General features: G+C 41.9%; 1 protein-coding gene across 4 annotated transcripts; it reads left to right on the top strand.

The window, feature by feature from the left end:
- The first annotated feature begins 41318 nt into the window (after positions 1-41318).
- Positions 41319-69584, top strand: LOC307128024 (oxysterol-binding protein-related protein 1). 4 transcript variants are annotated; one of them, XM_079819554.1, is made up of 13 exons: positions 41319-41618; positions 43106-43233; positions 50145-50220; positions 50356-50490; positions 56295-56392; positions 56474-56656; positions 56798-56905; positions 57063-57152; positions 65625-65742; positions 66034-66153; positions 66542-66665; positions 67288-67378; positions 68677-69584. In XM_079819554.1, exons 2-13 carry the CDS (start codon positions 43175-43177, stop codon positions 68777-68779), a joined length of 1305 nt encoding a protein of 434 aa, XP_079675680.1. In that variant the 5' UTR covers positions 41319-41618; positions 43106-43174; the 3' UTR covers positions 68780-69584. The 4 variants fall into 4 exon arrangements, with proteins under 4 accessions (XP_079675680.1, XP_079675679.1, XP_079675682.1 ...); XM_079819553.1 differs by having other exon boundaries at positions 41322-41646; XM_079819556.1 differs by having other exon boundaries at positions 41511-41618; positions 50413-50490.
- The last annotated feature ends 2505 nt before the right edge of the window (positions 69585-72089 follow it).

Here is a 72089-nt window from a genome sequence, read left to right as displayed (position 1 = left end):
CGCATTCCATCATTATATGCTACATTCAGTTTCTGCATGCTGCTCTTTTTGTAACAGCGCCACAAATGGGCAGTATACATAGGGGTACAAAATGTTCTAAAAAGTGTAGTCTTCACAGATCCTGAGCACATACTAAATTTGCGGATCAACATATTAGCTTGTGCATACAACATACGACACTGTCTAAAAATGTCCCTATCATCAGACAGGTCATCAGTTATGTAATGTCCTAAGTACTTAGCCTAATTGTTCGCTCATTGTCAAAAGAGCATGAATTACAGACAATGCATGTACACGAAATGATGTTTCCTGGCTGGGTTGACTGAGAATGATGCCTTGACAAATGTGTCCTAAATGCACCCCATGTCTTGACTGTGCAAGGACAATCTGTATAGAGGCAGGGTATGGAGTGGACTCGACCTAAATGCTCATGTATTAGTCTGCTGTGTTTCAGCAGGTCCAATCTTTTTGATGTTTTGAATTTGCACAACTTACATTTCCAGTTCATTTTCCCATAACTGAGGGCTTTAGTTAAGGTAACTATACCTTTAAGGACAATGTGATTTATTTTATTTGGAAAACTTGCATACCTGTACAGCATGCAACGTCAACTGGCGGCCCGCGGGCCAAATCCGGCCCGCCAGTGATTTCCATCCGGCCCCCAGAATAATACTGAATTCAGGAATAGACTTGTAAGAGGAAAAAGTTTAGGGCTGGTCCGAATACCATTTTTTGAGCTTCGAAGCTTCGGAGAGAGGGGCTGAACATATTTTTCTCTCTAATAAAGGCAGGAATCTGTGTCCATTTGCATTTTTATTATTTCGAGAACCGTTCATCCAATCGATTTCACAAGGGAGTGCAGTGTCACATTTGGTGCAATATAGATGGACACACGAGACGCGACACATTCAGAATTAATAAACTTTTAGTAAACTACAGTCAGAACAGCGCGAGCGGGAAGCGGCGCACCTCACGCGGGCAGAGCTTAAGGCCCGGGTATACTTCGGCCGTCCACGTTCGTGGCTGCGCGCGTGACGCGTCCGGGCGCGGTAAGTGAAGTATACCCGGGCCTTTAAGCTCCGAGAACGGACACTAGTGATATAAAACGCACACACACAGGTCTGTTAAATTAGGCAATACTTTTAAGGTAGTCTAATATTTTTCTGACTAACAAATTGGCACAGTAAGGGTAGATTTAAATAAAGAAAAACGAAATTTAAATAAAGAAAAACAAAATTTGAATTAAGAAAAAACGAAATTTAAATAAAGAAAAAACGAAATTTAAATAAAGAAAAAACAAAATTTAAATAAAGAAAAACGAGATTTAAATAAAGAAAAAACTAAATTTAAATAAAGAAAAAACTAAATTTAAATAAAGAAAAATGAAATTTTAATAAAGAAAAATGAAATTAAGTTAAATTAAAAACGAGATTAATTTAGATTGATAATAACGGGTAAAAATTCTAGTACATTTTGTTTCTATTATTCTATTTTCCACAATGTCAAAGCAACAAAACACAAGCTCAGACATGCACTTCGGTCCATACAAACTCTGCTGTTCTGCGCTCTAGCCAGAGAACACTCCCGTTCGCGTTGGTTCTATTTCTAGCATAGGCTACACACGTTTTCCGCGTGGCTCGAGTGCGCCTGAGACGCCTGTCTCAGTGTGCAAACTCCAACCTGTTAAATATGGGAGCCGAAATAATGGACACCAAGCAGCTGAAACGCTCACGCAGCCAGTGTGTCGCCGGCCTTATTCAAGCGGGAATGAGAACCGTTTCGCGGGGGATCCCAGGTGTGCAAAAAACAAACAAACGAATATTCGAAATGTCAAACTTTCAAATCGAATACCAACCCACCGAACGAATATTCGGGTCCGTTCCATGTTTATTCATTTTTAAATCTAACGGGAAAAAAAAGCCTTCTGAAAAGTAGCTTGTGCCATAGCCTGGCTTCAGTCAAGAATGACGATAAACGCGTTGCTCTCATTGAACATCTTTTATTGTTTCACATGCTCATTTTTTCACAAATGTCAAAATTTTCCTTGCCTGGGATTTGCGCACAATTGCGGTGTCTCAATAACAACCATCAACATAACAGAGAAGAACATGGTAATTGCATGCCTTGCACATCCACAAATAGTTCTAATGACAAATAAAAGCGAAAGGCCTCAGTTTTATTTTATATTACGAGTATCTGGCCCTTACAGTGTCTGCAGAGAAAAATTCTGGCCCTTGGACAAATATAGTTGATGACCCCTGCTGTACAGGATACACTTGTGGTGGGGATGTGGGTGGATGTGTCAACACTAGAACTGGTAACAGTGGTCTATCAGTGAGTCTCTGCTTGTGGAGGACAGACAAGAGGAACTGAAGAGAGGTCAAATAGTGAGTGTCCACATACACAGACTCTGCCTGCAACAGAAATAAAAACAAAAATTACACAAAACAAATGATCAGACATGTACCTGGGTTAGATTTTGTACAGATGATTTTGGGTTTACCTTAATATAATGCAAATAATCACCCCCTTTGGTTATTCGGGTGGGTGTTTAATACGCAAAATGGATTATAACCTCAGACGTTTAAAAGAACCAGGTGGCTATTTGCAGACCGGTGATTAATTGGGGAAATATGGTAGTTTATCAGTGCTCCTCTGATCTGGGCAGTCTGTCTGTCTGACAAGGGCCGGTCATGCAGAAATAACAGACTGTGTACGGACTTGAATAAAGGCATTGCAATTACATATATTAATACTCATGCTTCATATAATTAGCTTCATAGATGTAATGTGTTTCATAGAACATATTACAAAATTATGAAAACATTTATTAAGCACAGATGTTCTAACAATAACAAATATAATATACAACCCCAAATCAGAAAAAGTTGGGACAGTATGGAAAACACAAAGAAAAAAAAAAGCTCCTGTCCCAACTTTTTTTTAAATGTGTTGCAGGTCTGAATGACAGGAAAGGATGCATATTTACAAATGACATGAAGTTGACCAGACAAAACATGAAATATTTTGTGTTCATATTGTCTGCAATGAAATACAAGTCAAAGTAAATTTAGAAATCACTTCTTTTTTTTTTTTTGCGGTTTCCATACTGTCCCAACTTTTTCTGATTTGGGGTTGTAAAATCAATTCTAAAATTTTGAACGTGATCCCACAATTCCTTAAAAAACTTAGGTGCAGCAACAGTTGGTGTTTTCACACTCACTCGTGGGATACAGTGGTAAAGTTACTATGTTTTTATTTTTAATCCTGCGCCCATTCAATATATTAGAAAAAGCTGGCTTTGACTAGTTTCTAACCTTAAAACCAGCGGTCAGACACAGTCATGCATGCTGACTGTAGCGTCTGGAGCGTCTCCCAGCTAGGATCAAAGTGATCAGAGATGCTTTCCTCCAAACAGCTCTGCATATAAATTACATTTCTGGCCCACTGGCTCCGGCGCGTCTGAGCCAAATTGCGCCTCCAACAGTTTAATGGCCAGCTAGAAGATGACCAGGAGAGACCTGATGGCCCTTTCTGAACTTCAATCAGATGTTAATCAGCCAGAACAATCAGTCTGGAGGGGCCATGGGTCGTGTGACTCTAATACACACACACACACACACACACACACACACACACACACACACACACACACACACACACACACACACAAGCATTCCCCTCTATTTAGCCTTTAATTAAACTATCCCAGCAATTACATATATGATGAGTTCTTAAGTGTATGCATGCTCCCTATATTTCTTATGCTTGCGTGATGTAAGAGCCATCTTAAACGTTCCAAATTGCTCTGTATAGAAGATGCACTGCCTTCATGTCTGTAAACCAAGGCATGTCGGATGTCTAAATGTTCCTTTTTCTGTGTCTTAGTCAATGGTACAAAGTATATGATTATGAGATGTACCGCTAATATGTGAGTCCTTTTGGGAGTGAAACTTTACTAGTTCTGGCTTCCAGCAACAACATTCCATTGAGTAATAAAGTCCGAACAAAGAAACTCTCTCCCGCCTGAAATTCACACCAACGATTGGTGGCCACAGGGAAAGTGGGCGTAGTTAATGGACGTTAAAGGACAGAAACACCTACACATTGTTGCTCAGTCATCTTGCAAGAACCCCGGACGAGACAAATTCCCTTTTCCTCCCATCTCATCAGCGCGGCTTGTGGGTTTTCGACCTGCGAGCCGGCGCGGTCCAGCCAAGCTGATGTTTCCTTGAAGATCGACGCGCTCCGCGACGCAGTCAGCGGACGCACTTAGCTGGACGAGATGAACTTTCCCTTCCAAGACGACACCTTTAAAAGTCCCGCGGACCAACGAAGCTCTGGAAGAACCAAACGGAGAGAACGCTTCAGCGCGCAAACTCTCTGAGAAACGCCAACGCACGCATCTTGCTTTACACAACACCAAGAAACCATGCAAGTATCAATTCTACCGAAATTTAGATGCGTTTTAAAGATTGTACCCCTGTTTAAGGTGACATTTCTTGCTGGCTCCAATGGTTTTGTCTGGGAAGGTGTCGGATCGGACACGATCTTACCCTCCTTCCTTTCCTTTCCCTTCCCCTCATCCTCCTCTTTACTTTCCACTATTCTGTAAATACATGTATTCTTTAGGTAGTCATATGTAATCGTAGTATTAATCTTTATTAAAACCATGATATTCACGTTTTGATTGTCATTGTTTGCTCACGGAACACGAGTCCCTTTAATGTCAGATCTAAGCTACGAGCTCTTATAAGCATCGTTGAATGCTTTAATTAATACCATAACTCGGAAAGTTTGTCCTTTGTGGCCAGAGGGATAAACTTCCCGAAAATTGGGTAGGAAGAATAGACCTGGTGAGTGGATAAGGAATCTCCGCTCGTCCTTTAAACGGAACGGAGAGGAATTTTGAATCAACTCCCTTGAGGTTATTCTGTGATTATTTAATATAGATATATCTGTAGTTAATTACAATAAATTGTTGTTAACCATATATATATATATTATATTGCATAAATACCGAGGTGAGGTATTCCCATTTTGGGTGATTTTGGAGATTGGTGATTAGATTATAACCCGTTATGATTAATCATAAATCCCTAAATATTAATACCCACAATTCCCTATTGAGCTAATTTTTAATTTAAATATATATGTAACCATAATACGCTACATGACTAATCTTGTAAAAAGCACACCACGACGGCATTTCAACTTACCGGCAGTTGTGCAGACGGTGAAAGCCCGGGACACAACAAACCGATGGCAAAGAACTAGCAGCAACGAAAGCAGACGTGCCGTTGCGTGTCATTCTCATCCTAGCAATGGCACGTCTGCTTTCGTCGGGGTCAATTTGTTTATTTGAACACATCAAACCGACGCGTGGAACACAATAAACCAAGTTGCCTGACCGACGTTGTCGGACGTGGCTTGATGTGTCCCGGGCCATGGTGACGCCAGCGACAGATTCAAACTTTAATTTCAAATAATGGCATGTTAAACAAACGAAAGCCGAATACAAGTGAAGTGTAATATCTCATAATTAAAAAATATATATACAGCACTCCTATGTAAATAGCTTAACTTCACTTCTGCTGTTTGATGGCAGCCAGAGAGAGGATCCAGCGTCGCCCACACTCACTCAAAAACGCGGGCTGACGCATGTGCAATTTAAAGCAAAAAAACTCACAGTTTGGGGGTATATTTTACTGCATTTTTCTATGTGATGTTCTTACTGTTGACGAATGGGTAGCATATGTAGAATTTACCCATTACTTTACAATTCGTTGGCTGGCTGCAATAATCATGTACATTTTATATGGTTTCCACAGATTATATTTACCACTCTCCAAAATCACTTTTTTCAGTGTAAATAACCAATAAACAAAGCAAGGTCACTCGAAACAATGCCTTCAAACAGGTCATGCCCAAGAAATGGCAACAGCCCAGGCTGGCAAATATGAAGGAAGGATAGTTGGTTAAAAGGAGAATCTGACTTAATGCCACTCTCAGAATTTCTGCCACTGGTGCCTAATTCCTGCAGATGATTCTGATAAGACTGTTCTGTCCGTGTGTTGTTTGTGTGTGAGTTCTGAAAAGTAGCTCTTTCTACATCACAGTATCTGCAGAAGTAATGACTCTTACTGAAGTTCTCAACAAAACACAGATACTCTGAGACCCTAAATTGTCACCTGAGATGGCACACAGTTGAACTTTGACAATTTGCCCATTACCTATCACAATACCAGTCTCCTCAAGAGCTTTCAGGTCTTTTATGAGAGGCTCAAATACCTTGTCTATTCCAAAATATTTAAAGGCCTGCTTGTTGCACAAGAGAACAAGTTGCATTTGATCTGTGTTGGATCTGTTATGAGGCAAAATATCTGTCAGAGTAAGATAAACTGCTACAATCTTATGTTTCAACTGGATTGACAACTTCGAACGCATCCTGATGGAGTATCAGACAAAAGCGAGGATGGCTCCATTTTAAGTAAAGGGTTGCACTTAGAAAAGACCCTCTGATGATGGTTGGGAACATGTTGCTGCATACTGTTCTTGAATAGACTTGCTTTTAAAAAAGTGTAGCCAATGTTTCTTGAACAGGTACATACTTATCATCGTTTCCTTAGACCAGAGGTACAGTCTCAACATAATTTTCTTTCTTTTCTGGTCCATGCTCAAAGGCAGGCAGTGAGGAGCTCTTCTTTTCTGAGTGGCACCATAATGTTTGTTATTAAGCAAATTTGTCAGACTGATATCATGGACATCTTGATATCCCCCAATATCTGATATCTGTATTATAGTAGCAGGCAACAGTAGTTTAGCCTGAAGTTTAAGATAGAAGAGTGTGAAATTTTGCAGAAAGAGGGATTCATCAACAGCAAGTTGATGAAGAGTCTCTTTTGGATCATCATGAGAATGATCAGAGAGTGCACACTAGGGGTGTAATGATTCTTGGGAAAAAATCGAACCATACCGTTCTCCACCCATGGTTCAGCGCGCACTTGTGTGTGGTGTGAGAAAGTGATTTATTATTATTAATATTATTGATAATAATAAGAATAATATTTGGAAAAAACAGTGATGCTTCTGGTCCCTCCTCATCTACAGTTGTGACACAAACACTTGAACAAGCATTTAAAAGGCAGACTGCTTATGCACGAAACCTCACTGCAACTATTTCATATTTCATTGCAAAGGAAATGCTGCCATTTCAAATTGTTGAGAGGCATGGTTTCTGGAGCTGATGAAAGTTGCTGTACCACACTACAAAGTGCCATCACAATTTTTTTTTTTCCAAAACTGAAATACCAAACCTGTACAACCAGGTCAAAGCTGCTGTTCAAGGCTCGAAATTGCGACTATTTTGGTCGCATTTGCACCCAAAATTTAATCTGCGACCTCAAAATATATTTGGGAGCATTTGTGCGAGTGCAAATAATGGTTGTGGTGCGACCTGTTTTCATTTCTCTACAAAACGTTTGCAAATTACTGCACACTGTGTACCTTATGTGCGCTGATATGCGGTGTCTGGACCATCATTCTATCCAACGTTACATAACCAATCAAACTTCATCCTTGCGCTCTTAACTGTAACGCAGATTTTAGATTGGTTAATATTAGCTATCAATCACTCCCACTCCCTTTCACTTGTCACGTGACAGGAAGCGGAGTACCTCACGAAATTTAAAAGGCTGAATAAGAGAGAAGATGAAACGAACGCTGACAGATTTCTATTGTAAGCCGTCACCTAAAGTCACAAATAATCCTGGAGTTGGTTATGTGGTTAATGTGGATCCACCAGCTGAAAATAAATCATACAACTTTCGGAGAAAGTGGCTAAAAGAATTTGAGTAGCTCCGCTTTGCTGATGGTTCAATGCATTGCGTTCACTGTAAAGCCTATGGGACAGAGTTTGCAGGTAATACGCAACTGAGTCTGCGTTCGCAACTGAGTCAATACATTTTAAGCGCGAGAGCTTGGTTAAACACGGAGAGAGTGCCAAGCACAAAAAAATGTAGGGACAAAATGCTGTGGCAAAATGCTGCCGGCCCGTCGTTCCACTCTACTGACAGAGCTAAACGTCAAATTTAACACCGCATACACCATTGCCAAAAAAGAGCTCGCCTTCACTAAATGTTGCAGCTCATGAAAAAAGTTGCGATTTAACATGACGTATGCAAATGACAAATCATGTGCCAATATCATCGGGGTGATAGCAGATACTATCCGCGAGAACACCGCAGGTAAAGTATCGTCAGCTCAGTACATCTCTTTCATTATTGATGGAGACACCGACCTGTCTGTCAAGGAGTGTGTGATCCTGTATGTCTGCGTCCTGCTTGATGGACAGCCCACGAACATCCTCGTCGGACATGTTGAGGTGGAACATGCCAATGCTGATGGTGAGGATGCTATTTATTGTTTTATCAATAATAATACATAGCTTATTTAGTATTAAAGAGCAATATATGATTAATATCATAATAAATACTTTGCTTGTTTAAGTTTAACTCCCTGAACCTCCAGCTGCCCTGTATCTTGCTCTCGCATTGGCTATAGGTCATTGCCGATGTCATTTTCTGTCAGAACTCATTTCAAACAGTAGGATTTCGATTTCGCAAAACCTGTCAGCGAGTCAAAATCGGGCAGTGTGAACTCGGCATTAGTCAACAGCAACCAGTCTGTGCAACACTGGCTGGAGAAAGAGGAACATGGCATCTAATGCCCAAGGATACCGAAATAACGGTCATGGAACAACTGTGCCATCTCCTCGAAAACTCTGAGCAAGTTGAAAGATGCACTTGCCTCAGAAACACAAGCTACACTGTCAGCAATCAAGCCTGTCCTGGACCACATCAATTCTGATGTTCTGGTGGAAAAGGACACAGATACATCCCTGACCAAAGAGATGAAAAAGATAATGAGAGAAGACCTAAAAAATAGATACACAGAGAAGGCAGAGAGAGTCATGAACATGGCTTGTTTTATTGACCCCCGCATCAAAAGGAGCTCTTTAGATGAGTCTGAGGCTTCAAAAATTGAAACTAACTGTGTCCAGGAAGCTGTGAAGCTGAAGCTGAAGGGAAGAACCACAAAGCACCTCCACCAGCAGCAGCATCTCCACCAGCACTTCACCAACAGCATCGGAAGGGAAATGCCTAGCTGGGTTGCTGAGAAAGATTACTTCAACAAGGCAGCAAAGAGGTAAAGCGGATCAGATTCCAACCGCTCTAGAAGACAGTGTGAAAGGAGAAATCAAAGTCTACCTGCCTCTGCCCCAATTCCAGCAGAAGAGGATCCACTGGTGTGGTGGAGGGGACATGCATCAGAGCTGCCTCACCTTGCTAGGGTTGCCTGGAAGCTTCTGTGCATCCCAGCAACCAGCGTACCATCAGAGAGAGTGTTCAGTGTCAGCGGGCATATTGTCTCTTCTCAAAGAGAACTAATTAATCCAGACAAAGTCTGACATTTTTGCATTTCAATCTCAAGTAAACAAAGATGCATAAATAAGATACAGGATGTTAGGTCAGCTGCGCTTTTTTTCTTTAGAAGAAGAGAACGGACCGCAATCATTGGTGTTCAATTCATTTGTTTACATATGGTTGTATTATTACATGCACATTGCTTTACTTGTGGTGTTTTTATGTGTGCATTTTGATGTTCTTATTTATGGTACAGTTCATTAAAACCTGCACTAGGAAAACTGAAAATGAAATGTTTTGAAATTTTTCATCTCATTTGAATAAAACCGTGAAAATATTGATAATCTAGATAATTTGGGTCACTATAATCGTGATATAAAATTTTTGTACCGTTTCATCCCTAGCTGTGCTGTATGCTCGAACATCACCCGGGTGTTCTGTAGGTGAGATCTGAACAGCACACACTTATTTGTTACTAAACTCATTTAAGCCTTGCCAATTTAAACATTCAAGAGCAAGATGTGAAAGAGAATTTGCACGCTGTGAGAAGATTTGTGTGTTGGTGTGTATGTGTGTGGGTACTCATGTGAAGTATACGCACATGGCGTCGCAGATAGCGCACAAATATTGAGTTTTCTTTTAAGTCTTGCACTTGAACAGACAAATTCACATTAAAATGATGTCAACATGCCCATTTTGGCGAGTATCCTAGCAAACAAGTTAAACATATATAGTTGAGAAAGACGTGTTTATGTGTAGTATGTCGCTACTCTTTCTGTGCATTATTCCTTAAATGGAAAGAAGCCTTTTCCTGCTGTCTGTGTTTTTAATGTTAATCAAACGACAAAGAAATCACTCACTGCTATTGACTGAATAGTTTTTGTAACTTCAATAATGATTAATCTTAATTTATACAGTGAAGATTATAATATGCTGTTATTTTATATTTGATTACTTTATACTTACCTAAAGTACTGTTTATTTTATATGCATCTTTGCTATATTTTAATACATTTGTGTTGTTGCTTGTAGTTTGATTATGCGTATGTTCTTATTTTCTTTATTTTAATTTAATAGTTAAAGGGCTAGTTCACCGTTAGTTGAACTAACCCTGACAAAAATGACAGAATTTTCATTTTTGGGCTAACTAACCCTTTAACATTTAACAGTAAATTGAACCTTTACACCCCTGGTGCACACTGAGTAAAAGATTCTGTGGCAATGCACCTTTCTACATTAGAGGGATCTACATACACTCTCATTTTTGTGTTTCCTAGAAATATGAGATGCAAAACTCGACACAATAGTGTACTTGCTATCACATCCTCTAAATGGACATCAACCTTGTAATCCTTCTTGTAAGTGTGACCTCAAATGACAAACTAAAGATGAAGATTCACACCTTACAGCACGAAAGTCACATTGTATATGAGTATCACATAGCCTAATGGTAGCTGGCTATTCCTCAAAGGCCCATCTGCTTTGTGCTCTCTGTACATGTGAGCTTTAAGAGCAGTAAGTTTAAAGTATGTTCTTGGGCATTCTGGCACACCACACTGATATACATAATTATATGCTTATGCTAATGCTTATTTTTACAATCTATGGGTTAACGTTAATTATGCTAACGTCATTTGAGCTATCGTCATATCGTTTAAGTTTGATAGAGTAAGAAGACGTGATTCAGCACTCAACACAATCAGATCACCGATATTAATATATCCATAGACTTCTGAAATAAGTTCATGTTACATACCTGAGATGTGTTCCTTCTTCCAAAAATGTTTGAATACTTCTGGTACCGTTGACTGCGTAATTTCAAACTTCAACCAGCAGCGATCCCACAATGCTATATGGTGGCTGTAAAATAATGCTTCTACAGTGTAGTTACAATAATATTACAGGACTGTCCATAAATTTACCATCATGCATTTGCATTTATAGAAAAACATGAATATTGTAAAAAAATGTGTGTAAAAAACTACATCAATTGCTAACAGTGTACTTAAGGTGTCCAAAGTGTCAGATGTGTATACTGTATATAAAACCTTTATAATTACGCATTTACACTTTTCCCATCTAAAATTAATGTAAAAACAATTGTAGGTATATCCTGTGCCCTGACATTACACCAGATTCTTCTGCAAATAATACATCATGACCTTTGTCGCTCAAATCAAAGTAGAGCGGGACGGTATTGTATGTATTGTTAAGTATACAGTGTGCAGTTATGTCACTGCATTATTTTGAGGTTGATGCACTGGGTTAATGTACATTTTTTTCAAATTCACATTCTTGTAATAAAAATTATACACAACAGTGAAGGCCATCCAAACATTAATTTAAGGTGTTCCGCAACACATTCCAGGGTACAATGCATCAGTGATATGTGCTAAAACTTAAAATAAATACTTATATTCATAAGGTATTTTTTATTACAAGCTGAAAATACAACTGCTCCAACCAATGCAGAAATAAATTATACTGTGCCGGTGCTACAATTATAATTTGATGGTGTGCAGATCCTCAAGGTGAACTAATGACTGAGCCAGGATTCTATAAATGCCATGATAAGGATGCTGTAGTGTTTTGAGTTGTGACCTTTCCATCAAACTTGAAGTCAATTTTATTTTTGTGTCTCTGAAGAAATAACTGTTTCTATTCTTTTTTTAAAAAAATGGGAAAACTGTTCATTTTTTATCAATATCAATGGATGATGTTTAAATGCTGGACTGAGTCACTCAATGTGTTTGAATGTCGTTATTTTTGTGTATGGAGATTCGTGTTAATGAGCTGTTTATGAGTTGGTTTGAGTTGCAACCCGCACCATTTTAAGCCGTGAGGTTCTCTGGCAATATTGGTTCTTAAATATAATTAAATAGGTGGATTGCGCCTCTGAAACATCATGCAGTTGACTTTGTCAGAATTATATTGTCTTAATGTCTAAAATTGTATATTTGTTGCCATGTGTTCACTTGAGTCATATTGATCAAGTGTTAATGGGGGCAGGGCTTTGCTTTTCTCTTTTGTCATATTCCTCACAGACCACAGAACTGAGAGTGCATGGTTTGTGATGCATTAATTCATGTCCTGTCATTAAACTCCAGACATGGTTCACTGAAGCCAGTGGTGTCAGGGAGTTTTTTTGTGGTGTGAGACGAAGTCCGCTACAAAGCTGCCACATGATGAAACGCATGGCTGGGGACACCACATAACCACAATACTAATAACTATATACTGGCTAGCACATGGTCTGTCATACAGTGTGATATCCCGGGTCTGTCAGGTGCCAATATCCTCTGTGTGCAAGTTGGTTCTCACAGGAACCATAAAGATTGCTGCCCTGTGCCAGCAGACCATAAAGTTGACAACTGCCCAGGAGCTTCATGAGATTGGGCTGTTGGCAAATGTATTATAGCCAATGCCAATCTTCTCCAAGTATGTGGTTGCCATACCCCCTCTGGGCCCACTGGCCAGGACTACATCAATAGGAAGCTGTTCCCATCCATTCAGATGCAGGCAGTATGTGATGGGAACAGCAGATTCCTTATCACATTTGTGGGAAATCCAGGTTCTCTCCATGATACTAGAGTCCTGAAGAAAAGTAAGATCTACAGAGAGGTTTTGTATCCTCTACCAGGATGCTTCATTTTGGGGGATGGTGGATATCATTACTCCATACAGGAAGCCAGTCCAAGGGAGGGTACAGGCCCCGCTCCAACTACCACCATGCTAAGGCTCACTCCATAATTGAGCAGGTCTTCAAAATTTGCCAACAGCCCAATCTTCTCCAAGTATGTGTGGGTGCCATACCCCCTCTGGGCCCACTGGCCAGGACTACATCAATAGGAAGCTCTTCCCATCCATAAGGCTCACTCCATAATGGAGCAGGTTCTTCGGTGCGATGAAGACACACTGGAGGTGCTTACTTAAGTCTCTTGAGGTGGATCACATCTTTGCCCCAACAGACAATCTGCTGGAAAACAGGAGACCTAATTGAAGCCTCTGAAGTTGTTGAGGACATCAGTTTGCCTCTACCCTGTCCAGAGAGAGGACCAAAGTGGGAATCCCTGGGGTGATAGACTAGCAGCAAAACTCTCAGCTCCACAAGTTTATCCGGTGAAGTTACATGTGGAGCATGCATATTTGTAATTACATCCAGATATTTGTTTTCCCACACAATGTGATTGTGTTCAGAATATGGATTAAATAATATTATTTTCCATGCATCTAGCCTCATGCTATACATAAATCAATACATTATGAATACCCACATTATCACTCAGGGGCGGACTGGGGCAAAAAAATAGCCCTGGACTTTCTGGCACAAAGCTGCCCATAACAACTGGTCCACAACACGTCAAGTCAAGTCACCTTCATTTATATAGCGCTTTTCACAACACATATTGCTTCAAGGCAGCTTTACAGTGATAATAGGAAATTAATTTAGCTTTTGAAGAAAAGTTTTTCATCTCACCATAAACTCACTAGCTCATTATGCACGGAGCAATTTTAAACACCACTTCCTAACATAAAAATATAGGTGCTATTTATACAGAAATATAAATGCTATGTTTTTTATTGAAACGCTTATCATTAACAATAATGTATGACAGGCATACTTCTTTAGGTTATAATTGGTCTTTCCTGGTACACATTTAAACACATTTAAATACAATTCATAAATCATTTAGATTTTTTTTTTTTTACACATTTTGAAATCTTAATACCTACCATAAAATCAGTCCATATAAAGCAATGCTATTTAAGACTTAGTATGTTGTACAGACTATTTTATGGTGCCTTTCTAGTGGTTATAGTTTTTGTCCTTTCAGCAGCTTGACATCTGTCATTTTATAGAATAGAGCTCCAATTGTTTGAAAATTCAAGTTTAAAAAATATATTGGTCCTGAAGGTTTTTTTTATGAAAAATACAGAATTAGAATTACATCTGCAGGGTCATGTGACAATGAAGACTGGAGTAATAATGATAAATTCAGCTTTGATCACTGGAATAAAAAACATTTTACTATGTATTCACAGCAGCTATTAGAAATTGTATACATATTTCTTAATATTGTGTTTTTACTGTATTTTTAATAAAATAAATTCAGCCTTCTCCTTTCAAAAATATTAGTCTTAATTATTAAAAGTCTCTTTATTTAATTTTTAAAAGTTATTTCAAACTGTTATTGCTAGTGTGTAAAATAATGCATGTGAACTAACTAGCAAATTATAGCCTGTATTTATTTTAGTATATGACACGTTCCTTCACGGGACTTAGGCTACTTGAATATGAAAGTTGCCAGTTTTACCATGTTTTAGTGAAAATAATATTTTGAGTTTTATGAATCAATTTCAAATGACTGTGATATTACTGAAGTCTGGAAACAGATACACAAACATTCACGTTGATATGCTGAAAACTGCTATGTTAATGTTTCTTTGTGCATTGTGTGTCGAATAACATAAATGGCATTACAATCTGAGAAATTCGAAAAGGTCCGCAGTAGTTTGCATCCCTGGAAATTAATGTGTATTGTTTAACTTTTTTTTAAATCGTAAACAGTCGGGAAATATTGCTGTATTGACTTCTCAAGTTCAGCTGTTTATCTTACCTCGGCTCGCATTCAAGTTGCTTGGTTTCTGTGGAAAATAAATCCTGCATCCTTCGATTTGATTGGATATCTCAAACATTTTGACATTGACGAGCGCTTTTACACCACTGAGTCTGATCAGGCTAAATAGATTCGAGTTTTTCCCTTCAAGTGGGCCGCGCGGGCCATTCGTCGTCTGGGCTGACAGAAGGACCGGCCCACTTTGTCCAGCGGCCCACCGGGAAAACGCCCAGTGCTCCCGATGGCCAGTCCGCCCCTGTTATCAATGCATAAATTGCTAAACATGTTCATTCTGATAATGTAGCCAAATTGATTTAGTCAATTAATTGATTAAATGTAGTGCAAAGAATACATTTATAAATATATATATATATATTAAGGAATGTAAAGACACAAAACAATCTCAAAACAAAGCACACTCCATTTTTCATTAATCGTTCAAAGAGGTCAAGTAACCTGTTGGTAGTAGTCGTCATTAGTTTGTGCATGGCATGAAATCATTCATCCTCTTTTTCACTCTCTCGCTCCAGAAAATCTAGATGCTTCTCCTCTTTTTAGCAGGCGGGGGACCAGATGAGGCTGTTTGTGCCAGACGGTGCAGAGGTCACCTCCTCCTCTTCCTCCACACTCGCCTGGCTAACAGCTGCAGGATGAGATGAGCTAGCGTCTGTGGCCATCGCTGCACAGGTTCTGACCTCTGCGTCACATGAGTCTATTTGGATGGGAGGCTCGTTTGAGGGTCTCCCCCCAATAGCCTCATGCATCAAAACCATGTGGCTGCTGTGGCCTCTCCACCGTCTGTCCCTGTTCCCGTAGGAGGACAACGAAGCTTCTACAAGAATAGCAATGATGAATAAGCCTTATTGAACTGGTAGGATGAAAATGAATACCAAATTAAATTAATGTCAGCGTTGTTTTCAGATCCATCTTCTCCTATTAATGATTGATTGACTAAAAGGATACATGTTTAATTGATTAAGGGTATAATAATTACATAAATTAAATCTAGATCAATCAAAATTATTATTATTAATAAGCATTGTTAAAAGCCAGACGCTTTAGTCTTTAATAGCCATTTGCTATGTAGTGACCTTTAATTTGGAGTAGAAAAAGGGGTAGTGATTTCATCAGAGGTGTGTCAAATTGCCCACAGCTGATTGGTCTAATTTCAGTTTGAGATCTCTTATCCAGAACATAACCTGCCATTGAGCAGGTTAGCCTAGGAGCATAAGTTACTATGGAGATGAAGACTGCTAAAAGCCAAACCACTTTAATGGTACCTAAAAACCAGGATTAGCACAAACTAAGCTTAAACATATCTAGCTAGCCAGCTAAACCGGCTTCTTGGTATAGGCCCCCGATGTCCTCCATGATTCCTGTTCATTCCGACAACAAAGCAAGTTTAAAACTATTGTATCTGCCCAGAGCCACTCTGGATCTGCCATAATCAATCGCTAACATTTGGTCGTGACGTATGTCATCTCAAACTAGAGCATGACATCAACGTCATCGTTCTCAGCCACTCCCTCTGTTCGCTGATTGGACCGGTAAAAATTAGTTCGGAGAAAACCTAAGAATATACCGCAGTCCCAGACGGAGAACTGAAGGAAAATGAAAATTGAGCTGAAGTACGTAGGAGGGTGGAGCCAGGCTACTTGAATACAACAAGCTCGTAATGACGACTTCTGAAGTGGGAATTATGACATTTCTGATAGCACGTCAAGGCAGCATTAGCCTTCAGTTTTCAGTTCTCAGTTCTCCTCTGTCCTGGATTGATCCGGTTTCAGTTGGAGTGGTTGTCAATAACCTGCCTTTTTATAGAGTGGTATAACTCTAGCATTCTTAAACTCAGTTGTTATTTTCCATTGTTCAATTGATATATTTACTATATATGACACCAAAGGAGCAATAACTTTAGCGGAGTCACTAAGAAATTTTGCAGAAATATTATCAATCCCAGATCCTTTTTATTTTAATATTAAAAACTTCACTTTCACTAACAGTTCTTAACCTAAGAGATTCTTGCACAATTCTGCGTTGCACATAAATCTTCACAAGGGGATAACGGAACTTTATGGTGATGTTGTTGAGAGCATGGTAAACGATGCAGGGCCGCAAGCCTCTGTCCTTTTTTTCCACAAAGAAGAAGAAGCTCGAAGCAGCAGGGGAAGTGGACGAACGGATGTAGCCTTGCTCCAGCGCCTCCTTGATGTACTCCTCCATGGCCTTCTCCTCCGGGAGTGAGAGAGTGTAGATCTTTCCTCAGGGCACTGGCTCACCTGGCAGCAGATCGATGGCAGTCCCATGGCCGGTGGGGAGGCAGCGTGGAAGCCCGTTGGGGACAGAAGACGTCGCTGAAGGGGGCGTAGCAGGAAGGGACATCCACCGAACGTCTCTCTACCGGACTCGCAGACGGGGAGATCTTGGGAACGAGGAGGAGATCGACGTACAGGTGGAGATGGGAAACAGCTATCGCCCCACTTCAGGATTTCTCCTGTCTTCCAGGAGATGACGGGGCTAGAGGTCTTCACGGGTCCAAAAATTCATACCCGAACCCGAAGAGACCCGTAATGTGCTTAACGGAACCGACCCGGACCCGTCTATTATTTCAAAAGCTGGACCCGGACCCGTGAAGATCCGAGAAATGCCAAAAACGTAGTACCCGGAACCGACCAGGACCCGTCTATTATTTAAAAGCTGGAACCGAACCCGGCGTGAAGACACAGACCCGACTGGACCCGTTTGTCACATATTCCACAATAACTGATATTAACAAGTCAATAAACAAGTTATGAAAAATATAACTTTTTGTCTTACCTAGCCGTCGTCTCCCTTCCTTGTAACGTTACTTGTGATGCATTACATCCTTGCCAAAAAGTTAAATCCATGTTATTCCTCTCTTGTTATTCCAAGCATGCTTAATTCACTCATCATTTCAGCTTTAAAAGTCCACTTTATGTCACGGTGACGGATGACAAATGCGTCTTTGCAGATTTGCATTTCGAATCGAGTTAACTCGCATAATAACTTTGACTGTTTGCCTTTTTGAACTATAATAGCGATTGCTCGTTCGGTGGCCGCTGACGTCCGCATTATTTATTTGCTATAATCTCTGTGAGCGAGCCTGACCACCAAAACTTTAAGAAATAAGACGGTTCATTCATATTATTATTAAAGTCAATCACAGCGGAAGCTCGGGTTGCCATAGAAATGACACGGGCTTAATACTGCACATGCGCGGTGGCTGGAGCAACCTGAAATATGAGCTTTTTTACGCAATTTGAGCATCATAGAAAACATTTGTGACAGTTCAACTGAGATTTTGTTGCTGATTTTAAATATATTATTTAAATATAATTTCAAATCAAACTTCAACAGTGCGTCACACGTAGACAGCACTTACTTTTTTCTCATGTTTGTCCACAATATGCATGAAGGATGCCCGGACAGAAGAGGTGCCGTGGGTTTAACTTCTTTATATTCGTTGTTTTTTAGCTTTTTTCACACATCACTCATGAAGGTAACCATTATTATTACCGTGCGCTTGCAGAGAGAGCGAGCGAGCGAGAGAGAGAGAGAGCGAGCGCGTGAGGCGAGCGAGCAAGAGAGAGAGAGATCGCTCGTGTTTTTCTTCTTTCTTTTTTTTAAACCTTATTTCCCGGCTCACACTTTTCTTATCCTAATTTTACAGTTGCAAGTTACAAAAAACACACAAGCAGTGCTGACTGACTCTGATCACGGGCAGGTGTTCTCCGAGTCCGGATCGACTCGGGTATTGCACACAATGTTAAACAGACCCGGGACCCGTAGTAATAGATTGGGACCCGACCCGGACCCGGCTGATCATTTAAAATATAGACCCGAACCCGTACGGGTCCCGGGTCGGGTCCCGGGTCCACGGGTCTCGGGGGCTCCGTGAAGACCTCTAGACGGGGCTATGCTGCTCCAACCACGGGCGCCCTAGAATGATGTTAGCGGTGGATTCCTCCAGAACCAGCAAGTGTTGATGTCCTACATGGAGGATTCCCACTTGAATACAGATGGGGCCCACGGAGCGACTGACCTGTTTTCGACTGAGTGGCCTTCCGGTTATCGATTGGATCTGGTAGATAGTCGGAGTGGCAGTCATGCGGAGTTTGAGCTGGCGGCAGAGGGTGCCCGAGATGAAGTTGCCGGCTGACCCAGAGTCGAGAAGGGCAGTAACTGGTAGGGATACACCGGCAGCACTAAGGTTTACAGTAGTGGTGAGGGGTTACATTTTACGTAGAGATGGAATGATAGCACTCACCATAGGACGTGGAGGACGGACAGGGCATTCGGAGATTAAATGCCCGGGAGTATAGCAGTAGAGACACAGACTCTGGGTCAGCCGCCTCTGCCGCTCAGCCGCTGTCAGGCAGGAATTCTCCAGTTGCATAGCCTCGTTGGCTGGTTCTGGAGGGCTGACAAACTCTGGTCGGCGGAGGAAAGGAGAGAATGACGGCTGGCCCTGGTGTTCTTCGATACACGACTACATACGAGTGGCGAAGCGGATGGAGAGTTGGATAAATCGCTCAAGCCCGATGGTATCCTCGTATGCAGCGAGGTGCAGCCGCACCCGATTCAGTAGGTCGTCATCAGGGATTGTTCGTTCCAACCACTGGCAACAGCGAGGGTTCCTAACTGGAGGGCATACTCAGCTGCTCACCAATAGATGAGTCCCAGGAGGGTTTTCCAAACACTTCCTCCTTGAAATGTGCAGTGAAACTGGAGAGAGATTGGATCACAGGGTTGTTATTGGACCACAGAGATTCTGCCCAACGGAGCGCTTTACCAGACAGCTGCGAAGTGATGAACGCCACTTAGGCACGATTGTGTGGGTTTAGGTGCGGCTGCATCTCCAGGACCACCAAACATTGTAGTAGGAATTTGTTGCATTCCTCCGCCATACCAGAAAAGGGCGCCGGTCTGGCCATGGGACTGGCACACTCAGAGGGCGCTGGTGAAGGTGCAGGTGGGCTGGAGGGAAGAGATATGTGGGAACAGGTAGGTAAGGCAGGTGAGTCCGTAGAAGTAAGCAGTAGCGTGAGCATGTGCAAACGAGACCGGACAGTGAATGAGTGAATGCGTGGGGCTTGAGTGCAGGCAGTGATTGCAGTGATGATGACGTGCAGGTGCGTGTGATCATGATTGCAGTGATGATGACGTGCATGTGCGTGTGATCAGTATTCAGGTGAAGGTGCACGTTGTGTCTGGGAGAGGGTGGAGCCTGGCGTGCTTGTGACATCTACATTCCATATCCTTTTAAACGTTTTATAACCATCAACTCTTAATTTAAGCAATCTTAATATATCATCTGTTAGTATAAAGGTGTGTTGGGTAAAAAAAATGTCTGACGAAGAGCCTGCATGTTCAAAACATTACCAGTGTGAGAATCCACTATTATTTTTTTTTGCATTTCTTTGAGCCTTTGAGTGCCGACTTTTGTCTGGGTTTTTTTATTATTTCCTTTGTCGAGCACCCAATTTGAGCATTTTTTGCTGGTGATGTGTGTGCTTTGCTCCAGTTTGTGACTAGATAGTTGTATAAACGAGCAGGTATACAGGTGAAACTAATAAAGTGGCCACTGTGCGTACATGGCAGAAATGAAAACTTACAACGACTAGAAGAACACAGGAGGAAGTGTACATGACAAGAAGATTCAAAAGTTCATGTCAATGATGTAGTTAGCTGGCTTTACCTGCCCACAATTCATCAAAGTGCAGTGAAGTTAATGAATCATACATCCTGCAGAAGCAGCCATTGTAGCCCTTGTGCAGCTGCAGAGACCCCCTCCAGAGGCAATTGGGTGTTGACATTTTTCCCAGATCCCCTGGAGGCTAGCAGAGCTAATCTTAATTAAACGTAAGGCCATGCCAATGTATTCACAGTAGTTTTGATAGTTAAATGTCAGTATCTCCTGCTGCGTATGCTGTCAGAACGAGTGGGCCACACCTCACCAGCCACCTCATTTACCTGATAAACTGTAGCAAGATATATGATGCTTGTGCACTTTAAAAAAAAAAATTTACTAAAAAATTCCCCACACATAAAAAAAACCAGTGGGGTCCAATGTTGTTTCGGCATCTTCTGCCATATATGGAATACATACACACATTTACATTTATTACATTTACATTACAGGGGTCAAATCACATTACATTCTAACATTGTAAAATTGCAATCTAACAACAAAATCATGCTTTTTAAAGCAGAAGTTAAATTCACTTAACAAAAAAAGAAAATAAATAAAATAAAAAAACAGACTAATTATTAGGCTATTTTGATTAACCCAATAGTCACTTTACAGTTACTGCTATCATAAAAAAATACACTTATTTGTAGGTTTCAGTTTTTTTTTTGTTTTTTTTGCCACATTTATGTTCAACAAATATTTTAGAAAAAAATGTAATTTTAGTCAGAATTATTGCGCTCTTTCTGTTTGGTGCATATGCGCGTGGTGGTGCTCATTCACAGAAGTTTCATTAGCATAAGGCTCGTCCACACCTGACAGCAAAATATAAATATTTTACTGTCTTTCTAACATTTACAGATGGAGAATATGTCTGTGAAATGTGAGTTTTGCACTGAGGATTGTATGTCACTTCAGTTTAAAGATTACTAATAGAATTATGTTTGTTCCCACCAATCGCTGCAGAAGTTAAGGTTAAGCATGATGACAAAAGCACATTAGTGCTAGCCCTCCCGGAACCCATAGAGATTGCATTGCAGTGCCTGCAGTTCGAAAAAAAAGAAAAATCTTTGTATGGCGGTCTATGAGAACAGTCAGGGCAATTTTCAGCCAGAGTTAAATTGCACCAAAAAGGGGCGGTACTCCACAGAGCTTGACTTGACGCTGATTAGACAATAGAGGGTATGCGTGTGAAGTCACCGTCGGCCAGAGTCGCTGCGGTTACACCCACTGAGTGGCAAAAAGACTGAACGGCAGCATTGGTTTTCAGCAGGAATGTCGTGAAAAACACATCTAAAACGGGAAAGAGCTTTGAGATTGACATGAAATCTGAGATATATTTTTACAGACTGCCAAAAGCTACAGAAAAGAAAAGCAAATGGATCACTGCAATCCACAGAAACAACTGGAATCCAGGCAGCGAAATGTGGATTTTAAGTTATAATTTTGTGTCAAATTGTATTCTTTTATGATCCCAGCCTGTGTTCACATCTTGTGTTAGGACTTTTGTGCCATTTCCTTTCTTGTGCCATGTTTTGTTGTTCTTTGTAGTTTTTCAAGTTACACTCTAAAAACTTTTATTATGATATACTAATTTTTTTATGGTGAAATATTTTTACACTTAAAAATATTGAGTAAATTTAAAAGCAGTGAAATCAACTACATACACCATATGAACCATGTAAATGTAAGTAAAAAAATTAAGTAGATCGAAGTAACTGTATTTGTGTAACGTTGGGGCAGGGATGAGAATACAAATGCAGCTTGAACATTTATTAAAGGCTTAAACACAGGAAATCCAAGAAGGCAAACAGGCAGGAGCACAAGACCAGGAACACAGGCAGGAGCACAAGACCAGGAACACAGGCAGGAGCACAAGACCAGGGACACAGGCAGGAGCACAAGACCAGGAACACAGGCAGGAGCACAAGACCAGGAACACTTGCAGGAGCAACAACCAACCAACAACAACTGAAGCAGTGGGGTACAAATACACAGGTAAACAAGGTTAACGAGATAACAAGAGGGAGTGGCTAAATGGGAAACACCTGGGAGAACTAATTCAACATGAAAAACTACAAAAGGACTACAACACATGGCACAGGACAGGAAATAACAAAAAGTATCCACAAACACACAGGGAATATGTGACAATTTGGTAGATTAACAAATAAAATTTAGTAGAAATAATTGGGGAAGAACATTTAAAAACCAATACTTATGAGTAATATTCACTGTTTTTATTTATAAGTAATATTAACTTTTATAGTATGAATATTATTAACTTTTAATTTCCTCTAACCCTGAGAAATAAGACTTGTAAGAGAGAGTGGAGTTGTTTGCATTATATGCACATATTTCAATAAAATAACACATATTACACAGACATTTCATTATATTAGATGATCTGTTGATTGCATTTAATAGATTACACTTTAAATAAAACATTTGTAATTTTTTAGCTGAGTTTCAAAATGCTGCATTCCAGCATTTTGAGCGCTTCAAAATTGGTCCAATTGAATTGAAGTATTGAAAAGCCTTGTTTTTCCCATCACTACAGCGAACACATTCAGTTATATCTGTTATATTCAAAAGATACACCTGGGCTGGGTTTCCCGAAACCTTCTTAATGCTACATTGTTCTTAAGTTATACCTTAAGCTGTACATGTTAATGTTAATACGTGTTTCCCGAAAATTTCTTAGTCAAGTAAGCCTTCTGTAAGTCATTCTTTTGTAAGGTTGGTCTGGAGCACTCTTAGCTATACCTTATCACTATTGATAGTTCACTCCGCTAGTGGCCACCACTGTTTCTTTACATCTCAGTCTATACCAATATAATTCTACTAATTGAAGTGTTTTCATGCAAATAATAAAAGTCATTACACTGGTGGTTGTTAGATTTTTTATTATATTATCCAAAGTTAAATCAAAGTCAAACTATGGCAGCGATACAGTGAATAGTTGTGCTAAATCAAAGACGGCGCCGTCCGTGGAGCCATTTAGTCTGTGGACTATTTCATCTGTGAAAACTTTAGTCCCCTGGCTACCATGTCAGAAGCAGCACTTTAAAATAAAATCTGCCTGCCACGTAAGCAAATTCAGCAGCATTTAGATCTATTTCTCAAGACAAACTCGACAGAGCTCAGCCCTAAAATTCAGCTGCTGGCCGCCGTCTTTTTTTTCCGCCGTAGTATCTGTTGATTATGTTTTGCATGTTGCACTTTTATTGAGTATGTCATCCAATAACATAAATAGTGACTTACACCAATAATGTGATGCGGGCAATCAACCCTGGTTGTGGAGTATATGAAGATATTATGGAAAATATATTATTGTAATATAAATGAGCCTTTCAAAGGCCAGTGAAGGCATAGCCTACTGCCAGTTAATGTAGTGGGTTGATGCACGATACGTTTGGGCATGAGAGGTTGCAGGTTCACGCAATCATTTCAAAATTATATAAAATATTCAGGGTTGGATTTAGTTTGTAATTTGGAATATATATTATAAGACCTCATGAGTCCTGATAAATGCAATTTCAACAATTTCTGAAGTGCTTCTTTTGTAAATAACATAACACAGTGAAGCAACCCCTGCATAGAGTGAATAATCGATTCACAAGCCATCGATATAAACCCATTCAGCAGCACTGCCATGGACAGCACCTGTTAATGTCGCACTTAAAGGGTAACTTTAGTGATTTAGCATTAAGCTTTGTATCAGTGGAAACCCGTAGTATATTTGAATTATGGTACTTTCCCCCCTCATATCCCCCTGAGACGAGATAATTATGCATTTTATTTCTGGAAAAATTCCTCCGATGACGCAAATATCGTCATTTTTCATCATCTGAGGATTTTTTGGCCAGAGGCTAAAAACTACAGCCAGTGTAGGGAGCGGTTCCGCATGTTATCAACCCGCCCATAGGGGAGAGATCTCACGCACAGAATGTGAATGCGCTCACGGCTCGACCTCGGGCATTCATAATGGATCGCTGCAGAGCAAATTGAGTGTTTCAACTTTTCAATGAATTCCTATGAAAGTTTAGCTTCCATATGCGATCAGAAAACGCGCCAGACTGGACAAGCGCTGAGAATGACAGCCTCGCTTACCTCAGCTACTACTTCCCTCTCGTGCTGAATGAAATCGGACTCCTGCTGTGTTTGTCCTGTGACTTTTGTTCGGCTCACTCACACTTTATTGAAAAGACACGTTCAGTGTTTAATTGTAGTGTTTATTCTCTAACTGAACTAAATTATTGTATTATTATGAAGATCAAAACGACGCTGGGGGCGGTGTAGGGAGTGGCCTTGTAGGGCAGCAAAGCAAGTGCATTCAGGGAGTTGTTATCTTTCATCCACATGAGACAAAAATACATGTTCTGTCTTTTCTCAGTCTAGAAGGCACCAAATTCAAAAATAATTGCACATTTCTAGTACATAAATAACACAGTTTAAATACACATTCATCTTCCCAGCGCTGAAGTGGCCCTTTAAGAAGGTATACCTTAAGCCGCCTCCTAAGGTATAGTTCGGGGAACATGCCTAGAAATGGTATACCTTTATTTAAGGTATACCTTTAGAGTCTTCGTAGCGTGCTAAGGGACAATGTTATCGGGAAAGCCAGCCCTAAACATTAGCATGACGCAATTAGTCACAATTAAAACACAAGCAAATGCCATTTCACAATCAAAGCTGATGTTACGCTTCTTCTGCCTGCAATATGTGCACAGGGCAGGTATTTATTTTATTAGGAAAATACAGTATACATAAAAAAATTGGGCTCTTTGCAAATCAAATTTTTCACATTTTATTAATGACTTTAAATTATACATAAACCTTTTGGAACAAACTAAAAGCAAAACAGCTGAAAATATATATATTTTTTAATTCTGGGAGCTAATGTTAATAATGTGATTATGTACTACCTCTTGTTCTTGTGGCATTGAATTATATAAAAAAGTTAATGTGTGCACATGATCTGAGCTTTATGGCAGATGGAGACAGTGATTGCTATTGGGTCTGTTCATCACACAAATCAATCGTTTGGTCTTGGAACACTTGGAATTTTTTACTTTTTGAATAAATTGTGACTGTAGTATAACTGTAGTATCTGCTTGTTATGTCCTGTATTATATATTATATAATATACAGATGGTTATATTTAGGGGTATAGGTTTGGGTTACATATTCAAAAATGACACTTACTTACATTATTAATGACACTTACACTTATTCACACAGCAACTTACAATAGCGTGTCTCATGCTGTCTAAATGAACGTGCAATGGGAGTCAAACATTTTCATGCAAATCGCTGATTGTTAACAAAAATGCAGATTGTTTCAAAGCAGCTTCACATTGTTAAACAGGAAAATAATGCAACAGAATTTGATTCGGCTGTACAGCCACTCTGGAGAAAACGGTGATGTCATCTAGCTCATTTCAATTATCATACAGTGACAATGTGGGCAGATCAGTTATTTCGTTGATGTATTTAATTTAGTTTAGTAATTACATTTATTTGGATATTTAGTTGAACATTTTCAACTTTACAGGTCAGAGGTCATATTAGATCGGAAAATTCGAAAGATCGGAGTCATCATGCCGGAGATGGGTTTATTGAGGATGACGTGTTGATTAAACAATTATTAAATAGGAATATTCGAAAGATCGGACTCCATCATGCCGGAGACGGGTTTATTGAGGATGACGTGTCAATGAAACAATTATTAAATAGGAATATTCGAAAGATCGGACTCATCATGCCGGAGATGGGTTTATTGAGGATGACATGTCGATTAAACAATTATTAAATAGGAATATTCAAAAGATCGGAGTCATCACGCCGGAGACGGGTTTATTGAGGATGATGTGTCGATTAAACAATTATTAAATAGGAATATTCGAAAGACCGGAGTCATCACGCCAGAGACGGGTTTTTTGAGGATGCAGAGTCGGTGAGGCAATTTTAGGGGGAGTCTAATAGACACACAGGTAAAATACAGGTAAACAGGTACAAAATACAGGTAAAACACCTGTAAAAAACCAATACGCAAAATTCCTATATATTTATACAATAAATTGTGCCCTATTTTTACCGATTTTTTTTTACAGTGTAGAATGCGGTTGTCACTCCCGTAAATAACTGATTTGTGTGTGAACGTATTACCATATTAAGGACTCGCGTACAAGACATAAAACTGTATTTTGCTGCTGTGTGACAGCGGCCTATATCATTTCATCATGACGATAAAATTCCCATGCCCAAAGCAATGGAGTATTCTGCGCATTGAAAAAAATGCACTAAAGGGGTGTTGAAAGTTATGGCAAGGGGTCCTGACCAAGCATCCATATGTGACGAGTTGGGAGTGAGAACGTGTTGGATAAAGAGAGGTCTAACATAACATTTCTTGGTCTCATTGAAAACCAGTAATGCTTCTGTGTTCTGGAACATTTGTAAAGGTTTGATTGTACTTTCTGGAACTCCAGCCAGAAGCGCATTGCAATAGTCATGTCTAGAAAGGAAAAGGGACAAGGAATTGCGTTGCATGCTCAGTTCGGAAGGGCCTGATCTTTCTGATGTCGTGCGATGCAAACCTGCATGACTGTGCTGCCATTGCAATGTGGTCTTTGAAGGTCAGCTGGTCATCAAAGAATACCCCAAGATTTTTGACTGATCTGGTAGGGGTTATTGTTGATGATGTTGTGGAATTGTGATGTAACATTAGAGTGGCTGGGAAGAAGAGAGGTTCTATCTTTGCTATATTGCGTTGCAGGTGATGTTTGTGTGTGTGTGTAAGAAATAATTGATGATGTATTATTGAAAATGAATGTGCACAAAAGGTGGTAATGCTTGAACAGTGCATTCATTTTCAATAATTTAAGGGTCTGTAGTCAATTATTTATTGTGTACCATTGCATTGTTGAATTCTTGATTCTGATTGGTTAACACATGCTCATATATGATCTCTTTAGAGAATATGCTATACAGTATTCTTACTGTCCTCTGAATGTAGTCTATGTAGAATGTGCTCTCAGAAAGAAAACAAGCAAGCAAATAAATAAAATGTTTGACAAGGAGAGCACTGCCATTGTCTACATTTGTGTGAAAATATATATTTTCTGTTCTTATGTACTGTGTCAAAAGCTGCAATGTAAATTTTTTATGCATGGCCCAGCACAGTGCATAAATACATTCACTGAGCTATTTTCATACTGTATAGTGCAACGGTCTCAACTCAAGCAGAGTTTTGCTCCAACCCTAATTCAACACTGATCCAGCTCATCAAGGTCTGCAAGATTACTAGAGACTTCCAGACAAGTGAGTTGGAGTTCTGGACTCTGCAGGGCTGTGGCTCTGAGACCACTGACATAGTAGGTCTGATATATTCTTGTAAACTGTTTTAGTATTTGCATTCTTTTCCTGTGTTTTATCATGTCAAAATGTAAATAAATTGTTCTGCACTTTAGCTTTAGGAATATTTCATTTAATCTAACAAACCAATCTTTTGAAGGCTTTTAAAGGCGTGTTCTGTGCACATTTATGAGGTTTACTTAATCAATCTTGCATTTGAATGGGTGGAGTCTATAGTCCTGCATTCATCCAAACACCTTATCAGTGATAACCTGCCAGTATTCACTCTGTCCAATGCTTCCATCTAGTGCATTGTGTTCACATCACAGTGTTATAAAGCCCACCTGTAACTGGGGGAAGATAATTTTTCTGTCGAGATGTTGTTAGTAAGAGTATCGGTTGGAGGTGAGTAGGTCAAATCCACACCTTGATTGTACTGTTATCTGTTTGGGTCCCACTTTATATTTGATTGATATATTAAGTAAAAATAAACAGACATCCTAGTAATATGCATGCTAATAAGCAACAAGTTAATAATTGGACCCTGAACTAAAGTGTTACCAAAAAAACAAAACAAAAATGTAGGTACAATGTATTCATGTTGTCTTGCAAAACACATTTTTGGGGTGGAAATATAGATGTAATTACGTAAATTACAACCCCAAATTCAGAAAATTTGGGACATTTTGTAGAATGCAATAAAACCAAAAATGTGTGATGTTTAAACTCTTTCAACTTTATTTAACTAACAAAAGTGCAAAGACAATATTTCCAATGTTTTCACTGAACAAATTAATTGTATTTTGTAAACAAATTTTGATGACTGCAACACACTCCAAAAAACAGGCATGTTTACAACAGTGTCACATCACCTTTCTATTTATATTTGGAAAGTAAGGATACTAATTGTTTTGGTTTTGAAAGAGGATTTTTTTTTTTTACCAAATCTCGTCTGATATAAGACATCGGCTCAACATGCGAGTCCCCCATGCCGTTTGCACTGATGCACATGTACCCCCATACTACGACAGATGTTTACTTTTGAGGAAAGTCTGGATGGTCTCGTTTGTCTGTGGGTCTTTGCGATATGGCTGTATATCAGCACGGCTGTAATTCGGCCGTAAGTAATCACTGATATACAGCCATATCGCACAGCTACGAATGTGATATTGTGTTTATACAACAGTTTGATGGCGTGTGTAAATAAGTGAGTAAATAAATCAGAACCAATAACGGAGTGTCTTTAAAAACTCTTTTGTGCAGAACTACTACCTGCCGCCATGGATTCAAATCTTAAGTTGACAGTTTGACAGTTGAGCCCAAGCATCCTTTACTAATTCTAAAACTTCACTTTAGAACTAATAACGAAGGAAGTCGTAGGAGTCGCTTCATTAAAGAGTATTGTATTATGTAGAGTATTATGAGAGAGATCGACTAAACGAGTGCATTACCTGCATCTGATAGGCCTATAGCATTCATTCTTCAGGTCGATGTCCATAATATTATATTCATTAAAAAATCTATTTGAATGTCCGCTGAGGAAAGCGAAATCTTTGTCTCTGTCCTTTTAAAAGATTGACAGCGTTGAAACAACTTCCTTGTTTACAACCAGTCACTCATAAAAGACAGTCTTCTAGTGTTGTAATAATGTAACACTGAAGTCGGCTATTGCCATCACTGACGGACTCTCTCAATACCAAATACGACATATTTATATAAAATAATATTTAGTAAACAATGATATTTAAATTAACAACAACCGGAACAAGCGGATTAATGAGAGCATGAAAAACGGGCTTTAATTTGGAAACATGAAACACGGGGTGAATCCTCCCGTACGCGGGAGTTTGAGGTGGACTGCCACCGGACTAAGAGTGTTGGTGACAGTGAACAGGCCAATGAATTTAGGAGCTAATTTTTTACTCACGGAGCGGAGAGGAATGTTCTTAGAGGAAAGCCACACTTTTTGACCCACGACGTAGACGGGAGGCTTAGACTGGTGGCGATCGGCTTGGGCCTTGGTGTGTCTACCCACCTGAAGAAGAGTCTTATGGGCTCTGCTCCATGCGTCACGACACCTCTGGACGAAGACATGAGCGGAGGGGACCGCGACTTCGGATTCCAGACTGTGAAAAATTTGTGGCTGGTACCCTAAGCTACATTCAAATGGCGAAAGGCCCGTACCTGACACTGATAACGAATTATGCGCATACTCAAACCATGAGATGCGTTGGCTCCAGGAGGAAGGATTCTTGGAAACCAAACATCGTAAACCTCTCTCAAGGTCTTGGTTAGCCCGTTCAGTCTGACCATTGCTCTGAGGATGAAAACCCGCAGACAAACTAACCGTCGCCCCCAGTAATCTGCAAAATTCACGCCAAAATTTGGGGTCCCCTGTCGGAAACCACGTCCATCGGGAGGCCATGTAAACGAAAGACCTGTTCGACGACAGCTACCACTGTCTCCTTGGCAGAGGGTAATTTAGGCAAGGGGATGAAATGAACCATCTTCGAGAACCGGTCCACGACGGTTAAAAAGACCGTCTTGCCCTGGGACGGCGGGAGGGCGGTAATAAAATCTAGTGCAATGTGGGACCAGGGTCTCAAAGGGATTGACAACGGTTGAAGAAGCCCATCGGAAGGGCGGTTAGATGTCTTGCCCATGGCACAGGCTGAACAAGCCAAAACAAAATCTCGGATGTCACGAGTCATACCAGGCCACCAGAATCGTTGCTTCACCAAAAATTTGGTTCTATTAACCCCTGGGTGACAAGCTACATTGGAACAGGGACCCCATCGTACCACGTCAGACCGAACTCCCTCAGGTACAAATAATCGACTCGGTTACCCCTTCTAAGGCTGATTTAACTTTCGATTCGACCTCCCATGTGAGTGTGGAAACTCTGAGTCTCTCTGGTAAAATGCACTCTGGAGTGGACGGGCGTTCGGAGTGGTCAAAAACGTGCGATAAAGCATCGGTTTGAAAGAGAAAAATCAAAACGTCCCAAAAAAAAAAAGAGACCACCGAGCCTGCCTAGAGTTGAGTCTTTTGGCAGATCTGATGTACTCCAGATTCTTATGATTGGTCCACACGATGAAAGGTACCCCTGACCCCTCTAGCCAATGATGCCACTCCTCCAATGCAAGTTTAACTGCCAACAACTCTGTTACCAATGTCATAATTGCGTTCGGCTGGTGACAGACGATGAGAAAAAAACGTGCAAGGATGCATCTGGTCATCCGAGGAAGAGCGCTGGGAGAGAACTGCTTTTTACCCACGAAAAAGAACCCCGCCCCCGCTGGAGAAGAGGAAGGGCAGATGAACTCAGAAGCTAGAGAATCAGAAATGTATTTCTCCATGGCCTCCCTCTCAGGAGTAGAAAGTGAGTATAATTTGCCCTTAGGCGGAGACCTGCCTGGAAGTAGATCTATGGCACAGTCATAGGGACGATGAGGAGGAAGAGAAGCAGCCCGGGACTTACTGAACACCTCCTTCAGGTTGAGATACTCCTCTGGCATGTTAGATAAATTCATCGTCTCCTCCTGAAACACAGAACTAGACACAGACGAACGGGCAGACACAAGACAAGAAGCATAGCACTGATTACTCCAAACTGTGACCGTACTATGTCCCCAGTCAATCCTGGGGTTGTGCTTCTTAAGCCAGGGATGACCGAGGACAATGGGTGCGTGAGGGGAGTCCGTGAGGAGGAACGTGATGGTCTCTGAGTGATTGCCAGAAATAGTGAGTGTAATCCTGTCAGTGGTGTGAGTGAGTGAGGTAATGTCTGACCATTGAGGGCGTGTACAGCAGTGGTATTGGAAAGGGGGGTGATCGGGATCCTGAGTTGGTGTGCCAGTGAACAGTCAATAAAATTACCCTCCGCTCCGGAATCCACAAGGGCTTGACAGACGTGGAATCTGTTTGCCCATTGCAGTCTTCCTGGAAGGAGAGTCGCGGACGAGGAATTCCCCAACGCAGCTCCACCCGACAGTAGCCTCCTCTCTACTGCCGGGCTCAATCTTTTACTGGACACTGGTTGAGGAAATGCCCCGCCGCGCCACAGTAAAGGCAGAGTCCACCCGCTCGACGACGCTCTCTCTCCTCCTGGGAAAGCAGAGCTCTGCCTACCTACATGGGCTCGGGATCGTTGGTGGAACTGACCGTGTTAGCGCCAAGGAACTCGCGGAAATCCGTGGTCCTTCTCATACGAGTGCGTTGGTTAAGTGACTTGTGTCACTTACAAATCCGCGAATTGACGCAAATCCACACAAAGTGCCAGTTTCATGAGTCCGTTGAGATCAGGAGGCAGGTCCAAAGCGTACACCTCTTGCTGAACACGGTCATTCAGCCCATGCAGGAATCGGTCCCACTGCGCTTCCTCGTTCCATCCACACTCTGCGGCCAGGGTTCGGAAGTCAATGATGTAGTCTGAAACGGGTCTATTGCCTTGCTGGAGTTCGGCGAAGCTACGGGCCACCTCGTGTCCCGTGGCTGCTCGGTCAAAGACCCGTTTAATCTCCTCTGAGGGAACGAGGAACAACACGGATCTTGATTCTCCCAAACCGCCGTTCCCCAGCGTGCCACACGCCCTGTCAGCAGGTTGATCACCAACGCCACTCTGGATGCTTCTGTGGAAAACGAGGTGGGTTGCAACGAAAAAAATAAAGAACACCTCGTTAGAAATGATCTACAGAGGTTGGGCTCACCCGCATAGCGTTCTGGCGTTGGGATCCGGGGTTCATGTGGGCTGATGTTACTAGGTTGCTGGGGAACCGGCGCCAGGGGTGGGGGCGCAGTGGGAACCCTTAGTTGTTGAACTTGGGTCGAGAGCTCGGACACCTGCACTGCCTGGGCCGTAGCGGTCGCTTGTTGTTCCTGTCGATCCATTCTCAGGTTACTTGAATTGAGATAGTCCTGGAGCTCGGTCATCCTCGCTGGATCCATTTCAATGGTCAGATCGTTCTGTTACGGCTGCGAATGAGATACAGGAGGATCCAATAGCGATACAGTAAATACTAATTTATTTCAGTGTGACTGAGACAGTATGTCGAACAAAGTCACAAAAAGAAGCAATGGAGACAGGTCAGGCAGATCCCAGCAGAGCGGCAGGTGCAGGCAAGCAAACCCAGGCAGATCGGTGCAGGCAGAACAATCCCAGACAGGCAGCGAAGCAAGGACACAGCGGGCAACACGGCACAACAGAATCCAGGAACCGGAACGGAGATCACACAGAGGGAACTGGAAACACAAGCCGACAAACACACACAAGGGAAGCCTGAAACGATCTGACAATGAGAGTGGGTGAGAGACCTGCATATAATTGAGTGATTGAGTGCAGCAGGTGGAGGTGATGAGCACCGTAGCAGTGACCACGCCTCCACACAACCTCACATGCACAGAGAAAAGGAGACAATGAATTGATGAACAGTGACAGCACTCTAGTAGGCCATAAAGGACATAAGTTAATTATAGCCTAAATATAAAGTTATGGAACTTAATTCCCCCTTAACCAAAATCGATTTGCTCTTGAACATAGATTAATAGATTACTAAGACCAAAGATTGTCTGTTTGATATACCCCAAATTAATTAAATCTGTTTAACCATTATATACTTATGAGCCAAAAACGTCCACTATTGTTTCAGACACCACTACAAATGGATGTTCACTCAAATAGTGCCCTATTTAAGGGTATAGGGGGCGATTTCGAACACAGCCCAAGTATTACAAGCACGCCAGGCTCCACCCACTACCAAGCGCCACGCACAGCATCTCCCGAGTACTGATCACTCACACCTGCAGCTCATCATCACCTCATCACTGCCTGCGCTTAAGCCCCACGCTCTCACACTATCACTGTCCGGTCTCGTTTTTCTCAACAGTAGTGTTTGCTTACCTCAAGGACTCTCCCGTGCTACTTCTCGGATCACTGCTCTTTTCACACTGCATGACTATCTGGGGCAGCATTCAGTCACTGCTGTGTTCACACTACACGATGGATCGGCAACAGGGAGTTTCACACAGCATGACTGTACGAATCGCCGACAGCTCTGTCCCGTCCGCAAATTACGTTTCACAACAAAGCACACTCGAGGAGTGAGAAGGAAACAACGCAAGATCACACGTGTGTCAGACTGGAGTTCTTGCGTGAGACTGGAATTGTTATTAAAAATATAGACTGCAGTGCAGAAACTCGCGGTCCAAATTATCTGTGTGCTGATTTGCAGCAAAAGGGAGAAAAATAAAAAAAGATTATGGAGGAGGAAATGGTTGGGGAGACATAGGGAGCAAGGATTGTGTTCTGTAAAGAGAGTTTGAGGTAAATAAATAATATTGCAATGTGCTGCGGCTGGTCAAGCAAATATTTGTGCTTTGTTTCTGTTTGATATAACTGTAAATATATCTATTAAAATACTGATATTCTGGTCCTTAACTCCTCCCTGAACCTCCCGCTGTCCTGAATCTTGCTCTCTCATTGGCTGTCGGTCTTCACAATTTTATTTTTCAGTCAGATCACATTTCACACTGCAGGAGTTTGAATCGCAGACAGGTCCAGATATTTAGAATGCCAAATATCTCACAGGCATCGGCGACTCATCAGCGATTCTCTCTGATCACGTATTTGATCATTCACACTGCGTGATTGTCACTCACGCGCACGAGCACCGATTTGCCTATGATTTCGGCCATTTGTCGGCGATTTCGCAAAACCTGTCGGCAAGTCAAAATCGGGGCTAAAATCATGCAGTCTGAACTAGGCATTATCTGCTACCTCGTCTCCAGTGTGTCTCCTAGTCTCGTATCCTGTCTCCATTGTCTCCCTGGCTCCTGTGTCCCGTCCTCCTGGTTCTCCTACAAAAGACATTGAGTATTAACATCCAGTTATTGGCATTATCCTGCCATTCATCACTCTGACTGCTCACCTGATCCACTCTGCACTCTGGACACTCAATAAACTGTTTTGTATTTCATTCACCTGTTCTCCGTCTCTCTGTATTATAACACAGAGTTATTATCACTAGAATATCGCACGGCTGGAAAAGGATTCGAGAAACAGAAATAACTGTTGTTTGAATATAATATATAATAATATATATAATAAATATATATTTTTTGCAACTATGTTTGGAGAAGGGATGGTAGACGTGGCTTTCCCAGTTGAGGTCGACTGTAGAGAATTTCCTTCCCCGTCAGTGTGGAGAATGTTAGGGAATCATAGGAAATGAGAGTAAGAAACAGCCTCTTGCTGGCTATGGAACAGGAGAGAGGAGCCAAGCTGGAAGCCAGGAGGAGGAGATGGCCAGTGATTGGCAACCCCTGACGACCCACCAATGGTTCAGAGTCGAAACATCCTGTGAATGTTTGATACCGTGTCACAACATCAACTGCTCCAGGCCAACATTCACAGAAGATGAATGTAGGAGAAGCATCTCTTAGATGTAATTATTCAGATTTTACTTGTTGATGCACAGTCATTCACACTCCCATTAAAACCCATAACCATAATGACACATTACTTAATAATGAGTTAATAGTCATGTTCCTCAAGAAGTAAAATCATAACATAATTGCAAATCATTAGCCAAAGATTTATTGAAAACAGACAGCTGGAAGTACATGGCTTCAACCCATTGTGGTAATGGACACATATATTTACACTATTAGTTCCTACTAAATGTCGATAGGGAATTAATCCATGATGACACATTTAATTAACAATTCACATTTCACTTAATGTAAATTCAATGTTAATAATATTCTCTATTCTATAATCAGACTGATGCGGTGAATGAATTAATGGTTTAAATATTTCTGAGTCATACATTAAGATTATCTGTGTATTGGTTATGCATGAATTAATGCATATTAGTGCATCTGTATTGTAAAATGTTACCAAACTGATTATTTTCATAGATGCTAGACAGCACTGCTTGATGATTTTAGCCCCTAATGTAGAAGTCAAATTGCAACTTTCTTATCACTCACACCATTAAAGGGGACCTATTATGCAAAATTAATTCATTCAGATGTGTGTCCACAGTGTGTTTAAACAACCAGCCTATAATGGTAAAAATCCACCTAATACTCTCTATATAACCCCATCAATCATTAATAATCTCTCATCAATACAATTTATAGATTAACATGACGGTACATGCAAGTCATTGAGTTGAATCAACGGAACTAACGTTACATAAATGTATCCACTAACCTTTCAGAAATGTCCAGGCTGAACTCCACAACTGGTTATTTCTTAAATTTTGGCTGAGTGAAATTCGACTGTTTTGTTGTTGACGGATTATCTGGAGCTTGTGTAAAGGATCCACCCTCTTCTGGAAGGGGGACAGGGAGCAGCAACTCATTTGCATTTAAAGGGACACACAAAAACGGCGTGTTTTTGCCATAGACTGTAAAAACAAATGAAGAGTTCGGTTGCAAAACGCGATAAACGCAATTTTTTGACATTTGGGTTTTATTATTGGAAATCACTGTTTAGATGTACCTTAATCTATGTGTGAATTGCTGCCATTAATAAGATTTAAAAATGTACATTTTAAGCCTACTACAAAATGTATTTTTTCACAAAACGCGATATCCGCCAGCCCAGTTTCTTTACAAAGTGCGATATAGAACGTTCTGCTGCGCGAGCTCAGGATGTCACGCGAGGAGAGAGTCACCGCCGGTGAAGGGCTCCGAGTTTGCTCAGTGATTTAATGATAATATCAAAACAAAAAAACATATTTTTAAAAAGAGGATTCAATAGGCTAACTAAACGTTTACCATTTAATTGTTTATACTGTAGGCGAGCTGTCAGTCACGTAGGCTACGTCACTGATCAACAGCTGTCTGTCAGTCAGAGAATCAAAGCTTCAAAGTCAAACTAACGTTATGGATTTCGATGACGGATTGGAGCCGGTCATTCCAGCTGCTGTTGGGAGAAAGAGGAAGGCATCTAAAGAAAATCATAAATGGGAGAAGACAAACGGGCAAGGCATTCAGGGGAGGGAAAACATCCAAAGATTAATTGTTGTCATCGTGCGACTGCGAGTAATGTTGGTCTGTGTCATGCCGACAAACTGTCAGATGAAGATGTAGCCTTCAACTTCACAAAAATGTATAAAAACGCTACAAAAGTGGACCAGGATAACATTGATTCACTAGCTTTTCTTAATGGTATTACAGTAGTAGAATAAAGCCTAAGGTGGATATATAGCGTTTTGCAAAAAAAAAAAAAAAAAAAAATGTATGTTATGTTGTGTATGTTCTGGCCAAAACTAACTCGGAATCTTATTATTATTAATCAATCTTTGTATATACTATTCCATATATTTATGATGTATTGTTTTTTTAACCAATTTAAGATGTTTGACAATGTTAAGATAAATATGTTGCATTTTGGCATGGTTTTTGACTTATTTATGAACTATTTATGGACATAAAATTAAATAAAAAATATCCTGGATTTGAAGAATATTGTGCCCCTGGCCTTCACTGAGCTCAAGTAATAGTTTAATGTACAAAAAATTGTGAATGAACTTGACTGTTGATGTCTTAAATAATAATGTCAAATAACCAACATTTCTCAAAATGGATATATCTCGTTTTGCAACGAAACTCTTCAAATATGGACGTAGTGTCTGTGACGTCACCCATAGGATTCTGAAGAGCAGTTTTGAAGCGCAAAGTATGGACGAAATGGCCGCACGCGTCACTCCCGGATAACAGAAAATGGGCAAAAGGCGGGACGTGGGCGGGGCTGAAGTGACGTTATGACTAACAGACAGCAGATAAATGGCTATCCATCTGTCACTCGAAGTGGCCACGCCCTTAATTATGCAGAAATGTAATGCTTTATATAATGTAAACGAATGAGTTATAAAAAAAATTCACTCCCCTCACAGTTGTAATGAAGGGCAAAATTAGCTGTATACACCAAAACCACAATTTGTACCAGGCTGTAAACATGTTTTAATCTGCTGTAAAGTTGGGCATTTTAACATGGGGTTCAATGAGATTCTGCTCCCTTCTGGAGCCTGTCCCTAGCGGCCAATTGCAGTATATGTCACTTCCGTATTGGCTTCAAGAGAAACTGCGGGAGGTTGCCTCTTGGTTTTTGCTCACACCCAAATAGGGGCAATTTTGACAAGCTATAATAAATTATCTGTTGGGTATTTTGAGCTGAAACTTCATAGACACATTCTGGGGACACCAGAGATTTATATTATATATTGTGAGAAGGGGCATAATATGTCCCCATTAAAGGAACACTCCACTTTTTTGAAAATAGGCTCATTTTACAAGTCCCCTAGATATAATAGTTGAGTTTTACCGTTTTTGAATCCATTCAGCCGATATTTGTATCTGGCGGTAGCACTTTTAGCATAGCTTAGCATACATCATTGATTCTAAACAGTCCATTAGCATCTCATTCAAAAAATGACCAAAGACACTTTCAATATTTTTCATATTTAAAACTTGACTCTTCTACAGTTACATCATGTTCTAAGACAAACTGAAAATGAAAAGTTGCGATTTTCTACACCTATATGGCTAGGAACTACTTTCTCATTCCTGCGTAATAGTCGCGGATCTTCGCGGCCATACCATGGCTGCAGCGGCGCAATGATTAGTTGGTATTCTGTGGAACATGGTGGTAGTATACACCTTCGACTTACTATCACAGCACTTTACAACACACAGAACCATGGCTAATCACACAATTTGTCGGCTGCAAGCCTGAAACTTTCTCTGCAACTACACAAACTTAGTGCCGGTCACATTGAAAGTTACCTAGCTGGGGGCTACTTTCAGGCGCTGTAATATCATTGCGCCGCTGCAGCCATGGTACTGCTGCGAAGATCCGCGACTATTACGCAGGAATGAGAAAGTAGTTCCTAGCCATGTAGGTGTAGAAAATCACAACTTTTCATTTTCAGTTGGTCTTAGCACACGATGTAACTGTAGAAGAGTCAAGTTTTAAATAGGAAAAACATTGAAAGTGTCTTTGGTCATTTTTTGAATGAGATGCTAATGGACTGATCAGAATCAATTATGTATGCTAAGCTATGCTAAAAGTGCTACCGCCAGATACAAAGATCGGCTGAATGGATTCAAAAACGGTAAAACTCAACTATTTAACTCTAGGGGACTTGTAAAATGAGCCTATTTTCAAAAAAAGTGGAGTGTTCCTTTAAGTCACATTTTAAAACCTTTACAGTGAATTAATATTTTTATGAATAAACATAATGAACTGTGTTTGTGCAAAAGAGTGTTTGTGTGTCTGTATATGTATGATAGTATGATATATAGTATGATTGATAAATAAGAGAATGGCAAGATTGAGGGTTAATCAATGTTTTCATATTTATTTGTATGTGTGCAATTACGGTACAAGTGTACTTATCAAAAACTGTTCGGCAACACTTTAGTATGGGGAACACATATTCATTATTAACTACGAATTTTCCCTCAATAAACGTAATTTACTGCTTAATAATAGTTAGTAAGGTACTTGTTATGTTTAGGTGTTGGGTAGGATTAAGGGATGTAGAATATGCACATGCAGAATAAGGCATTAATATGTGCTAAATTACTAAAAAGTACTAAAGCCAATAACCTAGTAATATGCGTGCTAATAAGCAATCAATAGTGAGAACCTAAAATATAGTGTTTTCAACTTTTTTTATAACCCCAAATCAGAAAAAGTTGGGACAGTATGGAAAACGCAAAAAAAAAGAAAAAAGAAGTGATTTCTAAATTTACTTTGACTTGTATTTCATTGCAGATAATATGAATGTCTTAAAAGACGTTTACGGACTGAAGACACCAAGTGATTAAGTGTTTCAGGTGTAATTTTGTCCCATTCTTCCTGCAAACAAGTCTTAAGGTGGGCAACAGTACGGGGTCTTCTTTGTCGCATTTTGCACTTGAAAATGCGCAACACATTCAAGCCAGTCAAGTACCCGTACCCTCTTCCTCCGCAGCCAGGACTTTGTAATGTGTGCAGAATGCGGTTTTGCATTGTCTTGTTGAAATATGCATGGACGTCCCTGGAAAAGATGTCTTCTTGAAGGCAGCATATTATGCTCCAAAATCTCTATGTACTTTTCAGCATTAATGGTGCCTTCACAGAAGTGCAAGTTACCTTTGCCAAGGGCACTGACACAACCCCATACCATGACAGACCCTGGCTTTTGGACTTGTTGCTGGTAACAGTCTGGATGATCCTTTTCTTCTTTGGTCCGGAGCACACGGCATCCATTCCTCCCAAAAAATACCTGAAATACTGATTCATCTGACCACAGTATACGTTTCCGATTTGGGAATACGATTTGGGGTTGTAGCTTTTAACAGCTTCCTCAGTCCCTACATGAATGAACTCAAACTGTCCCACAGCATTATCTTTTTACATTTAATTACTTATTATTTTATAATTTGCTCACAGTCTCATTCTCAAATCACCTCCAATGATAATGTGAGTTTAAAGCTGAAAAGTTGAAGAGAAGTTACCGTAAATCTGCGCTGAAGTGTAAAATCTGTCATAGACTTGTATTGGGAGGGTAAAAACAACTTCAATTCTTTGACATTCTGTGAAACCAATACATTCAGAGACTTGAGAAACCAAAGTTGAGTTCCGAATGGCTTTTCAGGGAAGTAAGACAGACTATTAAGAAAAAGGCTATACTGGGGAGGGGAAAAAATCTGATTGTTAGGGTAAAATGAATGAGAGCATGATTAGCTACTCAGTTAAAGCAAAGTAAGCCTCTTAAGACAGATCAGTGTATAGTAAGCAGTACTGTTCCATTACACACTTCATAATCACTTCCACACTTCAGTCACTGTCTGTCTGACTATTATCTATCTATCTATCTATCTATCTATCTATCTATCTATCTATCTATCTATCTATCTATCTATCTATCTATCTATCTGTCTGTCTGTCTGTCTGTCTGTCTGTCTGTCTGTCTGTCTGTTGATTATCATAGCACACTTATATTCATTAATTTCTAAACAAGTACACAATCTATACATTGTAATGTGTGTTTTGGGGGTGTGAATCTCACAACATTAGTATGCAGTGAAAATACAACCACTGAGATAATCACATTTATTACAGAAAGTCTGCAAAACACTTATAATTATGAAAACACGAGTGATGTATTAATAGTTGAAGTATATTATAGCTGTATATGTGTATGTTGTGTCAGTGTGTGAGTGTTCATCACAGCACAGGTGTAGAGTGATCAGCTGCTCTCCGATCCTCTTTATGCTGAGCTCTGCAACACACACACACACACACACACACACACACACACACACACACACACACACACACACACACACACACACACACACACACACACACACACACACACACACACACACACACACACACACACACACACACACACACACGCTGTGATGCACACACACTGTCTCTCCTGTGCTCCATTTCACGCACCAACAGTCTCTCATACAGGAACAGCAGTGAGGACGCAAAACAAGGTGAGACCTTCAGCAGCCACTCAGCCAGGTACTTTCACATTTCTGCTTTTCTCTGCTCACATTTTCACTTATTTCATTGTTAAGTGAAGATTTGGGCTGTAGATTTAGTCAGAGGTATGTCCAGAGTATGTGTCAAGATAGGTCAAGTGACTGTAAATGAGGTGCAGTAACATTTGTCATGATGTCACTCTGTAAGGTACATTAACCTTAATCATAATCAAAACCTGTATATTTACACTGAATGTAAAATATTATATGTAGTACATAATGTTTGCTGCATTTAATCTTTTTTACATCAGTTTTCACTTTGTATGTTTATGTCATTGAGCAGCTGTGATTTTTTTTCCATCCCGTAAATGTCTTTTTAAATGTTTGCATCCTGTTATCAGTGTGTTTGCAGACAGTAGGGCAGCAGGCTTGTGAGCAGAGTCTAATATAATTAATTAAAACTTAGTTCTGTCACCATTAACAACACATGAAAAAACATAATAATATTATTTAATTTAATGCAGTCATCTATTTATTTCATATTATCCATTCAGCTTTGTATTGCACTAATAAAATACATGTTGTGAGTAGTACATGACGCATGTTCAATTGTAGTTATATATTTGGTTGCCATTATAGGCAAGGTTATATTTTTTTCTGAAGACAGAAAAAACCTTAAAGGGGCTATATGCGTTTTTCTGAAATTTAAACTTGCGACTGACACCTGTGGCCAAAAAACAGAACTGCTCTCATTTTCTGCGCGCTCTCGCAGCGGTGGTGACGTCACATCCGCAGACAGCGCGGGAAAAGACGACCCGCCAGAAAATAGGAAAAATAGGATACAGGCTTATAGGTGCACCCACTGTGAGCGGACAAGGTGTCAGTATGCTCATCAGGAGATGTTTGAGTCATAAATGGTAAAATAAAAAGGCTATTGTTACGTTTATTTTGGGGAAAAAGTTGCATATAGCCCCTTTAAATCATCTCAGGAGGAGCTGTGAAATGTATGAATTGAAATTACACGTAAAAAACAAAAAACTGATATAGGTGAAGGGGTATGTGCTCATCTGCAGTCGACAGATGTCATCGCATTGCTGAATCTAATACTGTTATAATCTCATAATCCTACATGCTTTTCAGTGATAGAAATGTGTGAGTAATTTGCATAAACCTATTTTACATATACATAATCTACACAAAAAGCAATCCAAAGAATTTATCCAATACAAATCCATTTGTTGGTGTTAATTGTCCAGGAGTACTGTCAACTCTTAATTATTCAAACGGTTTTAGGCTGTGTTTCTTGAAAGCATCATAAGCCTAGATCATAGAAACCACAGGCACCAATGTGTTCTACAATCGAATTAGGCTTACTATGCTTTTGGATAGCATAGCCCTGGTCTTGACAGTTTGTCTATTTCATTTTATGCAAAATAAAGAAACATTCTTGCTTTTCTCTTGAAGGACCATGGTTTCACTATCCCTTTATGTATTTCTAGAAGCAGATCGGTAAACGGTTTGGTGGTTTATGACACAGCTTCATCTGTGACCCCAGAGACGGAGACATCATGTCAGGGGACGGTAGCCAGGGAGACACGACCCAGTGCAATGGAGTCAAAAATCACAGGTATACCTTTTCTATCATGGGATTTGGTTTTCCTATCTCATTTTAAAATGTCTACTCACATTACAGTAAATATCACTTATTTTTTATCACTTATAAAACGATTTCCAGTTTTTGCATATTAGTATTATTGTTGTTGCTGTTGTTCATGCAGTAAAACCTCATGTAATCAAGTGAAGTCAATTTTATTTGTTTAGCTGAGTGAAACTATATATGCCGTTAACTAGCTACATAAAGCATATAGCCTATAATTATGATCACAGATATTCATCAGATATTACAATAGAAGACCTAAAACAGAGCCTTGTGGCACTCCATAATCTTACACTTGTGTTTGGTTTGACACAACCTGATTTACACAAACAAAAGGGATTGTGAAACAAAAGATAGGAAGGCTCTAAGAACCTGCAAACATTTCTCCAGCCAGTTGAAGGGAATGTCATGATCCATGGGACCTAAATCCTTGGTTGTACAATTGGTCATCTAGTATCTAGATCAGGGATTTTCAGCCTTAATCAGGTTCAGGTTAGTGAAATGAGTGATGGAGCAATAACATTTACATTTGTTCATACAGCCCTGTAGGTCAACATCCTACTGAAACATAATAGCCTTACGTTTGATATGGGCGGCTATAGAAAGCCTCCAGAAATGGAGTGAGACCAAAAGAGGAACATTTATAGTTTATACCAGTGCAATATTAGGTCCCAATCTTTATTAAGTGTCTTTAACTACGTACTCTGTAATTACATTTAAATTAATTATTTGATACAATGCATTTTTACATTGCCAATCAGGCATAACATTATGACAGGTGAAGTGAATAACACTGATTATCTCTTTATCATGACACCTGTTAGTTGGTGGGATATATTAGGCAGCAAGTGAACATTTTGTTCTCAAAGTTGATGTGTGTTAGAAGCAGGAAAAATGGGCAAGCGTAAGGATTTAAGCGAGTTTGACAAGGGCCGAATTGTGATGGCTAGACAACTGCGTCAGAGCATCTCCAAAACTGCAGCTCTTGTGGGGTGTTCCCAGTCTGCAGTGGTCAGTATCTATCAAAAGTGAAGGAACCAAGGAAGTGAAGTCCATGGAAGGAACAGTGGTGAACCGGCAACAGGGTCATGGGCGGCCAAGGCTCATTGATGCACGTGGGGAGCGAAGGCTGGCCCGTGTGGTCTGATCAAACAGACAGGCTACTGTAGCTCAAATTGCTCAAGACGTTAATGCTGGTTCTGATAGAAAGGTGTCAGAATACACAGTGCGCTCTATTTTGTTGTGTATGGGGCTGCACTGTCACAGACTAGTCAGGGTGCTCATGCTGACCCCTGTCCACCGCCGAAAGCACCAACAGTGGGCACGTGAGCATCAGAACTGGACCTCGAAGCAATGGAAGAAGGTGACCTGGTCTGATGAATCATGTTTTCTTTTACATCACGTGGATGGCCGGGTGCTCGTGCGTCGCTTACCTGGGGAACACATGGCACCAGCATGTACTACTATGGGACGAAGGTAAGCCAGCGAAGGCAGTGTGATGCTTTGGGTAATGTTATGCTGGGAAACCTTGGATCCTGCCATCCATGTGGATGTTACTTTGACACGTACCACCTACCTAAGCATTGTTGCAGACCATGTACACTCTTTGATGGAAATGGTATTCCCTGGTGGCTGTGTCCTCTTTCAGCAGGATAATGCGCCCTACCACAAAGCAAAAAATGGTTCAGGAATGGTTTGAGGAGCACAGCAACGAGTTTAAAGTGTTGACTTGACCTCCAAATTCCCCAGATCTCAATCCAATCAAGCATCTGTGGGATGAGCTGAACAAACAAGTCCGATCCATGGAGGCCCCACCTCGCAACTTACAGGACTTAAAGGATCTGTTGCTAACATCTTGGTGCCAGATACCACAGCACACCTTCAGGAATCTATTGGCCTTCATGCCTCGATGGGTCAAGGCTGTTTTGGCAGCAAAAGGGGAGTTACAATATTAAGTCACCTAATAACACAATATTAGGAAGGTGGTCATAATGTTATGTAAGGTAACACTTTATTTAACAGTGTCATTGTTACTTATGTTACATGTACTTACCATAGTAATAACAGTAAATTAAGCATAATTACATGCAACTAACACTAACCCTAAACCAAACCCTAATCCTACCCTAACCCTATAGTAAGTACATGTTGTTACTCAGTACTTAAATGTATAATTTTTGCAATGACACCGTAAAAATAAACCGTTATGCCTGATCGGTGTATTTAAAAAATACTTGCATTTTATTACAGCTGCAATTCATTTCTTTAATTACATCTATAATTACACTGTTGTCCCCTTAACCCACCCATAAACCTACCAATACCACCAAAGTGTTTTGCAATACAATATACAAGTACATTGTACCTAATATTTTTTATTTAAGTACATAATAGTTAAAGACACCTTTAAAGTGTGACCCACCCTTAATATTAAATTCATTTATATACTTTCCTATGTGATGCTTATACAACTGCCATTATGCTTTAAAGCTGAAAGCAAATGTGCCACAAAAATGAATGCAATACTTATAGATACCAGCAAATGGTTCTCCTTCAACCCAAGTGTCAAACTGTCCCTTTGTAACTGTCCTTTTGTACTCGTTGTGTGGGCAGTGGCGACTGGTCAATAGAGGGTGCTGGGGCGCACCCCCATCAAAATTCCAGAAATATACATGTATACAAAAATTATATAAAAGTGAAAGAAAAATAAAATAGTTTACTCATACGATGTGCCGGCTGTTAGTAAGAGCCTCAGCATTTAATAAAAACTGACTTTGATCGGTTAACTATTTTATATGTTCTTCAATATGTTTCATGCGGTTTCATGCGTGAGGGACGCCGGACAAATGGATGTCTATCTGAGTCTAAAAATATACGGGCAGCATGTGACCTGAAGCTGGTCTCTAATTGGTTCTTAAAGATCTTCCTCCGGACGCAGGTCGTTGCCTCCCTGGTGAATCAGAATTGGATGCTTGTTATTTTATCCAATCTGATTGGTTCTTGTCACCTGTCATTCAACTTTCCGTTCTTGGCCACTAAAGTGAAAGTGCATGGTCACTCCGACTCCGCCAAAACCTTGTTAGGATGATCAGTTTCATAGAGATGGCAGCAGTTAAACCAAATTCTTTCACAAGGCGTTCGTTGGAAGATCCCGAACCGGACCAACGCGATTTACAAATCCAGCAGCAGGCCAGTGACAGGACGCAGCTGCACTCAGAGCTTCACGCGCTTGTTATGAGAAACGTAAGGGCTGACTGGATGTGTTGTTAGCAATGCCCTTAATTGCTTTCCTTGTCTTTTATTTCAAAGTGTCGGTACTGAAATTTTGTGGACAACAACGGGGGTAAGAGGCCTCAAATATCTAACTGAACAATGCAAACGTCATGACACTACTGAGATGACTGACTTTAATCAGAGAGTCATTGAGAAATTTACTGGCCAGAAAGAAAGGAGAGCAAAATGTATGTTCTAGTCAACATGCTAGTCTGTTGTGGCTGTTTTCTTTTGTTTTTCATTTCCTCATTCAATTATTTGTGGGAAATGAATGTGTAAAAAGTGAAGACACTGTTTTCTCTTCCATGCTCATCTCTAAATACCCTATTCATTAACAACATGAATTCTTATTTCTGTGCCATAGTTATTATATTGATTAATAATAGATAGTTAGCTACTCTGTGTGCTTTGTATATGTGCATTTCTGAAATGCATAACATGTACAAATCAATTTAAATTGTAATGTAGATGCATTTTCTTTGAAACTGCTTTGAAATGATATGTATCGTGAAAAGCGATATACAAATAAATTTGAATTGAATTGAATTTAATGCTTGAATTTAGTCAACATGCATCTTGATACTGCCGCCCCACCCCGACCCCGCGCGCGAAAAAAAGCCCCCCCCCCAAAATAACTATCACCAGCCGCCACTGTGTGTGGGTAATTTGGTCAGATGGTGCTGTTCCCTTTCGAGAGGTCTATCGTATTGTGTTATGGGAAAACTCCTTTTCTCGAGAATATGAAGCAAAAACTTTATTCTATAAAGTATGTAAATGTAAAACGCAGTGCGGGTACACAGCAGATAGAACAGCGCGAGCTGCGCGATGATTGGCTGTGCCGCGGCAACTGCAGGAACATATGGCGAGGCGGCTGAGAGAGCGAAACCAATAGGGGTCGCTACAAAATCCCACCGAACAAAGTCGCTAGAATTAGCATATTGAGGCTATAAAAGACCGTGTTCTGCCATAGGAATTCAGATTTAATCTCCTTCAGCGATACCTTCGTCGACCTTCGGAATTGAAGCCCCGCCATCGAAAAGCACTCAGCGGAACTTCTCTGCAGCCCTGAGGATGCCGGATTCCCGCCTGGTCTCCGCCTTCAGCCGCCTGCTGTTCCAGCTGCGCCATCCGGCGTTAAATATCCTTTATTCTGTTGTCTATCTATGTGTGTGTGTTGCCGCTGCAACGCCTCTTCAATAGAGCATACGTTCCTCTCAACCCCGAGGATTCGGCTCGCCAGTTTTCAGGACCAGCTTCACTCTTCCTCTTCTCTCGTTCCGCCGTGCGGAAGAAGCGTCGCGGACAGAGAATGCTAGAGTATACAAGCGAACTCAAGCCGAAGCTCTCCTCTTCTCAACTCTCTCCCGCCGCACTGAGAAGCGCCGCGGGCAGACGGAGCTCTCCTCACTCTTCCTCTTCTGTCGTTCCGCCGCGCGGAAGAAGCGCCGCGGACAGAGAATTCTAGAGTATAGGAGTAAACTCGAGCCGAAGCTCTCCTCTTCTCTCACTCTCTCCCGCCGCGCTGAGAAGTGCGGCGGACAGACGGAGCTCTCCTCACTCTTCTCTCACCCCGCCACGCGGAAGAAGCGCCGCGGACAGAGAATGCTACAGTAAGTTAGACGAGCGAACTCAAGCTGCTGGATATGTCGAGAATGCGGCTTACGTCACAGCCGTTCTCACTGCAGCGTTGTAAAATGGCTTCCATACCACTCGGACTTCCTTACATTCTCCCAGTTCCCTTGGTTCAGGTGGTTGGAGATGTAAATATTGCAGTCAATTAGCCTGTGGTCAAAAATACGCTCGTCTGCACACTAACGCTGTTGCGCGTTTACCCCTTTGGACTTCCTCACCGGTTTGCGCCGTGAGTACTTTAAATGTAAGTTTGCGCCCACTACACAGTGCGCGCCACTGCACATTATTACAATGAATCACAAAAAGAGCTTTGTCTATGTAGGAAATGTGCCCACTTTACAGTATGCACCCCTGCAACCAAGCACTTTTCACACAGCACACTCGCGCTGAATGTGAGGCATGCGCCCACTGCAAAATCTGTGCCTCCAAACATAAACACTATCTCCACAGTGTTACAAACTCACAGTGTTACAGCACAAAGCAACCGGGTTACCGGGTCCCTATTACTAAGCGGCCCGCCCCAGAATCTAATTCAACCCTTGGCTTCACGAGCCCAGGCCTGGCAGGCCATTACTGGTATATTAAATTGGGTGTTGAACATAATAAAACGAGGTTACTCACTACAGTTTGCTCGCAGACCCCAGCGATTTCACGCCGTGGTCGAAACCTCAATGAAAAACAGCGTGAGTCACGTGCTCCGCACAGAGGTGTCGAAACTGTTGGAAAAGGGAGCGGTGGAAACCGTGCACCCGACACAAAGTGAGTCAGGCTTTTACAGTCGCTACCTCCTCGTCCCGAAAAATTGGATGGTGGCCTCAGGCCCATCCTAGATCTCAGACATCTGAACAAAGCGCTTATGACACGCTCGTTCAAGATGCTGACAGTGAAACAATTCCTTGCACATATTCGCCCGGGGGATTGGTTTTTCACAGTCGACATGAAAGGTGCCTACTTTCACATTCAGATAGCACCCCGTCACAGGCCATTCTTGAGATTCACCTTCGAGGGTCAGGCTTACCAATACACAGTCCTGCCATTCGGGTTATCCCCTTTTACGAAGTGCATGGACGCAGTCTTAGCCCCACTGAGGCTGAAAGGCATGCGGATACTCAACTACCTCAACGATTGGCTTGTCATAGCCCAATCAGAGGCACAGTTGACGAGACACAAGTCCTGGCTCCTCAACCATCTAGAATGTTTGGGTCTCAGGATCAATATCGCCAAGAGTTCAATGTCTCCCACCCAGAATATATATTTTCTGGGTATGGCCATAGACTCAATACAGATGAGGGCGCGGCTTACGTCACAGCGCGCCCTCTCTATTCAGAACACGGCGGCGTCATTCAAAGCTGGCGCGTAAGTTCCTCTCAAACGTTTTCAGAGGATGCTAGGTCTTATGGCCTCGGCATCGGCAGTACTCAAACTGGGTCTATTACACATGCGCCTTTCATCTGGCTGAAGTTAAGTTAAGTTCAGTCGTTGCCCTTACGTTAAAAGAGCCCATGTTTAGATGTTACTGGCTAGTTTTCATTGTTAGACTTTTTGAATGCTTGCAGCCAACATGAAAGATAGACATTTGTGTGGTGATTCAAAACAAAGCTGATAAATTATCTGCTGCCTTCTTGGTGTCCTTGTGTGAACAACATCATGTAAACATTTTGGGGTTAAGCCTGGTTTATACCCGATATCATCACAGCAACACTGTGTGTCGCTTTGAGACATTGCAACGTTGCTTTGGTCTATTTTAGTTGAAGACTATTTCAGTTGATTATATTTTAGTTGACTTTTTGAACTGTAATGTATAATATCCACAATCGTTGTATTGAGTCTACGGCTGTGCTAATATTTGGAACAACAGCACTTTAAATGTAATACTGCTTAAACATATTTTTTTTCTGAAATACATGTTTGCATTTGGTGTCCTGTGCAGTTCTGAACTTATAGAGAAATTTGTTTCATTGTCCGTTTTGGAATAGGTCGGCTCTTCCTGCTGCTATGTTTTCTCGAAACAATGTCAGTATGTGGAGCGTTCTCAAAAAATGCATCGGGATGGTAAGTCAAATTCATTTTACACACACTGTATTAGTGTTTCATCAACTTCAGGCACTTGTATTGTGAGGTTTGCATGATGTTTGTGCCAGATTATTTCTAATTCAGTGTGTTTTTCTCATCTTTAAATCTTCACAGGAACTGTCGAAAATCACAATGCCAGTGATTTTTAATGAGCCTTTGAGTTTTCTTCAGAGACTGACTGAATACATGGAACACACATACCTCATCCAGAAGGCCAACACTTCACAAGACTCCATCCACAGAATGAAGGTAAATATATATTTTTATTTTTTAGGCCAAAGACTCCTTGGTGAATAGTGAAATAGAGCAGGGGCCTATTGAGTAAAACAGAGCATTGCATTTTAAGCCTGGCCTATATTAACATGCGTATGCTACCATTAAAGTACTTAAAAGCTTTGACATGATGCTTACATTGCAAATCCATTCAAACAATCAAGATGATGTACAAAATTTTTAGTTTACTTATATTTTTAAATGGCTGGGACAATGCATTTCAGCTTCATTATTGCTCTGAAGAAAAGTAGGACAATGAGGTTGCTCAAGCCTTGAGCTGAGGAAAATATTAATGAAACAAACTCTTAGGTCTGGTTTCACAGACAGGGCTAAGATTAAGCCAGGATTAGGCCTTAGTCCAATTAGGACATTTTAGTAGCTTTTATAATTATGCCATGTAAAAAAAGCATTACTGGTGTGCATCGTGGGGGATGGGATGCATGCTACATAAAAGGCCTGTACACACCGGGACGAATATCACGAGCACTTATCACCAGCATTTTTCGTGACGTTTTTCGGCGCGTCTTGAGTGTTCACACCCAAGCAATTTTCACTGGCGATGTGCCGATTGAATGTGCAAATTCAGTAGATAGCGCTCTCGGTATACAAGGTGGTGCTGCGGCACTTTACGCTTCTGACACAACGCTTGGCGTTTTGCGCGTCGGTGTGCACACTCACATTGGCGCCCTTTGTTTAGTCACGAGACGTTAAACGTTTACGGTAAACGCGCGCAAAAATCGCCCCAGTGTGAACAGGCCTTAATGCTTAATGCAGGACTGAATGTAATTGTTACATAACCCTTTAACAAGTGATATAATAATGTATCATTACTGATTAACTAAAAAATGGAAGTTGAAAATTCAACTGTTAAAGCATGAAATAAGGTACCACGAATCAGTGAATTTGAGTTTGATGTGGGTATATTGTCAGTAATAAAATAATCATGAAAAAATACTAAAGTTTTACCATACTTAGACCATTAATTTATTTTATCTTAATTTTAATCCTAATGATATTGACAACATCTTTGTCAAATTGCAGATTTGTCTGAATGTATGTCCAAGAAGATACACTATATTATTTGTCTATTTTATTATAGTAGCCGACGTATAATAATACTTCCACAAAGAGACACTTAAAGGCTCATATTTTATTTGAAACCAGGCCATTGTTTAACTATATATTATCTACACAAGACATTGTGCCTAGACCCCATTGATCGCCTCAAATGAAACTGCATTGTTTCATTGACATGTGTCATTGCCCACAATGCTTTAGTGACAGGACTTTGAAATAACAACAGGGAAAACAATAAAACTTACATTGCATCCAGGTAGCAAACTCTGTGATCCTTTTCTTCATTTGAATACCTTGTGAATGGATTTTTGCAAAGATAAAGCCGAATTTACTTTGCGCCTACTTGAAAGTCAAGAACGGTCCAATCACACAAGGCCAAAATATATAAAAACAATACTGATTTGCTCAAAAATCAAAAGTGGGAGGGTCTGGGGTGCAGAGACAAACTGAAACAAGCCAATTACAGCTCAGACTCAAGTCACATGCGTTTAAAAAAATTACGGACCTAATAGGCATCCATTTGTCCGGTGCCACACACACATAAAACATATTTTTAATAGGTGCTAACGTGATTACTAGTCAAATAGTATGACTAAGTAGTGTTCATTTACAATTATTTTGCAACATATATTTAACTTATTTTTAACATGTTGAAGTCACTGTAGTAGCCTTCTTCTCTGGGTAACTTGAAGGGGGAAGCACCCCCTATTGACCGGCCGTCACTGGCACTGACATATTTTAAGAGTGTCATATCTGACAGTTCTAAAGAACATTATTTTGTGTATTTTGTTTAATGCAATGTGTTTATGTGGTTTTAGGTTAAAAAAGTCCTTATTTTACACATACCGTACATTGTTGTTGCTCCTCTATGCCCCACCTTTCTGAAACGCGTCGATTTTTACAAAGTTCATTGAAAAGCACGATGTGCTCTAATTGGCCAGCGATCCAGTGCATTGTGATTTGCCCCAATACCTTAAGCATGTGAGGGAAATGTCACGCCCCTTACCATATTCGGAAGATCATCTCCCAAAGCAATATTGACAGGTGATAATGTCGGTACTACTTTATCAATTCAAGCCTAAATCTGATCCGGAAAAATGCAGATCGGTCAACTTTGCCAGATTGGTAAGTTTACATTTGTGATCATAGAAACGACAAACAAGCCCTACTCTATACTGCTCTAAACTCGTATCTGAACAGTCAGTAGCAAATTCTTAAAAAATGAAAACATACTTTCAGGCTGTGTCTTGGAGTCAGAAGCGCCAGGCTGTACTTGCAAAGATGGAATTGCCCCACTTTTTAGAATCAGCCTTTGTGCACAGCCGGCCTTGTACTGTCCCAGGTTCTGGAAACAGTCCTCTGAAAAATGCGCAGCACACAGTCGAATATTTGGGTTGTACTGTTCTGGAACAGTGTTGTAAATAAAGCTTAACCACTGTTTTCTAATTGTGTCCTCTTTTGGAAGGCCAAACAAAGTAGTTTGGCTTTCGCAATGAAAAACCAGCATCTCCACGACATGGCGGCTCCGGCGGCAACAATACTACAGCGAGAATAAAGGTTACGCCTTCTTTCTTTGTGTAAACATTTGGGCGGTGTTATGAAACTCTGCCCCCAGTGGCGGCTTTTCACAAAAACCTAGGGTATGGCATGGGTCTTTCTGGCCATACAACAATGACATTCCCAAATAATCACATTATATCTAACCAAAATGTGGACAAAAATCCACTAAAAAAACTGAACAACAATACAAAATCAATGCAAATACTGAAACAGTCCAATAAGCCTTCACTGTGTCCTAACCAAAGTCGACACGCGAGAAAAAATATATTTATTTTAGGCTACTGTTTTTATTTATGCGGCGTTGCGGCTGGAACAACAATCAAAGTATGACAAGTGCAGATTATGTGCTTTTATTTAATTCACCTCAGATCTTGAAAATAAATGAAAAGAAACAACTATGTTCAAACTGTAAAGGTGAACAAACAAGTGCATTCTACGATTTAAAAAAAATGTTTCAGTCACAGTTTTTTTAATCATGCTAAAAGTGTGTACAATTTAGGAATTCGATATTGTAGGCTACTTACCAATTTTGTTGCGAATGCAATCAGTGCGCTTGCAGAGAGCCCGCCCGCGCGCTCTTCTGATTGGCCAACACACGCTCTTCTGTGATTTTTGATTGATTGATCTCGGGTCGAGTCTGGTTTGCCGCTCACATCACGTCTGGTTAGGACACGGCGTTAGGCTGTTTAAATTTGCTTTTCAAAGCTGCAACAGAATTAAAGAACAGCATCATGAGCTGTTTATTTCCCCTGCTTGCCTGAACGCCAGGGTATGGCAACTGCCATACGTAAACGCAGCCCCTGCCACAGACTGACGTAGATTTGTGGGGGCGCGTTTGAATGAAGCATTTTAGGAAGGCTTGGCTGAGCCTTAACTTTTAAAAATAATATCTCTTTGGGTTTGAGACTTTGTAACTCTGCAGATCTTATACATGCACCAACAGCTACATAACACACTAAAGAAAAAGGAAAAACAAGAAATCGCATCATATGACCCCTTTAAGATATGCTTTCGGTTAAAACAGCTGTAGTGATTATTACTCAATTCACAGATGACATCAGTGATTTTTAGGTCACGTGTCACTTGAGGTGTGGTTATGAGTGTATCAGATGACCCCTCCCCCTTTTTGATACGGGGCACCAGCTAAGAATACTATCTTAACAATATAAGAACACTCCCAAAGGAGCTGTTCAATAATTCAGAATGAATGTAAATTAGAGGGAGTTGGTCAGCTGATTTATCTGAAGGATTTGTGACTCTGGATAACTAGTAGAGTCTTTGATCATCAACACAATGAAGACACAGTGTAATAAAAGGAATGAAGTTTATTAACAATAGATATGCAAGAGTAAATACTTCAATGGTTAATAATGCTAGTAATGAATATAAACTTCTAAAAGATAGTAAACTAATAACCAAAAATAAAAGTAATGAATGAAACAATAAAACTGATAAATGATGTGAACACAGAATGGATAAATGCAATGCTGTTGAACAGAATGTAGCAATGGAAGAGAATCGAATGGGAATGCTTCTTATGGAAACCACCTAATGGTTCTAGCAAATGGTGATAAATAAATGCTTATTTATCATTAAACAAATAATAAACCTATTATAATAAACAAATAATAAACCTATTATTTGTAACAAACTGACCTCCGGTAACTGTTTTCTAAGCAGGTTAGAAAAACATATGCTGCATGTATAAACTAATGCCAAGGTCTCTAGATAGAGGTTTGGTAAGTTTATATTTACGTTCCACACAGTCGGGTGATCGGTCCGGCAGTAGAGACGTCTTCCACTGGTTATGCAGGTAGCGTGCAGTGGGAAGGCGCAGAGCTGCGATCCAGTAGTCGTTGCCACGCTGGGCTGAAGGATGCAGAACTTTGGTTGCGCCGAGAGGGTCCTTAGGAAATGGACCAGGCAGCTGGGTCAGTCGAATCTTCACAGGGTCCGTTGCAGGCTGGCTGCGTCACTGAGGAGCCGTGTGGGACAGGCAATGTCTGCCGATGCAGAAGTCCTTGGTGGACCGGGCTGTGCTGCTGGAGTCGTCGAAAGGGTCAGATAAGATCTCTTAGTGAGAGAGCCTTTCTTGCAGCTAGAGTGCAGCCGAAAGCAATATAAAAGGTTTCGCTCGCAAAAGCTTAACCTCAACTGTCGTGTAGTCTCTTTCCTCGTCAGGTTAGAAACTCAGGACGTGTTGTGTCTGTTAATGTCTCCTTCCCCGTCAGGTTAGAAACGCAGAACAAGGGTGTGTCTACCCGGGGGACATATTTATCCCTTTCTGATGAGGAGGAGATTGAAATCCGGCGCCTTTTCCGATCCTGGAGTGTGATTGGCCACTGATGTCCGAAGTAGCCCCGATGTTGCCCACCCTAGTGTGGAACTCATTTGCATAGCATAAAGTGGCATGTCAAAACAATGTCTTTAATGTTTTACTCATGCATTATTTATTTACCACACCTCTTTTAAAATATAAAAGGCATCGTGTGGAACAGATAGAGACCAAACATGATAAGAAACGGTTAAGTCATCGTCCACGCATTTGTTTATCTGTTAATGGGTCTGTCCCGTGGACTGTTGTGTTTACAGTCAATGACCATTAACATAAACTGTGCTTTGTGTGAAGATGAAGTGGAGGAGTTGCAGTTTATATACATTTAAGGCCTCCAAACATGTGTATGAATGGATTTAGATAGATCTCTGTGGCCTCTCTTTTGCTGCTGCATCCAGGAGGTCCTGAAGGAATTTTTACGGCAGCTCTTGCCTAAACTTTAGGAATGAGTTTGGTGGTTAAAGTCAACTTTTAGACCAATGAGAGTCCTCTCCTTGGTGGTGGTGGGTGCAGAAGGTCCCCCTTCCTGCCCAGTAAGAGGTGTCTGGCAGTTGTCTTGGCATCTTATCTGATGTTGCTGAACATTTGTTTATGTTCATTCACCAAGGGTCAAATCACAGTGTGGCACATCTTCCTCCACACCGGTAGTTAGAGAGGGGCCTTGCCATAAACTGGTCTCTGGAATGCCATCCTAACTGATCTTCACCACACAGCTCAAACATGCATTTTAGTCTGGGACTCGGCTTAAGCCTTGTCTGTGAAGCCGGTGGGTTAATGTCAGTAATGTCAGATTTCTTTGGTTTTTGAGTGTGTGGCAGCGTTTGCTGTGTCAGCGGTGGCCTCGCAGTGGGAGAGGACCGGCAAACCCTTCAACCCTCTGCTGGGAGAAACCTATGAGCTGCTCAGGTCAGTGTCTCATATAAGCCGATCATGTCAATGTTTCAAATGAGCTGATCACATCAGTGTTTTTTTTCTTTCTGTCGTTAGAGAGGATCTGGGGTTCAGGTGGATCTCTGAACAGGTCAGTCATCATCCACCGGTCAGTGCCTTCCATGCTGAGGGCATAAAGAGCGACTTCATGTTCCATGGCTCCATTTATCCGAAACTCAAATTCTGGGGAAAGAGTGTGGAGGCCGAACCTCGTGGAATCATCACCCTAGACCTTCCTCTGTGAGTGATTTACATGTGTAGCCTTACATGTGTGCACCAGTAAACATGAATAGCATGTGTGTATTCAAGAGCAGGTCATGTTTTCACAGACATTAACATTTATTAAACTGCATATTTATTGTTAATTTGTTGTTTTCGCAGTCACAATGAAGCCTACACCTGGACCAACCCTACCTGCTGCGTTCATAACATTATCATGGGACAACTGTGGATTGAGCAATATGGAAATGTTGAAATTATTAATCATAAGTAAGAGCAAATGTCGCAAATGAACGTGTAAGAAACAAGGGTGTAAATTAGATAATTGTTGCTATATTAGGGTTTGAGAGGAACAATACAAAAAAGTCTAACTACAGTTTATGACAAACACACAAATAATTTCACTTTTTTTTTTTTTTTTTTACAGAACTGGGGAACAATGTTGTTTGACTTTCAAGTCATGTGGCATGTTTGGAAAAGAGTTGCATAAAGTGGAAGGATACATACTTGATAAAAGGTGTGTAAACATTACTTAAATTTCAAATATCTAACAATATTTAGTTCCCAGAGACTCTAAATAGGCTTGGTAAATACAATATGTGATGTTCTTAAAACAGTTAGCTCTGATCCACTAATTTGATTGGATATGTGGTGTTCCAAGAGGGTTGATATTTCATATAACAGCACTGGAGCTTTTCACTTTTTGTATCACTTTACATTCACATCATTTTTAAAAAACAAACAAAAAGATAGGCCATTTTGGGTCAAAATTTTGAATTAAGGGTTAGTTCACCCAAAAAATATTATCATTTACTCACCTTCATGTCATTCAAAACCCTTAAGACATTCATTCATCTTTGAAACACAAATGAAGATCTTTTTAATGAAATCTGAGAGCTTTCTGTCCCTCCATTGACACAACTGACACTCTGGAGAGTACAGAGAGTACTCTCAGATTTCATTAAAAAAGATCTTCATTTGTGTTTCGAAGATTGCACGTCACCACATTGTTCAATGATTCTCAAACGACTCGTCGGGTGAATCAGTCTCTCCAAATCCCTCCTTTCTGTGAGCCTACTCTGTTCTGTTTGGCCAGATGGCCCAGTTTGTTGTGATTGGTATACCGCTTACAGCGCTTGTCGGAAGCGAAACGTCCTAAACGAAGGTACATTTCCCAGTGATTATACTCACTGCAAAGACAGATGACATTTATTTTAAAAGAACGATGACATTTATTTTACCATATCAATCTGAGCGCAATGATGAAACATGGGAATAACTAGTTATTCAACCCGAGCCTCTATCGCAAGGACAACTTGAGCAGGATGTTTCTCAGTGGTACGCTACTCATTTTGAGGCACATTATGAGATGTTGCAGCTGTAATTCCTCACCATCAGCATTAACAAGAGTATAACCATCAACCAACCCATGTGTATATTTCTAATTTATTGCGGTGCACATTCGGGAACTGTATCAATAACAGCGCATACGTTAGCCGAGCACTAACGTGAATGACTGAAGTAACATTAAAGTTTGCAAAACAAATCTTGCTCCATCCTTTATCTTTACTCAAAGTAGTGAGAACGACAGACAATCTGCATTAATAGACACAGTTTTAGGTAATAGATGCCCACAGCTGATGAGCAGATGTATTTCAGAGTTAGCCAGTTAACCTAGAAACTTACACAATATAAAACACAAAACTACGTATTTTGAACACTCAGTAGAAAATATATACATCAAAAATGATTCATACTTACAGGTTGTGATTCTGAGGAGCAATCTTTCCAGAGCAAGCGTTTTGCAAATCCCACGTTGAACTCCAAGATTTGAGAAGCAGTCATCAGTAAAATTACGTGTTTGAGGGCTGGTCAAGGCAGACAACGCACAACATAGACAGGCATTATGCAAATATAATTTCTAGTGACGTAGAAGCGTAATGCAGTGAGATTCGAAATCCTGATGACTTGTTTTGGTGTTTCGGAGTCAATTCTTTTTTGGGGGGAGATAATAACTATCGTTCATATCGTATTTATAGTGCACTTTCGACTTTACAACTTTGAAGAATGTCACAACAGACTGCGATATCACACACGGCATGAAAGGGAATATTTGAAAAACCTAAATAGGGGCACTTTAAAAAAAAGAAAGAAAATGATAAAAGAACGTCTCGGTTACGTATGTAACCCTCGTTCCCTGAGGAGGGAACGGAGACGTACGTTAGTGACTAACGAATGGGGGTTTCGCTTAGAAGCCAATCATCTTCTTCGTATTCAACAGCGCCCAATGGCAGTGCCAATGCCATGGGCATGCGGAATTTGCATGCGTAACTCCGCCCCACCTCGTGGGTATATCAGGAAGTACGCTGGCAACATCGCATTATGTTACTGCTGCAGGAGCCAAGACTGAACTCCGCGTTCCAGGCAGCACAGCTGACGTGGCAAAGGAAACGTACGTCTCCGTTCCCTCCTCAGGGAACGAGGGTTACATACGTAACCGAGACGTTCCCTTTCGTTCAGTCACTACGACGTACGTTAGTGACTAACGAATGGGGGATCCTATTCAACAACGCCACTCAGCTGTCATCCAGTGCCCTGCGTAAGTGTGAGACCCGTCACTTAAGGCCGTAGGACTCCCACTTAACACAGGATTACCAAGGTACACTGGGAAGCATGTCCCAGTGAGGGAATGCCAAGATGCCTACCGTAGGGAGGACTTAGAGAATACACATATGACCCGCTGAGGGTTGCATATGGAAGATCTCTAGGGTACCAGCCGAAGGTGGATTTTTAACCCTAGGGGTGGCAGGGACTTGCCAAGGGAAAGACACCTGCTCACTGAGGAGGCTTACGGTGGGAATACTCGTGTGGGGGTCGCCGGAGGGGAACCATGCACACGGAGCACCTGGCCGGACATGAGGGTCTGGGCTCGAAAGGGCAGACTGAACTGATGTCGGCGTAAGCAGTGCTGGAGGAGCTCAGGGCTCTCGGGGAGCTCACCTGAGGAAAATATCGCACGTATCCAGTCCTTGGAGTGGAATGGCGAGCAAGCGAAGACACCTGAGCCTGGCCCATTACCGGCCACCCGTAGGGGCGAGTACATAGTCGGACACTGGCTCCACTCGGAGATTGTAGAATCTGGCGAATGTGTTGGGTGTCGCCCAGCCTGCAGCTCTGCAGATGTCTGTTAGCGAGGCGCCATGCGCTAGAGCCCAAGAGGAGGCCACACTCCGGGTGGAGTGTGCCCTCACACCAAGGGGACATGGTCGGCCTTGCTGCTGGTATGCCAAAACAATGGTGTCCACTATCCAGTGAGACAACCTCTGCTTTGAGAGAGCGCTTCCCTTCCGCTCTCCACCATAACAGACAAAGAGCTGGTCTGAGGTCCTGAAACACTGCGTCATGTCTACGTAGGCGCGGAGAGCGCGTACTGAACAGAGCAATGCCAAGGCTGGGTCTGCCTCCTCCAAAGGCAGCGCTTGCAGGTTCACCACCTGATCTCGGAACGGAGTGGTAGGAACCTTGGGCACATATCCGGGCCGGGGTCTCAGGATCACGTGAGAGTTAGCCGGCCCGAACTCAAGGCACGCTTCGTCAACCGAAAATGCTTGCAGGTCCCCGACCCTCTTAAGCGAGGCCAATGCGGTCAGCAGAGCCGTCTTCATAGACAAGAACTTAATCTCGGCCGACCGCAAAGGCTCAAAGGGAGGCCTCTGCAGAGCACTTAAGACTACTGAGAGGTCCCAAGAGGGAACGAGAGGAGAGCGAGGAGGATTCAGTCTCCTCGCCCCCCTCAGGAACCTGATGATCAGGTCGTGCTGACTTACCTTTTTGTCTCCCAGGAGATCTTGGTAGGCAGATATTGCGGCCACGTACACTTTAAGGGTGGAGGGAGACAGCCTTCACTCCACCCCCTCCTGGAGAAACGATAGCACGGACCCGATCGGGCATTTCCAGGGGTCTTCTTGGCGGGAAGAGCACCATGTGACGAAGAGGTTCCACTTCAACGCGTAGAGACGTCGTGTAGACTCAGCTCTAGCGGAAGTGATGGTAGCGACCACCGCAGGTGGAAGGCTACTCAAACCTACCGTGTCCCGTCCAGAAGCCACACGTGGAGCTTCCAGAACGCTGGACGCGGGTGCCAAAAGGTGGCCCGTCTCTGAGTAAGGAGGTCCGGTCTCAGAGGAATAGGCCAGGGAGGGGCTGTCGCAAGGAGTAAGAGTTCTGGGAACCAGGTCTGGCCGTGCCAAAGCGGGGCGACCAAGACGACCTGCTCCTTGTCCTCCCTGATCTTGCACAGTACCCGTGCAAGAAGGCTCACTGGGGGAAACGCATACTTGCGTAGCCCTGACGGCCAGCTGTGCGCCAGTGCATCCGTGCCGAGGGTGCCCTCGGTCAGGGAATAATACAGGGAGCAATGGGAAGAGTCCTGGGAGGCAAACAGATCTACCTGTGCGTCGCCGAACCGTTCCCATATCAGCTGGATCGTCTGGGGGTGGAGTCTCCACTCTCCGGGGAGAGGCTGAAACCGTGAGAGCTCGTCGGCTGCACAGTTCAGGTCTCCAGGGATGTGGACAGCACGAAGGGACCTCAGGCGCTTCTGACTCCACAAAACGAGATGGCGGGCGAGTTGAGACATACGGTGGGAGCGTAGACCGCCCTGGTGGTTGATGTACGCTACTACGGCCGTGTTGTCTGTCCTGACTAGCACATGTTGACCCCTCAGCAACGCTCGGAAGCGGTGCAGGGCGAACCGTACTGCCAGTAACTCGAGGCAATTGACATGCAGAAGGCGCTGGGGTCCTGTCCAGGAGCCCGCGGCTGCTTGTCCATTGCACATGGCACCCCAGCCCGTGGATGATGCATCTGTTGTCACAACAACATGCCTGGAAGCTCGTTCTAAGGACACTCCGGTCCGTAGAAAACTGAGGTTCGACCACGGGGTGAGTGTCTGTAAGCAGGCCCGAGTCACTTGTACCCGGAGCGTGCCAGACCGCCATGCCCATCTCGGGACTCGATCGCGTAGCCAGTGCTGAAGCGGTCTCATATGAAGCAATCCGAGCGGCGTTACCGCGGCTGCAGATGCCATATGCCCCAGGAGCCTCTGAAAGTGTTTCAGTGGAACCGCACTCTTGCCCTCGAGTTGTCGAAGGGAAGTCAGCAGAGACTGCGCGCGCTCGCTCGAAAGCTGCGCGCACATGGCGACCGAGTCGATATCCATACCGAGAAAAGAGATCCTCTGCGCGGGGCAAAGTTTGCTCTTCTCCCAGTTGACCCGAAGGCCCAGACGGGCTAGGTGATGGAGCACCAAATCTCTGTGTCCGCAAACCTGCTCTCGAGAGTGACCCAGTATGAGCCAGTCGTCGAGGTAGTTCAGGATGCGAACCCCGTGCTGCCGAAGGGGCGCAAGGGCTGCCTCGGCAATCTTCGTAAAGACGCGAGGGGACAGAGATAGCCCGAATGGTAGAACTGCGTACTGATATGCCCGCCCCTCGAAAGCAAACCGTAGGAACGGTCTGTGTCGAGGCAAAATGGAGACATGGAAGTAGGCGTCCTTCAGGTCGATCGCTGCAAACCAATCGAGTGGACGAACGCATTCGAAAAGGCGTTTCGCTGTCAACATCTTGAACGGAAACCGGTGAAGGTAACGGTTCAAGACGCGCAGGTCCAGGATTGGCCGTAGCCCACCGGTCTTTTTGGGTACAATGAAGTACGGGCTGTAAAACCCGCAATTCATCTCGGCTGGAGGGACAGGTTCGATCGCACCCTTCGCCAGTAGGGTGGCAATCTCCGCTCGCATGACGGGGGCGTTGGCCCCGATCATGGTGGAACGGACTCCCCGGAAGCAGGGAGGAACCTGCGCGAACTGAATCGCGTAGCCGCGCCTGACGGTCCGCTCGACCCAGCGGGACAGCCCTGGAAGCTGAAGCCAGACATCCAGAAACTGCACCAGCGGGGTCATACGGTGTACAGACGTACCCGGTGTGGGCTTGCAGCGATGCAGCGTCACCGGCCCGGACATGGGAGGCTGTGGGGCGTCCCGGTGTGGGGGCACGGTTGACAGCTGCGTCCTGACAGAGGAGACCAGGGAAGGACGCACGTTCCACTGGGGTCTGCTCTGCCAGGAGGCTGGCGACAGAGTGGGATGCGAGTGGCGGGACCCGTGGGTGGCGCGCACCGTCATCACCGGACTCTGTGGGCTCAGGGATGGGAGTGTTAATTCTTTCTTTGACCAACATAGGGTGCTGCTGACCCGGGGGCCAGCAGCTGAACAAAGGATTCTCCCCCGGCCCTCCACCGGGGGAAGGAGTGGTCCTGCTACCATCTCCTCGAAAGAATTTCCCATCCCTGAGCCGTCCGTCTCAGGAGCGCCGCTTGGCCTGGCGTTTAGCGGGGCGCGGGGCGGCCTGAGGGGACTTGGACGCCTTCCTACGGCTTCCTCCGCGACCCGGCCCGGGTGAAGGCTGCTGCTTGGACCGGGTGGGAGGGGCGGGAGCCTTAGGAGGGCGTCCTCGGCGTGGAGCAGACTGAGGCGACTGTGCCGGCGGCTGGGTGGAGGCAGCAGCTGGCCGCCGGGGCAGTACATGTTTGATAGCCTCAGTCTGCTTCTGGGCGATTGAGAACTGTTGGGCGAAGTCCTCAACCGCCCCGCCGAAGAGGCCGGCCTGGGATATGGGGGCATCGAGGAACCGGGTCCGCTCGGTGTCCCGCATATCGGCCAGGTTCAGCCATAGGTGACGCTCCTGGACCACATTTGTGGACATCACTTGACCCAGGGAGCGTGCGGTCACCTTCGTCGCCCGGAGAGCGAGGTCGGTGGCGGCACGCAGCTCATTTAAGAGCCCCGGATCAACTCCACCCTCGTGCATGTCCTTGAGGATCCTGGCCTGGTAGACCTGGAGGATCGCCATGGCATGCAGCGAAGCGGCAGCCTGCCCCGCGGCTCTGTGCGATTTCGACACCAAGGTTGATGTGAACCGACAGGCTTTGGAGGGGTGCTTAGGATCACCACGCCAGGTTAAAGCGCTCTGAGGACACAGTTGCATCGCAACAGAACGTTCAACTGGAGGGATCCCAGTGTACCCTTTAGCTGCCGCCCCATCGAGGACGGAGAAGGCGGAGGAAGCCACCGAACGGTCGCGGGAAGACAACGGGGACTTCCAGGACCGCGTGAGTTCCTCATGCAGCTCGGGAAAGAAAGGTATTGAGGGCAAGGACTGACGGGTGTCAGCGCGAGCCCCCAAAAACCAATCGTCGAGCCTTGAGCGTTCGGGACAGGGTGGAGGGTTCCACTCGATCCCTAAGCTCGCGGCTGCCCGAGACAACATGGCTGTCAGCTCTGGATCTGACTCGGGCAATGCTGGCACGCCCGAGGGCGGCAGCACAGCCGAGTCATCATCTCCAGAGGACTCGAGCCCACCTTGTGATGCGGTGATCGACATCGCATCCTCCTCCGGAGCGCCAAACGAGATGCGCGGGAGGGCCGGAGCCGGCCCCGCGATCTGCATCTGAACGCTCGCGGGTTGCAATGTGCAAGACGGGGGTGTGGCCCGAGGCATGAGCGTCGGGGCTTTGTTCCACACCGTAACCGTCAAGTCACCCTGACCACCAGCCGAAGTACTGGGCCTCTGGGACTCAGTAGATCGGGGTGTGGTAGAGGGGACTCTCACTTCAGTACGAAGGTCATGGAGTCTTGACCGCAACACTGCGATGGTCATGTTCCCGCAGTGAGAACATGACTCATCCACGAACGCTGTCTGAGCATGCTGAAAGCCCAAACATACCAGACAGTGTTCGTGCCCATCAGAGGAGGAAAGCAACCGACCACACCCAGAAGTACACGGACGAGACATCCTGAAAAGGACGCGTCACGTGTAAGCTCTTTTATGAGAGGAAAGCCTCGCAGAGAACGCCGAAGCGCCCAGGGACCACACACCAGCTGTCTAGCGGACCACTGCGCAGATCAGCAGGCAGGCAGTATGATGATCACTGGAACGCGCCGTAACACCAACGCCTCTGGAAAGCTGCTCGTCTCGAAAAGCTGTCGAAGACTCAGATCAGGCTTGTAGGAGTGAAGAGATCCTCTTGGCTCCAAAGCAGAAACATAATGCGATGTTGCCAGCGTACTTCCTGATATACCCACGAGGTGGGGTGGAGTTACGCATGCAAATTCCGCATGCCCATGGCATTGGCACTGCCATTGGGCGCTGTTGAATACGAAGAAGATGATTGGCTTCTAAGCGAAACCCCCATTCGTTAGTCACTAACGTACGTCGTAGTGACTGAACGAAAGGGAACTAGAATCTATTGTAAAGTAATCCATCTGAACTATTTGCAAATCATTTTATTTGAAAACATCCACACATGCAATCTCAATCGTATGGCTAATATGCCAAAATTGGCTTTGTAACATTTCTTCTCTCATCACATTCAGTTAGGAATTACATGAATCATGTAAATGATAGCCTGTGATTTTGATACAATATGGCAAAATTTGAGTAGTTTGCATCACTGAATATTACTGTTGGTTGTTTCAAATTTCTATCATAAAATAGTTATGAAATATTAAATGTTTAGCTGCTTACATCTTACCTTGCACTCTTTCACTGTTAAAACTGAAGCGTTGTGCTGGGATTTGCGCTCAGTATCGCTCGCCTTCTTGATTTGATTGGCCATCTCAGTCATTTTGACACTGATGAGCGCTGTTAGACGGCTGAGGCAGACCAGAATAAAAATAGTCATCCTATCAACATTCAGAGCGATGCGTAATGTAGTGCAGCAGCATCAAGAATAGCCTATTGAATATTGGGGGAACGAGTTTGCCTGATATTGGACTGAATTCTTATTTGAAAGTTGTTCTTAGGGGGGAAAAAAATAGGTACACCTATCTAACAAAAGGGAAATCTACAACAGAAAGAAGTTTGTACTTTAATGAAGAGCCACACACAGTAAGTTGTATGTAATGATTGTTTTCTTTATGTCTGTCCAGTAAAAAAAAGATCTGTGCTCTCTATGGCAAGTGGACGGAGTGTTTGTATTCTGTGGATCCAGCAACATTTGACACTCACAGGAAGTCTGACATAAAGCACAGGAAGGGAAGTACACAGGTACATTTTTATGTAATATGTTGTCGGACATAAAAATGCATTTTAAACCATCAGAACAAAGGTGACGTAGTTACACGTTACTACATGTAGCCTACTTACTATAGTAATAACAGTAAAATATGTATAATTACTAACCCTAAACAAACCCTAACCGTAACACTATAGTAAGTACATGTAGTTAATTCATATTACTCAGTACTTATTTGAGTAAGTACAATGTAACTATAGCACCTTAAAATAAAGTGTAACCAATAACATTAATCAATGTCGAATTTTTTACAAACGTTGCAGAGTAATAATGCAGAGGAGGAGCCGGATGAGATGCCTCCTCCAGAGACCGAGACCGTGCAGGTGATTCCAGGAAGTGAGCTCATCTGGAGGATATCACCGCGACCAGACAACTCGGGAAAAGTATGCAAAATATTTCACTATTTTTCATATGCCCTTGTTCTTATTTTTGGCTACACACAGAGATTGCTTTCAATCTTAGAAACAACCCTAGAGCTTGCTGTTGTAAACTATAATGATCCTTGAAATAACTGAAAAACCTTTGGTGAAGTGATATAGAACTAATGCCATTCAAGTGCAATAAAAAAAATGACTATGAGGCAGATATAATCAAGCATTCAATAATGTTGAATATGCAAGAACACAAAAATAAAAACATGTTTGTACCAAGTTAATGATTTTTTTATTATTATATGCATTTTACCAACCCCTGTTAATACATAAAAAGAAGCATTCCTGTTTTGTGACATACTGTCATTCATTCTTCTGTCTTTCTTTCTCTTTCTGTCAGTACTATGCCTTTACATCATTTGCTCTGCAGTTGAATGAGTTGGATGCAGAGATGGAGCGAGTTCTTCCACAAACAGACTGTCGTCTGAGACCTGATATCAGAGCCCTGGAGAGCGGACACATAGGTACACTGACCTCCTATTGTGTCTCATAATGTTGGAACGCATTCATTCACGTAGAAAAAAGTTAGACTGATACCTGGTCTGTCCTTATATCTAAAGCCCATATTGAGCCTATGGGTTATAGGGCATAAATGTTAACTAAACTGTTCATTGAAATAAAGCTGAAATAAAATAAAATATCATTATCAGATAAAAAATTTAACCAAACGAAAATTAGAAATGTTACCTTGGCAACTAAAATAAGTTGAAGTTGAAGCATTACAATTACTAAGTGCAAATAAATAGGTTTAATGTAGTTTTATTTCAGTTGTAGCTTTTAAGTAGAAATATAAAAAAAAGACTAATAAAAATGACATAAGCACATCAACAAAATAAGTTAAAGTAAAATGAAAATGAAAACTGGAAATATATAAATAAAAGCTAATTCAAAATATTTATAAAATCTACAATAGTATGCAAATAATAGTAAAATAGCTCTGGAACGATGTTGTTGCATTAACGATTATATATCTTAAATATTCAAAATCCTGTCCTCAGGAATGGGGGACAGATCATCAGTTCTTGTTCAACTTTACATATAATGACATAAAAATAAAATGACATTGCATTGCTGCTGTTTCTCCAGATGTAGCCAGTGCGGAGAAGAACAGACTGGAGGAAAAACAACGCATGGCTTGGAAAAATCGTTCCAAATCAAACGAAGAATGGAAAATAAGGTTTGAAATGTTAAAGACTTTAATTTCCTTCTGATTTTCTCCCTGTTCATCTCTCTTTGGTGTGTAATGTTGCTGTTTGGGCATGAAAAAGATTATTGTCTATATCAGTGTCACTGTTTTTGAACTCCCTGAAACGCCTCCATTGTAGTCTGGAGTTTTCCTCCAGGAACCAACACGTATATTCCTCATTTAAATACTTCATACACAGAATAAAGTGGCGGGCCTGGTTGAGTTAGTTAGTAGTGTGTTGAAACTGGCGGTTATGGTAAGGGGCGGGACATTTCCCAAACACATTGGAAGTGCTTGACCAATCACAACAAACTGCTTCAGCAGACCAATCAGAGCACAGTGTGCTTTTCAGAAGGAGGGGCTTCATAGAGACAGGAACTAAACAGGGCATTACTTGACAGACTGGGAAGAGAGGAGCTGCAACAATGGAGAATATGGGGGAAAATAATCCACATTCAAGCAGGAAAACCTGTTCTAGTAGAGCCATAAAACAACATCAAGACTTCGTAAAAGGGCATATAGCCCCTTTAATAAACACACATCAACAGGGCATATACTGATGGGTGAGAGTATGTAACTAAGGGGCACAACCGGTTCTGACCTCCCTAGGGCCCTAAGCAAAATTCTGCTAAGGGACCCTCCTGCCTGACCCATTAGCCATGTAAATAGGGTCAAAGTCAGGCACAAAGTCACTGAACACAGCCCTGGAAGTGGCTGGCAAGCAAGCAGACACAGCCAGACCAAGAGATGCGCTGCCCAGCTAGGTTACCAAGACAGACAGACTAGAGAGAGATGCACATCAACTTAACTTTACTGTTATTTGCTGACATCAAATTTGGAGAGGAGAGAACACAAGTTTAACTGATTGCTGTTCCCGCAATTGACTCTCATAGTGTTTTGTTCTCCTTTCACGAGTTCACACTTACATCAAATTAAATAGAGTAAAGATTATGTGTATTTGGCGTGCTGTCCGGGGGAGGGCTCCGGGCTTGGAATTTTGAAATTTTGATACATGATGCATGTATAACATTTAAGGACAACACAATTATAGTCTTATATAATATAAGACAGGCTAGAGATGACATGTGGAACATACGGCAAAAACTAGTTTGATAGACGTTCACCGACAGCCCAACGGGCAACCGGGGGCTTGGTGCGTCACACCCCTAAAGTGTCTGTGTGTTTACAGACATCAGCAGTGATTACTATCTGCATGTGTCTGTGTGCAAAGCTATTGTGAGGATGGAACGATGGCATTGATCTACACCTTAACTCATGTTCACACACAGGTGGTTTCATCAGGGGCCGAACCCTCACACCGGAGCTCCAGATTGGCTCTACAACGGCAGCTACTGGAACAGGAACTACTCACAACTGCCTGACATATACTGACCTCAAATACTGAAGACATCTGGGGGAACGGAGTACATGTACAAGTGCCGTACTCTTGAGGAAATGCATTTGAGCTAATATAATATATGCATCTCTGATATGGGGCTAAACTGATTATGAGGAGACAGGGCGTCATGACGTAAAAGCACAACATCTAACCTGAACTTTATCTTTCCCCCGTCCAAGTATAGTATTCATTTATATAAGACATATCATGTGATGATAGATAGATATGTAAGATATTGTGTAACATTGTTGAAAACATTTGTAACATTTAAACATCAAAAGTTTTCATACAATTCCTATGGATTATTTTCATACAAATAGATATATAGTACAATATTGTTTCTTGTACAACTCATTTAAATAGATTAGGATCTCATTAAAAGAGCAAATGGTTCACATCCAAAAGACATGAATATTCTGAAGATATATGGTGTGAAAATACTCGTCAACTTAGATTTAAATCGACTTAATGTGAATATTGAAAAGTTTTGCTGAAGAATGTTTTTGAAGGACAGAATCTGCTTGTGTTTGACAGTGATGGTAATCTGCATTTACAGCAAATTGTATCACTTTAATGCAAGTTTTTAAAAAAAGTGCTTTGACATCAGCAAGTTTGCTGAACGTCTTAAAGAAAAGGAAATAACATGAATTTACAGAAAAATGGGCCATGCCTCATGTATACATCCATAAACAGTTGCGTCCTGAAAAGTGCAAAAAAAAAAAATTATCATGTAATCAATATTTATTCATTCCATGTAACACTTTTTACTGCTGCTAAATAAAGGCTTTCTGAAACTTCTTTTTGTGTCAAAATGTAAATGATACAGTGCTACCGTGAGTTTTTATGCCATCTAGTGGTTTAGAGGAGAATAAAATTAAATGTGCCTTTAGCCCGTTTGTACCCTACATCAGTGGTTCCCAACCACGTTCCTGGAGGACCCCCAACAGTGCACATTTTGCATGTCTCCTCAATCAAACACACCTGATTCAGGTTATCAGCTCATTAGTAACTACTCCAAGACCTGATGTGGGTGTGTCAGACAAAGGACACATCCAAAATGTGCACTGTTGGGGGTCCTCCAGGAACGTGGTTGGGAACCACTGCCCTACATCATCCTGTCATCCTCAATAAACCCGTCTACGGCATGATGCCTGGTTTCTCCCAAAGTTCATTTTTTTCCATTATGCCACCTGAGTTTTGGTTCCTTGCCACTGTCGCCTTTGGCTTGGCTTGCTCAGTTGGGGACACAACATTTTCAACTAAATATCTAAATAAATTGAATTACTAAACTAAATTAAATACATCAACTAAATAACTGATCTGCTCACATTGTCACTGTATGATAATTGAAATGAGCTAGATGACATCACCGTTTTCTCCAGAGCGGCTGTACGGCCCAATCAAATTTTGTTGCATTATTTTCCTTTTTAACAATGTGAAGCTGCTTTGAAACAATCTGCATTGTAAAAAGCGCTATATAAATAAAGTTGACTTGACAATAATCCATTCTGTTTGGAAACCTTAAAATTGATGTAAACTAAAACAGATCCATTTCACTCTTATTCAGAGAAATAAGTATTCTCAGTGACAGCTATTTGTAGTACTACATATTACACAAATTCAGCTGTTAATGTAAAAATGGATGCATTTACTTCTCATCGGAAAGGGATAATTGAACCCTTTCAACAGACACTCTGAGTCTCAGCAACAGTGAGACAGCAAACAGATATGACCAAGTCCTGAGTCGCCAGTCCGTCAAGTGAGCCATTAACAGATACACCGTTCTGAGTCTCTTGACTTGTGAAGGAAGAGAAAGCAACAGATTCTATGATCTGAGTCTACAGCTTTTGAGGTAGCAACAGATACGACCACATTAGCATCTTTTCCACTATCGGTCTAGTGCAAGCCAGGGCTAACAAGGTGCCAGACGGGGCCAATAGCCTTGGACATCAAGCACCGAGGCCCTAAAACCTGTCCTTAAAATGCCTCAGCAGAACGATGTCACACAACCCCACCATTTCACTGACTGAAAACTATCTAGAAAAATATTGATTAAATATCATGTGTAGGTCACATTTCTTTAGAAAGAGTGAGCATTTGAAATTATGTGATCTGAGGATGTTTGAGTGAACTCCCGTCTCACTATACTGGTATCTTTCAGTCAGAGCAACAGAGGGAGCTCACAAGAAGAAAACAGGAGTTATTCGTTATACGAGTTAACCGGAGTGCACGCCTTTTATGATATATATGCGGATGCATTAGTCAGGTATCAACAAAGGCACAGGGAACAGACAGATGAAAGATTAAACCAAATAAATTACACGATTATAATGATGTATGATTTGTCTACGTTCTTCAAGAAGTCTCTGGTATTTTCCATAACATATGTGTATTTATTATCGCAATGGTTAGCATAAGTAGTGGAAATGAAGCAGTCGGTAAAGTTTACAGTACTAGTAAACTGATTTCCACTTTAATAAAAAAAATATATATAACAACACTATTAATGTAACCATTTTAAAGAAAAAAGGATGTTTTGTTATAGCTTTTAGAGCAAGGGCACCGCCATCTTGCAATACCACAACGTGTGATGTCACGGTGTTGGTTTGCTCTTTTGGCCAGTGAAGTAATATAAGCATTTCTTTACTTTTTTTAAACACACACTTGTTTTGAAATTGCGGAAGATGAGCTTGAAAGAACTGTTGAGCCCATAATAAGTCAAATTGCTTATGCATTTGAGCCGATACGGCGAGTGGGCCGAGCAGAGTACCACCGCTACGGGTGGAAGAAGTCATGAACCCGCTGGTTTGTGGTGAAGAGCGGGTTTAACGTGAAGAGCGGGGTTTAACATTGCATATAAATATATTTCTGCCTCATACGGTAGAATCAGAATTCCCATCGGATCGCAAGAAAGTTATTTCAAACACTTGCTGGTGTCTGAAAGTGAGCTTTGAGCTGACATTTTTTTAAATTTCTAAAATGTTGAAGTTAGCTGGTAGGCTGATGTAATAACATGGAAAATGACCACTCAAGCTTTGGACCAAGGTATTCGGTGGGCCAAAAACCCCTGGCCGCTGGCCCTGAGGAAGCCCTGATCATGCCCTCTGAGTCTTCAGTCTGCGAGGAAAGAGACATTAACAGATACAGCAAGTGCCGAGTCTCCATGGCAAAGAGACAAAATCGGATTGACCAGGTTCTGAGTCTCTGGCTCAGAGAGACAAATTTGCAACAAGGAGAGCAAACCTTCACTCTACGTCTGTGTCCAGATTTTAGGACTCTTTTGGTCGCATCAGCATCCCACAG

Source organism: Gobio gobio (assembly GCF_949357685.1).
Source record: "Gobio gobio genome assembly, chromosome: 6".
NCBI classification, from domain to species: Eukaryota; Metazoa; Chordata; class Actinopteri; order Cypriniformes; family Gobionidae; genus Gobio; species Gobio gobio.
This window is presented reverse-complemented; position numbering and strand designations above follow the sequence as displayed.

Excerpts from the sequence above, each read along its gene's own strand:
- LOC307128024 (XM_079819554.1), top strand. The coding sequence starts at position 43,175 with ATGTCAGGGGACGGTAGCCAGGGAGACACGACCCAGTGCAATGGAGTC. Across the intron at positions 65,743-66,033 it reads ACAGGAAGGGAAGTACACAG|AGTAATAATGCAGAGGAGGA; the intron begins GTACATTTTTAT and ends CAAACGTTGCAG. Across the intron at positions 66,666-67,287 it reads CCTGGAGAGCGGACACATAG|ATGTAGCCAGTGCGGAGAAG; the intron begins GTACACTGACCT and ends CTGTTTCTCCAG.